Here is a 51,669-nt window from a genome sequence, read left to right as displayed (position 1 = left end):
ACTATTAACCTTTTAGGTACCAAAGTTCCACAAGTGGAACTTTTTTTCATATACTTTTAATTACTTGCAATTTTTTTTATACCATATTTATACCAAATTTGGGTCTAGTTAACTAACATATGTAAAAGGGGGCATCAGGAAATAATTCCTTCAATGAGCAGGATCTAAAAGGTTAAAGAAAGTAAATAAAATCTGGAGGAATGCAGAAAGTTTGCAGGTTTGGCTGGGCCCAGCTGTGTGCAGGGAGCAGTGTAAGAGGGAAAGGGGCTGCCCTCTGGCCCAGTCTGACTCTGGGACGCGAAAGAAAAGCGAGAGAAAGTGCAGGAGAGGGGGGAACCTCTTCCCTCCCCAGCGCTACCTTCCCACCCTAGCTGCCGTCTGCCTGGGAAAGGCCTTTGAGTATCAGCCTGCGAATGTAGCAGGGAGCAGAGGAGACGTAAGGCAGTGCGCAGGAGCCACAAGCTAAGCCCAGCACTCCCTGGCATGGTCTTTAGTGAGACTTCTCTACGTACCATTAATTTCATCCTGGGACAGAAATGTTGCCTGTGGGATAGAAAGAGGACCTTCTTTAATTCAGAGCAGGTAAGGAAGAGCCGCATTGCTGCTGTGGAAGAGGCTTGTATTACTCACCATGCTGCTCTCTCCAGCACTCCCTGCTTTCTGCGGGCTAAAGTCCAGCAGGAACTGTAAGAAATACGACTGTTGCCATGGCTCTAGGTCCTGAGCCACGGAGGAGGCAGGACTCCCTCTGCATCAGCTATCACAGCTACCGGAAATGTGCAACTTTTTGGTTTTTATTACAACCAGGGAAATGCCTGCATTTTCTAGCGCTTTTCAAAGTTCCTTCAACATAGTAAAGAGCAGCAGGAAAAAGAATAAACTGGCTCGTCCAGTCTCTTCCGCCACTGTCCTCCATCTCTGTTTAATTACGGCCTTCTCATCTTTCTGTCCGATTCCTATAGGCCCAGCTCATTAATATTAAAACAGAGTCACTTTCTGATCTGCATAATTCAGCCTTGCTATGGGTAAAATATGGGGGTAGCGCTACATGCAGAGGCCTGGACGTCGTCTCCATTTCCAAAGCGTGCCAGCTGATCCTCCTGGAAAGCTTCCACAAACACAACAGCAGGTGCAGTCGTGTGACGCTGTGTCGCACTATTACCCCTGCTGTACACCTGACGCATGTGTAAGCGCACGTCTCAGAGTGAGCTGACATGTGCAAGGCTGCTTTCAAACCTGCCGTACCTGGCAGGTGCATTTCTCCCCTAACTGATTACCCCCTAAAAGTGTCTCTTGTAGAAATACAATGTGCACTTTGTGAGACTACAAAGACTGGAATATTGTTCTCCTTTTCCATTCTTTTTATTGCATGATTAAGGTTACTTTAAGAGAAAAAAAACACTCAAAAATGTAGAGCTGTACAAGAATTAAAGAAAACAATCACACAAAGTATTCACAAAAGTTCATACTTTACGAAGTGTAAGACCAAAACAGAAGGAGGCAAAATCCAGAAGAAAAACCAACAGACTACAACTTTCCATAAAAAGAAATGAAAGCCCAGATTTAGCCCAGTGAAAAACCAAAATCAAAAGACTGGCAGGATACATCCTGCTCAAAACACACATCAGTGAAAGACAAGTCTGCGTTTCCAAAAGCTACTGAAACAACTCCAGCTGAAAATGTATTCTCCATTAACCACGGCTAAAGGCGGCTCCCAAAACTCAGACACTTACGGGCTGATACGATACAGTGCGGGCCGGTTGGAGCGCAGTTAACCCGCGATTGGCCCCGCGTTTGACGCGCTAGCTTTACTCCTTATACAGTAAGGGGTAGTAGTTGCGTCGAAAATGCGCATCCAACCCCCCCGAACCTAATAGCGCCTGCAACATGCAAATGCATGTTGCAGGCGCTATTAGGTATTCCCGCGCGATACAGAAAGTAAAATGTGCAGCCAAGCCACACATTTTACTTTCAGAAATTACGCCTGCCCAAAGACTGGCTTTAACTTCGGCCGGGCCACCCAGGGAAGTGCACAGAAAAGCAGTAAACACTGCTTTTCCTGTGCACCCTCCAACTTAATATCATGGCGATATTAAGTTGGAGGCCCCAAAAGTTAAAAAAAAAAAAAATCAGAAGACATACGCTCAATTTTGCCGGCGTCCGGTTTCCGAACCCGTGGCTGTCAGCGGGTTCGAGAACAGACGCCGGAAAAATTGAGCGTTGGCTGTCAAACCCGCTGACAGCCGCTGCTCCTGTCAAAAAGGAGGCGCTAGGGATGCGCTAGTGTCCCTAGCACCTTTTACCGCGGGCCCTAATTTGCATAGGCCACCCTCCTGAATCGCGCCCCCGGGAGCGTGGCCTGTGCGCTCGCCAGCTCTCCCGCGCGTTTTTCTGTATCGGCCCGTCAGTTCTTAAATGTTGCCTCGCATTTACATGGACCCCTTAAAGAGAATTCTTTCGCCACCCCTCCCTCCTCCTGTGCCAAACACTTTGTTCACCTTTCTTTGGGTACTAACAAGTTTTGGAAAGACCCACGCTTTCTGTAAGGCCCATTCTGCTCCATCTACCACTGTAAACCTTTAGTGAAGCTCTTCCCTTGCTCTGACAGGGAGAGGAGTGGGTTCCTCAGGATTAGAAAACATTTCTGCACATCACTGTACCCCTTGTAAGTTCTTACATTTAAGAATATTTCATACATGTTCATATTTTCTTCTCGAGGAAACATCATCTTTTATTATAGCACCATTCACTGCTAGCATTGACTCCGTTATCGGTTTAAAAATTTTCAGTTTTTAATCAATTTTTCCATTGATTGAGCTGAAGAGTTTACCTCTTCTAAAATAAACATTTAATTGTAGAAAGATTGTCCAACATCACAGCTCAGAACCAATGTAAGCTTTCCCCAGATCAACATCTGTTTCGCTAGGCCCTTGAACAAACTTGTAGATCTCCCTGTATATGCCCAGGAGTCTGGACTGATCTGGGTACATACAGGGAACAAGGGTTATTTTTCCCTATATGCATCACTTTGCACTTATCCATGTTAAATTTCATCTGCCATTTGGAACCCCAGTCCCACACGGTCCTCGTTCTCTCTCTTTTTTTTTTTGTACTCACTGAGAAAAAATAAAGAGACATAGAAACCAATACTTTCCTTTGGTGCAGAGGTTCAGGTTCCAGGAGCGCAGGCCGCATGGCAGATCAGAAAAAGAGTCAAACTTACAATACCTGCTCCCTAGAATGGAACACAGAGCTGCCAGCAGTAACAAAGAAAATCAGCCAAATTAAAAAAGGAACTGACTAAAAGAAAACAGCCGCCCTGAGCCTGTAGCTGCCTCAGCAGCCTCGTGAAGGGGAGGAGTCTGGACTACCAGATTTACACTCCATGGAAGAAAGGAACGAGCGAACAAAAGGGACACCAGTCACCAGCTCGTCCTCCTCAACCAGACAGGGAAGGACCCACTAGGACCCAAAAACCCCCCTGGGAGGAAGGCTCATAAGTCTGGAACAGTCTCCTGACTGCAGAACTGCAAGTTTTGCACCATCTACATCTGCTGGAGACAGAGAAATACTGAGGGACTGCAGGTGGCACACCAGATTAAGAGGCAGTGTCGGTGAAAACTATTTGTCTCCATCAGCTGGCAGGAGGCAAAAGCCAGGAGTCTGGACTGATCTGGGTACGTACAGGGAACTGATGGAGACAGAGAAATACTGAGGGAGTGCAGGAGGCACACTGGGTTATGTACAGTGTCAGTGAGACTCTCTCTGTCTCCATCTGCTGGCAGGGAGGCAAAAGCCAGGAGTCTAGACTAATCTGGGTACGTACAGGGAACTGATGGAGACAGAGAAATACTGAGGGAGTGCAGGAGGCACACTGGGTCATGTACAGTGTCAGTGAGACTCTCTCTGTCTCCATCTGCTGGCAGGAGGGCAAAACCCAAGAGTCTGGATGATCTGGGTACGTACAGGAAACTTAAGTTAATTATTTTTACATTCAATATCCAATAATTTGGGGAGCCATGTAGACATGACAGATTATTTCAAAGCCTTTGGATTTCTCAGGAAGGCCAACAATCTGGTGATTATGCCATCTGCTGTTATCCTCTAAGCTGCTCTTATCTGAGAATGTTCTATGTCACTGATTACATTTTCTATAGATTTGATTTGGTTCTGTAGCCCACTGCGTTTTGGTGGTTACTTTTTTTGAGCTGGCAACAGTCCTCGGTTGGGGCCATGCATCAGATCCCTCTAGCTGCAACGTGTCACTGTTACACAATGACTGGAACTGTGAATACTGCCTGTACATTTACAGTATTCTCAGTCAGCCTGAGGAGTAGAAGACCTGATCTGTGAAGGGACTCAACTCCTTTTGCATGGCAGTGCTCTGATAGCTTTACAAGAAGTAGCATCAAGAATTGAGCTGACAGCCCACAATAGCGCAGGCAATATCATGAGACCTGTGGGCCTTAAGTCACTCTTAGGCTCTTCTACTTGCTCAGACTTTTAAGCAGATGTCTTTTCCCCTAGCTATTTGGGCTTAGTGGGCAAACTGGTCCACAGAGCAGGGATTGAGCATTTTCTGCCTTCCTTTGCCACTGTAAAATTATGATCTTGTTAGCCAAATGATAGAAAAAGAATTCATGTAAGAGAGAAGCTGTGGGAGCCGGACAGAACTGCGCTGGATTCCTTCAGCACATTATGCAGCCCACATCTCATATCCCCCCAGTTACTGTAGGCTGCTGAGGTGCAATGTGTAGAAGGCCCAGGGCTCAGGAATGTAGATGACACCGGGATACTTCTTCCTGAGAACATGATCGTCCCACAGCCAGGAGATCCAGAAAGTGATCAGCACCAGGGCCGTGCTGAAGGAGCAGAAGAGGAAGAGGCCATTACTGTCCAGGGCCAGCCCCTTCCGCCGCTGATGCAGAATGATGGCCAACATGGCGAAGAAAGTGAAAATGAAGAGGATAAAAATCTGCCCCTCCGTCACAAGGTACCTAGAGAAGGAAAGACAGGAAATCAGACTGGAAGAGTTTGACATCAGTACCAGGGATCTGCTGGCTCAGACCAAGGTCCCTCAAGCCCAGCATCTATTTCTAGCCGCCTAGTAATGCGTTATGAACATTTCCTGCAGGAACTGGGCCAAACCTCCTTTAACCCCCCCACTATGCTGCTCACCTCTGGCAACAGACTGTAAGGCTTGTTAGGCTGCGCTCTGATGTGTTTGGAACGTGCTGGATGTTTCATGGAGTGTCCCCTTCTTTTACTAGAGTTAGAAATCTTCCCGATTGTACTCCGTGTAGAGCTAGCATGCTTGACCCTCCAGCCCAAAGACTGCTGGCAACCCCTGCAGAGGGTCTCCTTCCTACATCTGCTTTAAGGGATGCTGAACTCTGCGGGGAGCAGCCTCACTAAGGACCCTCCAGTGCGTACTCACTCACCAGTAATAGAAACTGCTGGGCCCAAGCAGCAGCCAGGCAGACAAAGGCATCCTCCTCTCCTCTGCACTGTGCTTGAAGCAGCCCGTGAAGTACAGAAAGAGGATGAGGAAAAATGGAAAGTACCTGCAAGGAACACACAGACCACGCAGCTTATGAATACGAGACCTGATGATATCTCTGCCCCCCAGCAGAGAGACAGTGTGTGTAAGAAGAGGGGCGATGCTCTCCACGGGGGCGTCGCTATTAAGGGACTGTGCTCTCAGATAGGCTGGTGGCTGCCATTTGTCTGCACAGCACTCGCTGGGCTACATAAAAGCACTCACCACATGCAGTGACCCAAGTATTCATCATAGTAATACAGCAGCTCAAAGGAGTCAATCTGCAGTGAAATGGAAAATCAGCGTTAGGAGACCAGGAAACCAAAACCCCACAAATCTGTCTGCCCTCAGGGAGGTTTGGACATTGCACCAAAGACCCACAGATCCCCCCTGTCAGGGTGACTCACGGCGCGGGGGGGGGGGGGGGGATCTGTGAAGCCTAAGAACATAGGAATGAGGGAAGCCGGGGTTCAAATCCCACTGCAGGTCACTTCACCCTCCATTGCCTCAGGAACAGACTGAGACTGTGAGCCCTCTGGGGACAAAGAAACCACCACAGTTCCTGAATGTAATCCACTTTGAAGTGCCAAAAAGCAGAATATAAATCCAATAAATAAGAATACTAAATAAGTAAACCCTCTGTTTTAGTTAATTACTCATGTCATTTAGAAATTGTGGATATTAACGCTAAGCTTTCTCTTGTTTCAGTGCACAGAGATGCTTCCTGAACAGCAGTGAATTAATAAAAAGAATTAACAAGACTCACTGTCTTGCTTACTGCTCTCTTGTTATCGCTGACTTTGACCGTTTTACAAACGAAGAGTTAGCAATACTTGTCAGATACACACACACGCGTCTGCTCTCTATTCCATGTACGTCCACACACACCTGGCCTATGTCGCTCGTGCAAAGAATCTGCACAACTGCACACATCCGGCTGCTTCCACTTCTCGCTCTCTCTCATATGCTGGGCTGCTGCTTCCTATGGGTTTTGCCACATTGAAAACACGACAAATCTTTTGCCCTGATTATCAGTGAGGTAGCACATATTTGCTTATCTATAAACTTAAGCTATATAATAAAACCTGTGTGTCTGTCTGTCTGTCCATCCTGCTCTTATAAAAGGAGTCTGACTTCAGAAAGGTCTCTTGCCAACTAATCAGCTTTTGCACCACACCCCCGGTCTGCTTTTCTTTGAGTTGCTGAAAGGCTCTTCTATCCCCACCACCCACACAAACAGGGGAGCTGAGGCCAGTGGGAGGCTGTTAACCCATCTGTTGAGATAAGGGGCACAGACCGGGAAGATGGGACACACGAGTAAGGCTGAGGAGGATGACTGAGCCTTGGTGGGGTGTGAACACACACACACACGTACATACATATAAACGAATGCTCCATGCTAAAAGGGAATGGACTGGGTGCCATCCCGTCAGCAGAATTAACAGTGCTCGATGCCATCATGCCACACTGCCCTGCACTATGAATTGGCAGCCTTACTGAGAGGACTGGAAGCCCCTTTGGATCATCTCACCAGTGTCTCGGGCTTGAGGTTTTTTATGATTGGGTTCTCGCGAACAGACAAGTGATGCTGGTACCCACTGAAGATCAGGCGATGGTTCACAGAGTCTCCCACCAGGTGGATGCTTGCCCCCATGACAAAGGTGATGATGCTGATGTAAATCACTGAACGTGGGAGGGTCTGGGGAGACCTCTCAATCAACTGGAACCCAAAGCCAGAATATTAGTTATTGAGTACCAGCAAAACACACAGCACTCTGTAAGGGAAGAGAGATAAGAGAACGTATACAGGCTACAAAGCACTGCAAGCGCCCACCTTCAGCAGTACATAAGGATGCAGAGCAGGGCTGCTGCTGTAGGAGTTGGTTTTAAAGGAACAGCTGGAACATTGTCTCCAACAGTAGCAAAGCACAGGGCAGACTGTAAGACGGAATTTAAAATGATTTGGCCTTAGCAATACATTTACCTTCAGGAGGAGGAAAGGAGTGATGATGTTGTAGGCCATGTGGAGATAGTCCCCAGCACTCGGCTTATTCAGTGGAAACCACTCCAGGGGCAGGATAATCTGTAGAAAACAGAAACTATTATTCCCTCTGACAATCCCCTAAAAACGTCTCCTGCAGTACAGCTGAGGACGCCGGAGCGAGCGTTCCACATCCAGAAACACACTGATATAATCCAAAGTATTCCTTGAGGGCTGAGAAGGCTATGCTTTCATCATTTGTAGAAATGACAGTAGGGAAGAAAGGTTCATACTGCGCCATTTTTACAGGGGGTGTCCATTCTTGTAACTCGCTATAACCAGATTCACTAAAGATAATGGGAACCTTTGTCAGTTCTGAGAACCTTTTCAAAGATGCTTGAAAAATGGGTTCTATTAGAACTGAACTCCTTTGTGGAAGATTCTGAATTACTGGACCGCACCAATACAGATTCGGGGCAAATCCCAGCGCTGAAACTTTGTTGATCTCTGTGGTGGATGATGATCTGTGTCAGGCCGATACAGTACAGTTCGCTCCAGTGGAGCGCACTGTTAACCCGCGTTTAGAAGCGTGTTTTCGACGCGCTAGCTTTACCCCTTATTCAGTAAGGGGTAATAGCTCATCGAAAACGCGAAGCCAACCCCACTGAAACTAATAGCGCCCGCAACATGCAAATGCAGTTGATAGCCCTATTAGTTATTCCCGTGTGATTCACTAAGTAAAATGTGCAGCCAAGCCGCACATTTTACTTTCAGAAATTAGCGCCTACCCAAAGGTAGACGTTAATTTCTGCCGGCACCGGGAAAATGCACACAAAAGCAGTAAAAACTGCTTTTCTGTGCACCCTCTGACTTATCATGGCGATATTAAGTTGGAGGTCCCAAAAGTTAAAAATAACCAAAAATAAAAAAATTTAAAATCGGCCCGCGGGTTGAAAACCAGACGCTCAATTTTGCCGGCGTCCGGTTTCCGAACCCGTGGCTGTCAGCAGGTTTGAGAACCGATGCTGGAAAATTGAGCGTCGGCTGTCAAACTCGCTGACAGCCGCCGCTCCTATCCAAAAAGAGGCGCTAGGGACGCGCTAGTGTTCCTAGCGCCTCTTTTTACCGCGGGTCCTAATTTAAATAAATTAATTTACGGAATCGCACGCACAGGAAAGTGGCCTGTGCGCTCGTCTGCTCTCCCGCGATTTTTACTATCGGCCTGTGTGGTGAGGTGGATAAGCAAAGGACTGGGTGGGTGTGGCATCAGCCTTCACTACTTTGTCTCATTGTATTCTATTTCACAGATTAATCGATGATGGAATTGGAGCCTTGATGCTGAACTGGTTTCAGTCATTCATTTCTGACCAAACCTTTCAAGTGAGAATTAATGATAAAGGTTATTAAGTCAGGGCAACCGCAAGGGTTGGCATTTTCTGCTGTACTATTCAATTTACATCTAGCACCTCTGGTTAAAGTATTAACTTCATGTGGGGTACAATATAAAATGTATGCCAGCTGATAGTGCCACTTGTCAATTCTTTCCAAGAAACTTTGGCTCACCTGACATTCTGTTTAGAATGGAGAAAAGATTGGATGGCCAATAATAATTTAATTTTGAATCTGAACATGATTGAATTGATATGAGTGGGTAGAATTGCAAAGCCTATCAATATTTGTGAGTTTCAGTCACTCCTTATCCTACAGAGATACGGGATCTGGGGATGATCATAGACTCAAACATGGGTTTTAAATGTCAAATTAAGTCAGTAATGAGAACTGCTTTCTTTAAGTTAAGAATGATGAGATTGTTTTACATCAATATGATTTCCTTTCTGTGGCATAGGCTTTAGTATTTTCAGCCTTAGATTACTGCCACTCAGTGTACGTTGGACTACTTAAGAAATATTTGAATGGTTCGCAGGCAACTGAGGAGGCGGGAACAAATATCCCCGAGTCTGATGAAGCTGCATTGCTTGCCTGTTCAGCTTGCTAAACTTATACTTGTTCTATTGGTTTTAAGGCTATGCAGGAAGATGAGCCAGGGTACTCTTCCTCACCTAGGACAATAATTTGTTGGCGATTCTATTGTTTAAGGATTACCAGATGCAGGCACCACATGCTCATGCTTTTTCTTTCATCGGCCCACTTATGTGAAATAAGTTACCACAAGGTTTACAACAGGAGAAAGATATTTTGAGTTTTAGAAAAAAATTGACAGCATTACTGTTCTGCACCAATTTGAGTTAATGTGATATGATTTTTAGAATTAATTTTATACCCGAGTTTTAATCATGTTTTGATGTTCTTGTTTGTCAATGCCATATCTATGTTTAAATCACTTTGTACAGCAGCATCGAGCACAGCAGGTAATAAACTGCAGGAGCTACTTCAGACAGGAGAAAACCTGATTTCTGTACTGTGCTCATGGCAGACAGCAGCCACATTTATTGTCACACGGTGTTGGTTTAACTCCTTCAGCTGCTCCTCTGCATCCCTGGGTGAGGCCACACACACAGGGTATCTGAGTGCTACACATAGCGCTCTGATGTTTCATCTGACAACATAAGCCAAAATAAACCAATCAAATATGTGCCTCAGATGTAAATCTACAGCAGGGGCACAGCTGAACTGAAAAGGATGTGGACAATTTTCAGATAGCCTATGAGTAGCAAACTAAATGGCCATTTTTAATGCACAGACTTTACCAAAAATGTTCCAAAATATATTACTTGCATTGCTTCTGTTTGAAACTTTCCAAGTGCACTTGTTAAAAGCATCGGTCTGCTCTGCCCCTGCTGCAGATGTGTGTGTAATGTGTCCTGCCCACAGAAAGCACAGGCCCTAGGCTAGTTTTAGGTACATTTGAGTAAAGCAGCTTTCAGTCAGGGCACTTTTACCCAGGTACAAAAGTTTGAAAATGTCCCTCTATGAGTATTACAGAGTGAGAGCATTTTCTTTCAACATAGCAAAAATGCAAATAAATATCAGTATTTTCAACCAATTAGGACGTGTGTGAGCAGATTCTGCGTCAGCATGTCATCTGATTTATGGGCCAAGTATAGCTCCACTGATTCACTCTATATAGAAACATAGAAACATAGAAATGACGGCAGAAGAAGACCAAACGGCCCATCCACTCTCTTATACCCCAAAACTACCTTCCTACTTACCATAGCAATAGGACGACCAAAGTCTAGGAGCCAGTTCTGCAGTGTAAAGCAGAACCACAAATCCCGGTGAAAGTGGGACACTTTAGGTGGATCTTTAGGTTTCACTGGCCCATGCCTGCAAACGAGAGGAGGGGAACATGCTGCTTTATATCCAGCAAGCTCATGCTATATGGACAGGAAACAGAAGGAAGGAAAGAGGGGGAAGGGGGAGTAAGAGCAGACGGAATGGGGGGTGGGAGGTAAGGAAGGAAGAAAAGATATAGGAGGGGGCAAGAGACCCAGAGAAGAGAGGAATTCTAAAAGTTTTAGTCCACATAAAGATAACTGGTGGGGAGACTGTTTCAGTGCCTCATCACAAACCTGCTGCCCACCAACCCTCAGCCCTGACCCACTCCTATTCCCATCCCGAATCCCTCCACACCAAGCCATCAGCCCTGTCCCGTCCCATCTCCCACCCCCAACCTTCAAACCTATCCCACTCCTCTATTCCCATTCCTCCACCCTCAGACCTGACCCTCTCCTATTCCCATCCCGAATCCCTCCACACCAAGCCATCAGCCCTGTCCCGTCCCATCTCCCACCCCCAACCTTCAAACCTATCCCACTCCTCTATTCGCATTCCTCCACCCTCAGCCCTGACCCATCCCTCAGCCAACTCCCACCCATCTCCCTCTGCTCCCAACCCTCAGGCTTTTCCCACTCCCTAATCCCATCCTTCCCCTACCATCAGCCCTGTCCCACCCCATTCCCCCTGCCCCAACCCTCCTACCTGCCCCATCCCTCAGACCTGCCCCACCCCTAAGTTAGTCCTTTCTTCCCCAACCCAGGCCCACTCCCTAGTCCTGTCCCCTCTGTCTCAACCCTCAGCCCTATTCCCCCCTGCCCCAGCCCTTAGCCCAATCCCACCTGCTCCCAACCCTCAAACCTGACCCCCCCCCCCCCATTCCCAGCCATCAATCTTGTCCCGTCCCATCCCCGTCTTCCCCACTCCTCAGACTGTTCCACCCCCTATTCCTGTTGCCCCTGCCCCCGCCCCCAACCCTTCTACGCAGCTCCTGCCTATCTGCCCCGAGGTCGCCAAAGACGTACCGGACCTGAGCCGGAACCGGGCCGAGCCGCAGACGCGCTGAACCCAGGTGCCCCTGCATCTCTCAGCCGGGCGCCTGCGTGCTGGCCTCGCGACAGGGCGAAGGGTTGCCATGGTTCCCGGGAACAGGCGGGGCCGGGACAGGAAGAGAAACGGAAGTTGCTCCTGGAGCTTCCGGTGGAGTCGCTGCGTGAAAGGCGCGAGGTTTGGCTCGTGCAGGTTGCGGGGCTGTCGGCTCGCTGGGGAAATATGGGGGGATCCCTTAGGCTGATTTCTAAGAAAACCCTAGAACCGCAGCACCACAAAGGAAAGGCAATCTTGACAGTGCAGCACAATTCCTCTGAGAAAATCCGTCCCGCTCCCCCGGATAAATGATGAGACTTCCGAGGCAGGCTGGTCTCTCTGATCGCGCCTCCTGGGACCTTAGGCAAGGAGTGAAGGGTCCCCTGAGAAAGAGGTCTCCACTGGATTCTGCCCAGAAAACCAATTCTCCTGATCCGTATTATTAAGAACACATAGCAATGAAGGTGCAACTTCAGTATATGAGGGACCACTATAGAAAGAAGCCACAGCATAGCATATTATTGGCTGAGACAACCGTTATATTTTTTGGTATTCTGTAGTTTCCCTTGTTGCAAATAAAATCAAATGACCAGGGAATTTCCAAAATCTGAGAGTCACAGCTATGTCCAAAAGGAATCAAAGGCATAGAATGACACCAGAGAATCAGCATCTTAAAAAAAATGCCGTTATCCCACACATCCCCGACACGGTGCCCTGTTTTGTTGCATAAGGGGCTTGATTAATTCTTTTGTTATCTCACAAACGTTGAAGTCAAATGCTGTGTCAGTTCTGATAAATGTGAAAGTCTCTGCAAACGGAGAAAAAACGCTTTATTTAAAGGGAAACAGAAGTAACGCCAGGAAACTCAAAAACTACCACGGAGGAAAATAACTGAGAAAAAGGGAAGACGTCGTTAGAAATCATAATAAGGAAAACCACTCCAAGCATTCATTCAGATCATGGGGGGGTTACAACACATCAGGAGAAAATCCAATATTGTTCCCTGATATTGAGTTTGTTTCTGTATGTCTCCATCGCTTTTGTTAAAAGGGACTCATTCCAAAATGATCCCTGTCAAGTCCTGAAACTGGTGTCCCTTTTATATGCAGTGCGGCACAATGGGAGCAGCTGAAGTCAGAGCCAAGGAAAAAATACACCAGGAACATGCAAAAGACCAAGAGAAAAGGACAAAAGATACCCCCTGTGTGCAAGTCTCACCCTTTATACCCCTAGATGTCCTCTAATGACATCACCAAGGTTTAAAGGCACAATCCCCATGTTGCACCATCTACCTCGGAGCCGGTGCACAGTCGTTATACCAGCAATGCACAAAGAGGTCCTGGTCTGATTCTGTTTATGTTTAAAGATGAGAGAGACAGGGACCCTGGCTTGAGTGCCCCTGATGCAATACTGGATGAAACATAACGTTATGTCAGTTGCAGGTACCGTAAGATCGAGTTTTGCTATTGACAATACTCTCAACTATCACTAAGGGAAGTTTTCCTTTTTTAATCTGCATAAAAAATCTTTTAAAAAAATTGAGAATGATGGGATATTGCATAAATGCTTAAATGCTGGACCTATGATTAGTTATGACCTGGGCATTTTGTGCTGCAAAATTGGTCTGCACCTATGGGTGTTATGACAGTCCTCATCTCTATATTTCTTTGTCTCTGTTTTCTTGGTATAGATTTTTCCATTATTTGTGAATGTATAATCAAAATATATTTAAATTTAAGTTGAATATTTTTTGATTGGACTATTTGGGTTGCATTCACTTTGTGACTCTCTTTTCTGGTTTGTAGGATCCCACACTTCCAGGATCTTATAGATCAATTCCATTACAAAATTTTGACAAGAAACTCGCAGCAGAAATAAAGGCTGGCCCGGCTATGTCCTTTGCTAAAGGATCTTACTATGAAGATGGTGTTTTGGGTAGCCACCTGTTCAGCAAGAAGAACCTCTGAGCTCCGGGTACTGGCCTGCCGAGATCCCTACTTCGCAGAGGAAAAGGTCACAATTAAGCCGGTAACATCCTTTTTGCATAAAGTGGTGTTGTGGCTCCACGTATACCAGACGGTTCCTCTACCCTGCTTCAGGAAGTCAAAATACATTGGAAAGAAGAGGGGCCTACAATTTCTGGATGTATGTAGGGTGTTACTGTGTTACCTGAAAGCCCAAAATTCTTTTAGCAAGTCAGACAGACTTGTTATTTTGTTTGAGGGCTCCAGAAGGGAGAAGTGGCATTGAAGGCACCCGTTGCCTGTTGGCTTCAGGAGGCAATAGTGTTGGCCAGTTTAATGAAAGGTAAGCCAGTTACAGAAGGGCTGAGAGCACACGCCACTAGGGCACAGGCTGCAACTTGCCAAAATGCAGACTGCTCTCTCCTGCAGACATCTGTAAGGCAGCAACATGGGCTTCTTTACACTCATTCACTAAGCGCTACAGACTAGATCTGTGTTTATGAATGTAATTACTGTAATCCGCCTAAGCAACATGGTTGAATATATGTGGAATATAAATATTTTTAAATAAATAGATCTGCAGGCAAAGGGGGATGCAATCTTTGGAGCAGTTCTTGAAACAACCCTGTCATATTCCCATTCTTAGATATAGCCCTCAGGTCTGGACTGGGCTGACAGGATGATGAGAAAGGTGAAATTAAAATCTTGCCTGCTAATCTCCTTTCCTTGAGTACTACCCGACCAGTCCGGATCCCATCCTGAAGCTAATGGGGGAAGGAATAGTTGGGAAGACAGGCAGCATAAAAAATAATAAAGAGGAAAAGCAAAGAAAGAATGGAAGGTGGCTCCATAAAAACATTTTCAGCCCAGGGAAAGAAGAGCAGGGAGACTGCTCAGTTCTTATTTTTGTGGTTCATTTTCTGAAGATTTTCCAGGCGAGCTCAGTCGCGCTTTCCCTGCTCTATATAGGGAAAAGGGCTGGCAGTGCAAAGTTTCACTTTCTGCCTCCATGTGCTGGTAGGGGAACACATCCCACAGGTCTGGAAGGGTCTGGCAGGACTCAAGGAAAGGAAATTAGAGGGCAAGATTTGGAATATAAATGCAATAACTAAATGATTTCACCTTTTGTAAAGTTAATAAGACTTGCAAATATTCTCCCTGGGGGGTGTTTTTAATGTGTTTGTTGATCGTTGTAAGTAAGGTAAAGATGCGCTCTGGTTCTGTGTAGTGCATGAAACCCAATCCTAATTCTGTGCCGAATTCTGTTGCTGGGTGACAAGTCCTCTCTCCTTTGGATAATGCATGAGCCCTGTGCTGGAATTACAGCCAGCAGGAAAGGATCAAGATACAGGATGGCCAATTAACTATTAATTCTTCTGTTACTATATCGGCCTTAGAAAATGTAGGACAATACAAGAGATCAGAGAAGTGGATTAGTGACATAAGGGCTCATCTCTGTCCCCCCTCCCCTCATCTGTTCCAGAATATTATCTTGAATTTGCTTACTGAGTGCAGCTATACCAGCAACAAGACAATTCAGTTGACAACTAAAACAAAGAATCATTAAGATTCCAATTTTTCATGTAATTCTTAAGAAGACAATGTTTAAATGTCTCTCTGCTGCCCAAGTAAAACCTATTTGCATGTGCTTCCAAGAAAGGCATAGGGGTGACCTGCATGGAGCGACAGTTACAACCCTAAACAGAAGGCAAGGGGTAGCCTGCATGGAGCGGCAGTTACAACCCTAAACAGAAGGCAAGGGGTAACTAACCTGTATGAAGCAGCACTTACAATCCTAGCTGAGCAGACTGGATAGGCCATTTCGTTTTTTTTCTGCTGTCATTTTATTATGTTACTACAAGAAGAGTATAAGGTGCCTAGACGACAAGTGGTTTTTTAAAAAAGCAATTTAATTCCCTCTCTTGGGCAACTCCAGTGTAGCCAGTGGCATGCGGGAAAGGCTATAACATGAGGACAAATCTGCCTTCTAGCATTCTGGAAATAAGGGTAATCACCCTAGAATATTGCTGGACTATGGTCCTTGTGTCACTGCCCTCTGCTCAGATCAGGAGTACATTGTAAATTGTTTTAAAATCGTCTTTCTTTTACCCCAACACATTTGCTCTTCCTTCCCAGCTGAGGGGTCATGGGGAGGCTCCTGCGAGATGTATCTTCAGCGTCAGTTGTTGGCTGACAGGGCCACCACAGCAGCAGCTGATTTCCTTCCTGCTCTGAGCGTGTGCCTCTCTGGCCACCTTGAACAGGAAGTCTGAAGCCTGCAGAGTACGCTTTGGATAATAACCTTTTCGGACTATTTCTGAGTCCTCCTCTGCCTTATACAAGCAAAAGGAGGCAGAAAGGCACTTCACAACTTTCTGAAGCTCCTCGTGCTAACCTGGGGGTAACCTGTACGGAGCGGCAACTCCTACCCTTAACCAATTACCTTTCATGATTTTGATGCAGTTGCGACATCACTCTCTGCTTCAGCGGCAGGGGTAAAAGGGGAATTGGATTCAGATGACAGCCGTCCCTGGGCCCCAACGTTTACAGTCTGGGGTACGATATGCAGATATCAGGGAAAAATCACAGGGTTGCTTCTACAGCCAAGTCCAAAAACAAAGCACATTCAAGCAGCATTGTCTGAATTATCAGGGCTGCTCACCCAGTAAAAATATTGCCAGTAGTATTACTACCCTTACTATAAGGCTTGGGGGTAACCTGCACAGAGTGGCAATTACTAGCATGGAAAACTTGCTGGGTGGACCATTTGGTCTCTTTCTGCCATTGCTTCTATGTTACTATGCTATGTTACTCTCTTTTTCTTTTCCTGCCCCTCATACCCAGTCCTCGCTCTGTCTCCTTCCCCCTCCCCCTCCCTAAAATGGCCCAGCTTCTCCTCCTAAACGTCTCTCCACCCTTGGCTGGTAGGAGCATTAGTGCATAATATCGTAAAACACTGTCGTACTGAGTCAGACCGAGAGTCCATCAAGCTCAGCATCCTGTTTCCAGCAGTGGCCAGTCCAGGATCCTGTGCATCCTTCCCCGAGTATTCACATCCCTTCCTCAACTTCCCTCAAGCATTCCCCCTTCATCCCCTCTTCCCTTCCTTTCCCACAGATCATTGCTGCCTGACTGGATCTCCCAGTGACTGCCTTTCTGCTTTCAGCTCAGTCCCTGTAGCACAGACATCTAAAACCTGGAGCAGCAACTCTCCAAGCAAGTGGAACACAGCTTAGAGCAGTTCAGGGCACCATTTCAAGTTATGGTGCTCATATTTCAATTGCTACATGATCTGGACCCAAGTATCTTAAGGACAATCTTTTAAATCATGTTCCAGGGAGATTAAGACCTTCTCCCAAGGCATTCCTTGAAATCCTATCCAATGTTAAAATGGTATCTTTTCAGATACCTTTTTGGAATACATTACCCAAAGAAGCAGGTTTAATCCCAAATTTGTTAGTGTTAGCTGTAAAATTGAGCATATTTCCACTTGCATTCCCTTGATTTTATTACATTTAGAACCGCTTGTTGAATGTGAAATCTGTCCTTTTGGTTTATGTTTTTATATGCTTTCATGTTGCATGTTTTAGTTTTGTTTTCTGTACATTTTTAACTGCATGTTGTATGCTGTATGTTTTGTGCATGCAGGGGCCTTTGCCCGTTTTTAGATTAGTATTAGTAACTTTAAGTTTTATATTGGGAGGGTAAATTTCAAAGATATTTCCCCCAGTAAAACAGTATTTTACCTCTGAAAATGGGCTTTTGGAAAATTGCCTATCTTGTACGCATCTCCTTTTACCTGCTTTGTAGTGGAATTATTCCCAGGAAGGGGTTAGCCGGGGGGAAACAGTTTGGGATTTTCGAAAATGGCATTTTATTTTAATTGGGAAAGGTATCCACAGAAAAAGTAAGCGTAAGTCTCCACGGGTAGTTTTTTTTACTCTGAAAACTAGTGCAAAGCCTGCAAGGCAAAAAGTAGCCACGGAGTTTGCAGTATGTGCCTTATGCTTATGGTCTTTTTTCCTTGTAAGGGTTATTTGGGCATCGCTTTTCCCACGCGTGCTTGTTTATGTTTAATGGGGCCTGCCTGTTCTTACTGGGTAAAGGGGCCCAGCGTTCTTGGCACGCGGCGGCCGCAGTGCGCAGGAGCGCGGAACGTTGGTGCCGCGCTCGTGCGCGCGCGCGCGCCCCGCCGGAGCCCTTTGGGAAGCGGAGGCCGGAAGGGGACGGGGCGCCGACTTCCGCCGCGGCTTCCGGGGCTGGATGGGGCCCCGGGATGGCGCTGGAGAGCCTGGCGGGCTACGTGTACAAGGCGGCGAGCGAGGGCCGGGTGCTGACGCTGGCCGCGCTGCTGCTGAACCGCACGGACGCCGAGATCCGCTGGCTGCTGGCCTACGTGAGCGCGCAGGGCGGCCAGCGCTCCACCCCGCTCATCATCGCCGCCCGCAACGGCCACGGCAAGGTGGTGCGGCTGCTGCTCGAGCACTACCGGGCCGACACGCGCCAGACCGGCACCGTCCGCTTCGACGGGTACGCAACAGCGCCGCCCCTGCCCGCCGCGGGCCTAGGCCCCGCTGCCCTGGCTTTGTGCTCCTCCGTCGGCACCGGCGATCCTGCTGCGTTTCTGCTCCTCGTCAAAATCGAGCCCGAATCTTCCCAGTGATCCTCCATGAACCCAGCTGTCCCTACAGGAGCGTCCTTATCCTCCCTGCTTCTCACTCTTACAAAACACCTGCCGATGTCATTGGCTTGCAAACCTCCTTGACATGTCCAGATTCGTTTGTCCACTCTCAAAGCAAGGCTTCACTACAATAAACGCTCTCTTATTATGGCAAAAAACAGAAGATCCCTCCAGCTTTCCACATTCATTTCCCATCAACAAATGTGCCAAAGCTTGGGTGCATTGCTAGATTCCAACCTTTCATTTCGTCCACAGCCATTAGAAGTGGGTTCTATAATCTGAGTTTTCTGGCATGAAGAAAATCCTAGATGATGCTGACTTTCATACCATCCTACAGGCAACTATGTTCCCATGAATTGATTATTGTAATGGGCTTTGTTTGAGTTGCCAGATGTTTCGCTGCTGCATGCCTTACCTCTGGTAACAAACACAATGAACACATCACACCTACTCTAATGAGTCTCCATTGGCTCTCAATAGGCCAACCAATAGAGTATAAAATCGGAATGACTGTCAATTTTAATTGGGCAACTCTGGGGAGCCTGTCAGTGCTCCAGTTCTCTCCTTAAATGATACCAACCATCCTGCCAGCTAAGATCAGTTCAGAGAGTCTTACTTGATGTTTCTTCCGTGAGGTCTGCTCGCCTCTGTAACCAGAGAGCGTGCGTTTTCTGTGGTGGCCACAGTTCTTTGGAGTTCCTTTTCACTTGATCTGCAGTTGTCTGAAGACTTTCAGAGGACTCTTGAATACTTATTTTATTTTATTTATTTACTGATTTTATATACCATCATTTGGTGTAGCCATCATAATGGTTTACAACAGTAATAAAATTACAATTAAATTAAACTCAAAATAAAATTAACATATTAAAGTAAAGTTTACAATAAAATAACATAACTCAATATTAGTACAATAAGAATAAAAGTACATTAAAATCATAATTGGGAACTTAAGGCGAGGAAGGGTAGTGGTTAGTACATTTACTAAAATGAAATGAATCTTAAAATATTGAAACAAAAATAGCTGACTGGTGCATAAGAGTGATTCAGTGGGAATCATTAAAAGCCTTCATAAAAAGCCAGGTTTTGATCTCTTTTTAAAAATATTTTTAAATTTGGTTCTAGGCATGTTTCTGTGGGGATTGAGTTCAAATTTTTGGACTTGCATGTTCCCTTACTTGCGAAAGCTGTGCCGAGCATACTGACGGAATAGAGAATAGGCCTTTATTAGCAGAGCGTAGATTCCTTTGAGGTGCATGAATTTTAATTGCCGTGTTAAGCCAGTCTGTTTGTTCTCCGTACATGATTTTGTGGATAATTGTTAGGATTTTATATTCTATTGGAGCCAGTACAGGGATATCAGAACCGGCGGGATATCCTCTTGTTTCTTGGTATCGGGATCTTTCTTGGCAGTATTTACACCTAATGGACTAGATAACTTGGCTTAGGATACCTTCATACAAAATACCCCAAGGGCTAGTTGAACTTAAGGAATTTGACATTTCATGTTATGTCCTGTAATGTATTCCTGTTTTGTTTAACATTTTGAATTAGGCCTTTTTGAGTTAAGTGATTAATGCATTTTAAAAAATGTAAACTTTCAGAAATAAGGACAGGGACAATCAAATAGTTAACACCTTGTACACCTAAGCAGGAAGCAATATATCAGGGAAAGAGAGTGACCTGGCAAGCCAGCTCCCTTACCCAGTGGGTGAAGTCTGATTTTAAGGGGAGCTGCCTTTGTTCCTTTTCCATGCCAGATTTCTTCTCTTAGGAGGGAAGGTATTATAGACGTTCACTATGAATGCCCTTGTGAGATGGATCTTCTGTAATATTCCTTACAGTATCTGCGCAACAGTTTCTTGCCGCTTTAGCTTCCTATTCTAGTTTTATTCTTATGTCTTTTTTCCGTAATATATTGGCTTACATTTTTAATCATTTTACTTTAAAGTGTGCACCTTTTATTATGGTTTCATTTCTTGTATTTAAAAGAAATCTCCTTCCTAGAATCTGATCTTTAGCTATCTGTGCTTTGATGAAGATCCACTCTTCAGCTCTTTGTGCTTTATGTGCATCTCCTTTCTCCTCCCCCCCCCCGTGCACACACCAGATTTCTTTAGATTCATACTGGTGAGCCACTGTGTAGCAGGAGCTTTCATAAGAACCTAAGTGCCATGCTGGGTCCTACCAATGGTCCGTTAAACCTAGAGTTATGTGTCTGACAGTACTGGGGCGATCCATTCCCTGTCCTTCGCTTCCAGGAGGGTTAAAAGCAAGGTGTCTCTTGAAATGAAATAAAATGCTAAACATGAGTCCTTAATGCTTTTGTGTTGCTAGTACTGCTGCTGTAAGAATATTCATTACTTCTACCAAGTCCCTCTGTTTCATGTCGGCAGCCCTCGCGCAGCTTCACCACTAAGGTTCTCTAGAGGAAGCTTCCTCTTCTCTCTCCTCTGCTGTGTGTCATGACAGGACTAACATCTTGCTTTTCTCTTCCCTCTGCAGTTACGTTATTGATGGCGCCACAGCTCTCTGGTGCGCAGCTGGAGCCGGTCACTTTGAAATTGTCAAACTGCTGGTCAGTCATGGAGCCAATGTCAACCACACCACAGTCACAAACTCGACTCCACTGAGAGCGGCGTGCTTCGATGGCAGGCTGGACATTGTGAAATACCTTGTGGAAAACAATGCCAACATTAGCATCGCTAACAAGTATGACAACACCTGCCTTATGATTGCAGCATACAAGGGGCACACGGTGGTAGTGAAATACCTGTTGGAACAGCATGCTGACCCTAATGCCAAAGCACACTGTGGAGCCACAGCACTGCACTTTGCAGCGGAGGCCGGCCACCTGGAGATTGTGAGGGAATTGATGAAGTGGAAGGCTGCCATGGTGATGAATGGACATGGCATGACCCCTTTGAAAGTGGCAGCTGAAAGCTGTAAAGCCGACGTGGTGGAATTGCTGCTCTCCCATGAAGACTGTGATGCCCTCAGCAGGATTGAGGCTCTGGAACTCCTGGGTGCTTCCTTTGCCAATGATCGAGAGAATTATAACATCATGAAGACGTACCAGTACTTGTACCTAGCGATGCTGGAGAGGTACAGGGATTCTGAGAACATCATGCAAAAATCTGTCCTTCCACCTATTGAAGCTTACGGGAACAGAACTGAATGCCGAACTCCTCAAGAACTGGATGCCATTATACATGACGCAGATGCACTACACATGGAAGGACTTATTGTTCGTGAACGGATTTTGGGCTCGGACAATATTGATGTGTCTCATCCGATCATTTACCGTGGTGCGGTTTATGCAGACAACATGGAGTTTGAGCAGTGCATCAAGCTGTGGCTTCATGCATTGTACTTGAGACAGAAAGGGAACCGGAACACCCATAAGGATCTCTTGAGGTTTGCTCAGGTCTTCTCCCAGATGATCCACTTGAATGAGCCAGTGAAAGCAAAGGACATCGAAAGTGTGTTGAAGTGCAGTGCTGTGGAGATAGAAAGGGGGATGTCCAGGATTCACAGCACAGTTGACACTGACATCCATACAGCTATGGACAACTATGAGTGCAATATCTTCACCTTTCTCTATCTGGTGTGCATCTCCACTAAAACCCAGAGCAGCACTGAGGAGCAGGCCAGCATTAACAAGCAGATCTACAAACTCATCCAGCTGGATCCCAAGACCCGCGATGGCTCCAGCCTACTGCACATGGCTGTCAACTCCAACACGCCAGTAGATGACTTCCACACCAATGACGTCTGCAGCTTCCCCAATGCATTGGTCACCAAACTGCTGATTGACTGTGGTGCGGAGGTGAATGCTGTGGACAATGAGGGCAACACTGCGCTCCACGTCATTGTGCAGTATAACCGGCCTATCAGTGACTTCCTGACTCTGCACGCCATCATTATAAGCCTGGTGGAAGCTGGCGCCCACACAGACATGACCAACCTGCAGAAGAAGACGCCACTGGACAAGAGCACCACGGGCGTGTCGGAGATACTGCTGAAAACGCAAATGAAGCTGAGCCTGAAGTGCCTGGCTGCACGAGCCGTGAGACTGCATGACATCCAGTACCAAAACCAGATCCCCAAAGCCCTCGAGAAGTTTGTGCAATTTCATTAGCTGAGGCCATGCATAAAACCAGCTCTCCTGGATTTGTTGTTTTTTGGGTTTTTTTTTAACATGGCACTGTGGAAGTGCAGGTGGTAAACATATATGGGCCTTCCCTCCCCATACGTCCCCAGACAGGCTTTGCCCACTCCTGAGTCAGGTATGACACAAATCCCGCAAAAGTATCCCCACTGGTGATGGCCTGATAATCTGGCACTTTAGGTGGTCTTAGCCCAAGAGCGCTGCTTCTCCCTTGGGTTTCGTGTGCCCAGAGCTCGCTGTCCTATCACCTCAGACAGAAGCCAGAAAGGCCCTGGCTCCTGCCATTGCACTGGATATTAAGTGCAGTGTGTGGGGAGCGGTGGGAGCTGGGTTAGGCTACAGGAGGCAGGTGACGCATTCAGGGCTCTGAGGAAACTCCAAACCTTTTGTAGCTCAGTCTTTGAAGGGCTGGCTCTGTCCAGTTGTTTAGCAGTTTTCTTTAATTGTACTCACAGGGTACTTGTAAATGTGCCCTCTCTTATACCAGCAGTGGGCTGTGTGTGTGCTGAAATTGGGTTTCAGTGAATGGGAACTTTGTGATTTGGTTATATACTTTTTACTGCTACAAATGCTATTTTAGCACAAAGAAAACCTTGCTGAAAACGTGACAGACTTGATATGTTTGCGTCCTCTCTGGGCCCCTCTGTGTGTGTAGGGGACCTCCTTAGAGGGAAGAATGGACGTGGTGGGTCTTGAGTGTGTGGGCCATGAACATTAGCAGTGTGAACTCAGAGGGGGCCCTGGACTGTAGTTACAGGGGTATCTGGTTAGGCTGCAGTCCTGGGGACGACTCTCCAGTCCCTTTAACATGAGGAAAGCTATAGGATCAGAGGTGGGAGCCTTAGATGTGTTTCTCTCACAGTTACTGCTCCCCAGTGTTACTGTTTGAATGCCCTTCCCAGCGGGGATTTTCTAGTAAACACCTGTGGCTGCCTCCTGAACATGGAGAATACTTCTGCTGTCTGCCTTTATGAGCTTGGGGGCAGAGAGCTGGGTTATGCCCACGCTAATCACTAGAATGGTGATTTCCAGGATTTGAACCAATTCTGCAGCCAGAATCGGAAAGGAATTGGAATCTTGAGCAGCTGCAGCCTGGGTTCTGGTCTTGGCTTTGCTGACCTTGCTCTCTCACTGAATCTGATCGCTTTTCTCCTTCTGTCTCAGTTTATCCTTTATAATTGTGCAGGAATATTTTTCCACCCCTCTCCTGTTATTCAGGAGCCACGTGTGAGGGGGTCCCAGGGATGGCTTCATGCAGGCCAGGCCGGCAGTAAAACTGCTGTAATGCTTGCAGTATCAGAAGCTGCCAGAGCACAGACTGCGTGTGGGGTAAAACATCTCTTTATGGAGGGCTTCTTGCATTTAAACCATGCCCCTCTCCCCATTTACGGTGCAGCTTCGGCAGTCCTTTCCATGCCTACCTTGGGGTGCGTGAGGGAGGAAGGGATTTAATAGTTTGTCATCAAACCAAAAACCACACCACCAGCTTAAGCTCCCAGCGCGGGGGTCTCAGCCCCTGCTTGATGAACTCTGCTTCGGGACTTGGCCCAAAAGCACAGAACCATTTCTGTGGCCAAGCCTAAAAGCAAAGCACATTCAAGCAGTATTGTCTGAATTTCCAAGAAGGCTCCTCAAAATGTTGCTACAGTAATTTTGTATGGGTTTGACAGTTGCTTTCTTTTGATCATAAATATTACTGCCCTTATTATAAAGCTTGGGGATAACTGCAAAGTGTGACAGTTACTACTGTTTAAGAGAAACATAGGGGTAACATGCACGGGGTGGCAGTTACTGCCCTTAACAAAGGGCATGGGGATAATCTGCAAGGAGCAGCAGTTACTATCCTTAACAGAAACTTGGGGGTGAAATGCACGGGGCGGCAGTTACTGCCCTTAACAGAAACTTGGGGGTGAACTGCACGGGGCGGCAGTTACTGCCCTTAACAGAAACATGGGGGTAACCTGCACAGAGCGGCAGTTACTACCCTTAACAGAAACATAGGGGTAACCTGCACGGAGCGGCAGTTACTGCCCTTAACAGAAACATGGGGGTAACCTCCACGGAGCTGCAGTTACTACCCTAAACAGAAACATAGGGGTAACCTGCACGGGGCGGCAGTTACTGCCCTTAACAGAAACATGGGGGTAACCTGCACGGAGCGGCAGTTACTACCCTAAACAGAAACATAGGGGTAACCTGCACGGAGCGGCAGTTACTGCCCTTAACAGAAACATGGGGGTAACCTCCATGGAGCTGCAGTTACTACCCTTAACAGAAACATGGGGGTAACCTGCACGAAGCGGCAGTTATTGCCCTTAACAGAAACATGGGGGTAACCTGCACGGAGCGGCAGTTACTACCCTTAACAGAAACATGGGGGTAACCTGCACGGAGCGGCAGTTACTACCCTTAACAGAAACATGGGGGTAACCTGCACGGGACGGCAGGTACTACACTTAACAGAAACATGGGGGTAACCTGCACGGAGCGGCAGCTACTACCCTTAACAGAAACATGGGGGTAACCTGCACGGAGCGGCAGTTACTACCCTTAACAGAAACATGGGGGTGCAGTTACTGCCCTTAAGAGAAACATCGGGGTGACCTGCTCGGGGCGGCAGTTACTGCCCTTAACAGAAACATGGGGGTAACCTGCACGGAGTAAAACAGGCCGATACAGTACAGTGTGCTCACTGTTAGCCCGCGATTTGCCGTGCATTTTCGACACGCTATTTTTACCCCTTATATAGTAAGGGGTAATAGTGCGTTAATTTCTGAAAGTAAAATGTGCGGCTTGGCTATTTTAGCGCTTCAAAAAAGCACGGCCAACCTTCCCCCCCCCCCGAAACTAATAGTGCCAGCAACATGCAAATGCGTGTTGATGGCCCTATTAGGTATTCTCGCGCGATTCAGTAAGTAAAATGTGCAGCCAAGCCGCACATTTTGCTTTCAGAAATTAACGCCTACTCAAAGGTAGGCGTTAATTTCTGCCGGCACCGGGAAAGTGCACAGAAAAGCAGTAAAAACTGCTTTTCTGTGCACCCTCCGACTTAGTATCATGGCGATATTAAGTCGGAGGCTCCAAAATAAAAAAAAAAATTGTCCCGCGGGTCGGAAGACGGACGTTTGATTTAACCGACGTCCGTTTTCCAAACCTGTGGCTGTCGGCGGATTTGAGAACCGATGCCAGTAAAATTGAGCGTCAGCTGTCAAACCCGCTGACAGCCACCGCTTCTGTCAAAAAGGAGGCGCTAGGGACGCACTCGTGTCCCTAGCGCCTCCTTTTACCGCGGGCCCTCATTTAAATACTTGATTGCGCGCCCAGAAGAGTGGCCTGTCCGCATGCCGGGAGAGCGGGCGCTCCCCGCGGGTTTTAGTGGATCGGCCTGTATGTTAGTAACTCCTCTATGATCACAGGTGCCACGAGAGAGATCGGAGCTGTGGCCTCAGCCTCCCAGCTTCCTGGAGCCCACAGGTCTAGAAACAGGACCTGGTTCTGAAATTGTTGGACATGAGGCTGCATGGGGTGGCTGGAATATTTCATTGGTTGTGACTGTAGACGTTTACAAGCAGATGATCTTGGGTCTGTGTCGTGCTCGTCTTCCTCTGTCTTTGGCTGCTGTAATTCCTAAGTAATCTGCCAGGGAAGGACTGGAAGTCCGGTGCTGCAGGCTCTTTTCTGGCCCCGATGTTTCTTTGGCTGATGGGGTCTATTTGCTGTAGTTTGTTGGGGTGTGGCTCTACTGTTGTAGCACACACAGGCTGAAGCAATACTGCGTGCTCAGGCTAGCGCAAAGGTTAGCCTGCAGTTGGACGCACATTTTGGATGTGCATCTCTAACCCCTGCTGCACATCCATCCTCACATGTAAATGCCATGGTGATGAGGCTATTCATTAGTACCCCTTATGTAAAAACTGTGCGCCCGACATGCACAGTTTTACACTAAAAAAATGAACGCTTGTTCCAGAGCTGGCATTAAGTCTTGAGGAGCCCCAAACGTTTACAGAAAAGCAGAAAATACTGCTTTTCTGTACTTCCTCTGACTTAATATCATGGTGATGTTAAGTCAGATGAACCACAGAAAGCAACAATGGGAAAAAATAATAATAAAAAAAAAAAAAAAGTCTTGCCAGCGGTCGTTAAGAAAATGGACATTCAATTTATGAGCGTCTAAGACACGCACCCAATGCCATGGACACCCAATGCGTCCTGGGCACCCAATGCCATGGACGCGCTATGACGCACAAGTTTTCCCTAATCATCCTTTTAAGCATGGAGGCTCGTTTGCCTATTGTATCGAGCACCCAGGAGAAGTGATTGTGTGCGCATTAATAAAAAGTGCACCCAGTCTGGACGCACGGTTTCAGCGTGTCGGTATTATGTCGGCCTGACAGCGTGGAAAGGATATCTGGTTATCAGCACAGACAGGTTAATGGTTTCCCTATTACTGGGTGTAGGCACGTGCAGTCTGGACGCACGGTTTCAGCGTGTCGGTATTATGTCGGCCTGACAGCGTGGAAAGGATATCTGGTTATCAGCACAGACAGGTTAATGCTTTCCCTATTACTGGGTGTAGGCACGTGCAGTCTGGACGCACAGTTTCAGCGTGTCGGTATTATGTCGGCCTGACAGCGTGGAAAGGATATCTGGTTATCAGCACAGACAGGTTAATGGTTTCCCTATTACTGGGTGTAGGCACGTGCAGTCTGGACGCACGGTTTCAGCGTGTTGGTATTGTCGGCCTGACAGCGTGGAAAGGATATCTCGTTATCAGCACAGACAGGTTAATGGTTTCCCTATTACTGGGTGTAGGCACGTGCAGTCTGGACGCACGGTTTCAGCGTGTCGGTATTATGTCGGCCTGACAGCATGGAAAGGATATCTGGTTATCAGCACAGACAGGTTAATGGTTTCCCTGTTACTGGGTGTAGGCACGTGCAGTCTGGACGCACGGTTTCAGCGTGTCGGTATTATGTCGGCCTGACAGCGTGGAAAGGATATCTGGTTATCAGCACAGTTGGGTTAATGGTTTCCCTATTACTGGGTGTAGGCACGTGCAGTCTGGACGCACGGTTTCAGCGTGTCGGTATTATGTCGGCCTGACAGCGTGGAAAGGATATCTGGTTATCAGCACAGTTGGGTTAATGGTTTCCCTATTACTGGGTGTAGGCACGTGCAGTTTGGACGCACGGTTTCAGCGTGTCGCTATTATGTCGGCCTGACAGCGTGGAAAGGATATCTGGTTATCAGCACAGACAGGTTAATGGTTTCCCTATTACTGGGTGTAGGCACGTGCAGTCTGGACGCACGGTTTCAGCGTGTCGGTATTATGTCGGCCTGACAGCGTGGAAAGGATATCTGGTTATCAGCACAGTTGGGTTAATGCTTTCCCTATTACTGGGTGTAGGCACGTGCAGTCTGGACGCACGGTTTCAGCGTGTCGGTATTGTCGGCCTGACAGCGTGGAAAGGATATCTGGTTATCAGCACAGACAGGTTAATGGTTTCCCTATTACTGGGTGTAGGCACGTGCAGTCTGGACGCACGGTTTCAGCGTGTCGGTATTATGTCGGCCTGACAGCGTGGAAAGGATATCTGGTTATCAGCACAGTCAGGTTAATGGTTTCCCTATTACTGGGTGTAGGCACGTGCAGTTTGGACGCACGGTTTCAGCGTGTCGGTATTATGTCGGCCTGACAGCGTGGAAAGGATATCTGGTTATCAGCACAGACAGGTTAATGGTTTCCCTATTACTGGGTGTAGGCACGTGCAGTCTGGACACACGGTTTCAGCGTGTCGGTATTGTCGGCCTGACAGCGTGGAAAGGATATCTGGTTATCAGCACAGTTGGGTTAATGCTTTCCCTATTACTGGGTGTAGGCACGTGCAGTCTGGACGCACGGTTTCAGCGTGTCGGTATTATGTCGGCCTGACAGCGTGGAAAGGATATCTGGTTATCAGCAAAGACAGGTTAATGGTTTCCCTATTACTGGGTGTAGGCACGTGCAGTTTGGACGCACGGTTTCAGCGTGTTGGTATTGTCGGCCTGACAGCGTGGAAAGGATATCTCGTTATCAGCACAGACAGGTTAATGGTTTCCCTATTACTGGGTGTAGGCACGTGCAGTTTGGACGCACGGTTTCAGCGTGTCGGTATTATGTCGGCCTGACAGCGTGGAAAGGATATCTGGTTATCAGCACAGACAGGTTAATGGTTTCCCTATTACTGGGTGTAGGCACGTGCAGTCTGGACGCACGGTTTCAGCGTGTCGGTATTATGTCGGCCTGACAGCGTGGAAAGGATATCTGGTTATCAGCACAGTTGGGTTAATGGTTTCCCTATTACTGGGTGTAGGCACGTGCAGTCTGGACGCACGGTTTCAGCGTGTCGGTATTATGTCGGCCTGACAGCGTGGAAAGGATATCTGGTTATCAGCACAGTTGGGTTAATGGTTTCCCTATTACTGGGTGTAGGCACGTGCAGTCTGGACGCACGGTTTTAACGCATCGGTATTGCGTCGGCCTGACTGTGGTTTCCCTACTGTTGGGGGTAGGCCTGTGCAAGGGAGCTAGGAGAAACCTGATCTTCCATCTTCCTTAGGTTGTCATGAGTCACTTGTGGCTGACTGACAGTGTGGGCAGTCCACCCGTGTACAGCGGCTGGGGAAATTTCACTGCCGTAAGCGTAGTCTAAAAACTGGGCCTTGTTACTGTTTGTTATCTTGCCTTAGTAATACTACTTTGCCTGGTTATCTCAGTCTACATTGCTAAGGATAAATCCCAGCTGCCAGGTAGACAGGCTTGCCTGCTTGTAGGAGATTGCCTGCTTATCTAAGTTTATTTTAGTTGCCTTCGGCTTTAAATCTCTACTGTCAATCGGGCCGATTCAGTAAAGTCCGCGGAAGAGCGGGCGTTCGCACAGGCCACTCGCCTCTGCGCGTGATTCAGTATTTAAATTAGGCCTGGCGGTAGAAATGGGCAAAAGGAGGCGCTAGGGACACTAGCGCGTCCCTAGCGCCTCCTTTTGGCCCGGAGCGGCGGCTGTCAGCGGGTTTGACAGCAGACGCTCAATTTTGCCAGCGTCTGTTTTTGAGCCTGCTGACAGCCACGGGCTCAGAAACCGGATGCCGGCAAAATTGAGTGTCTGGTTTTCGACCCGACAGCCGTTTTTACTGCTTTTCTGTGCACTTTCCCCGGTGCCAGCAGAAACTAGCGCCTACCTTTGGGTAAGCGCTAATTTCTGAAAGTAAAATGTGCGGCTTGGCTGCATATTTTACTTTCTGAATCGCGTGCGAATACCTAATAGTTTGCATGTTGAGGGCGCTATTAGGTTCGGCAGGTTGGACGCGCGTTTTCCGCCCCTTACTGAATAAGGGGTAAGGGAAAACGCGCGTCCAAGGGCAGGTTAACAGTGCGCTCCGTCGGCCTGCTAGTTAGAATTTCCCATATTTAACCCAGCACTTATCTGCCTCATGTCTGTACCACCAAGCTTCGTAATAATCTAAACCACTGGTTCTCATCCCAGTCCTTGGACACACTCAAGACTGTCTGTTTTCAGGATATCCACAATGAATATGCATGAGAGAGATTTGCATACAATGGAGGCAGTGCATGCATGTTTATCTTATGCATATTCAGGTGGATATCCTAAAAACTGGACTGGGGTGAGACCCACTGACCTAAACAGCTTCCAAACCTAGTGAGGCCAGTCACTATAATGCTGCAGCTGGGAAGGCTAACACCGTGAGTGGCTGCATCAGTAGAGGAGGAGGTCACTTTCCTAAGGACATTTCAGAGGATGGAAGTGGTTAAGAAAAGGGTTTCTAGAGAGCCTGCAACACCAACCTGAGAAAAAGAGAACATAAGAACCTGCCCTACTGCGTCAGACCAAGGGTCCATCAAGCCCAGCATCCTGTTTCCAACAGTGGCCAATCCAGGCCATAAGAACCTGGCAAGTACCCAAAACTAAGTCTATTTCCTGTTACCGTTGCTAGTAATAGCAGTGGCTATTTTCTTAGTCAACTTAATTAATAGCAGATAATGGACTTCTCCTTCAAGAAAATAGGATAAAGCATAAACATTGGCAAGTTAAATGTAAGACATTGATAAGACAGGCTAAGAGAGAATTTGAAAAGAAGTTGGCAGTAGAGGCAAAAACTCACAGTAAAAACTTTTTTAAATATATCCGAAGCAGAAAGCCTGTGAGGGAGTCAGTTGGACCATTAGATGATCGAGGGGTTAAAGGGGCACTTAGGGAAGATAAGGCCATCGAGGAAAGATTAAATGATTTCTTTGCTTCGGTGTTTACTGAAGAGGATGTTGGGGAGGTACCCGTAATGGAGAAGGTTTTCATGGGTAATGATTCAGATGGACTGAATCAAATCACGGTGAACCTAGAAGATGTGGTGGGCCTGATTGACAAACTGAAGAGTAGTAAATCACCTGGACCGGATGGTATACACCCCAGAGTTCTGAAGGAACTAAAAAATGAAATTTCAGACCTATTAGTAAAAATTTGTAACTTATCATTAAAATCGTCCATGGTACCTGAAGACTGGAGGATAGCAAATATAACCCCAATATTTAAAAAGGGCTCCAGGGGCGATCCGGGAAACTACAGACTGGTTAGCCTGACTTCAGTGCCAGGAAAAATAGTGGAAAGTGTTCTAAACATCAAAATCACAGAACATATAGAAAGACATGGTTTAATGGAACAAAGTCAGCATGGCTTTACCCAGGGCAAGTCTTGCCTCACAAATCTGCCTCACTTTTTTGAAGGAGTTAAAAAACATGTGGATAAAGGTGAACCGGTAGATATAGTATACTTGGATTTTCAGAAGGCGTTTGACAAAGTTCCTCATGAAAGGCTTCTAGGAAAAGTAAAAAGTCATGGGATAGGTGGCGATGTCCTTTCGTGGATTGCAAACTGGCTAAAAGGCAGGAAACAGAGAGTAGGATTAAATGGACAATTTTCTCAGTGGAAGGGAGTGGACAGTGGAGTGCCTCAGGGATCTGTATTGGGACCCTTACTTTTCAATATATTTATAAATGATCTGGAAAGAAATACGACGAGTGAGATAATCAAATTTGCAGATGACACAAAATTGTTCACAGTAGTTAAATCACAAGCAGATTGTGATAAATTGCAGGAAGACCTTGTGAGACTGGAAAATTGGGCATCCAAATGGCAGATGAAATTTAATGGGGATAAGTGCAAGGTGATGCATATAGGGAAAAATAACCCATGCTATAATTACACAATGTTGGGTTCCATATTAGGTGCTACAACCCAAGAAAGAGATCTAGGCGTCATAGTGGATAACACATTGAAATCGTCGGCTCAGTGTGCTGCGGCAGTCAAAAAGCAAACAGAATGTTGGGAATTATTAGGAAGGGAATGGTGAATAAAACGGAAAATGTCATAATGCCTCTGTATCGCTCCATGGTGAGACCGCACCTTGAATACTGTGTACAATTCTGGTCGCCGCATCTCAAAAAAGATATAATTGCGATGGAGAAGGTACAGAGAAGGGCGACCAAAATGATAAAGGGGATGGAACAGTTCCCCTATGAGGAAAGACTAAAGAGGTTAGGACTTTTCAGCTTGGAGAAGAGACAACTGAGGGGGGATATGATAGAGGTGTTTAAAATCATGAGAGGTCTAGAACGGGTAGATGTGAATCAGTTATTTAGTCTTTCGGATAGTAGAAAGACTAGGGGGCACTCCATGAAGTTAGGATGTGGTACATTTAAAACTAATCGGAGAAAGTTCTTTTTTACTCAACGCACAATTAAACTCTGGAATTTGTTGCCAGAGAATGTGGCTCGTGCAGTTAGTATAGCTGTGTTTAAAAAAGGATTGGATAAGTTCTTGGAGGGAGAAGTCCATTACCCCTGCTATTAAGTTGACTTAGAGAATAGCCACTGCCATTAGGAATGGTTACATGGGAATAGACTTAGTTTTTGGGTACTTGCCAGGTTCTTATGGCCTGGATTGGCCACTGTTGGAAACAGGATGCTGGGCTTCATGGGACCCTTGGTCTGACCCAGTATGGCATTTCTTATGTTCTTATGTACTTAATAAGATGTATTAGTAAAACTAATCTGGGTATATGCCAGGTGTTTCAGCTCTCAGCTTTCTGCAAAACGTCTTGACCTTGAAGCTTTCAGACTTCAAGTTAGGAAAAAGGGAGGTCTGTGTAGGCGGAAAGGTGTCCAGGCTGCTTCTAGCAAGGGAGAAATTGGGGGGGGGAGGGGCTGGATTGGCAAAGGGGGGCCATGGGCTGTGTGTGCGTGCGTGCTGACCTTGTACTTGAAAATGGAGTCTAACTTGTACTTTCTCTAATATCCTCCTCCTCATTTTCCATGATCTTAACTAACTCATCCCAGACTGTGAAGGAAGAACACAAAACTGCAATCGATAACGGTGCCGCTCTATAAACAACTCATGACTGTGTGACAGTATTTCTCTCATAAGGGACACAGTTACACACTGCTCCTGTTTTTTCTCTCCACCACTTCTTTATCTTTGACTTAAGTGCTTGGCCTGCATTTCCCCTCTGCCTATTGATGATGGCAGGGATGAAAGTTTGGGAACCAGTAGTACAGAATATTCTGGTGCTGTTCATTGCAGCTTGTACAGGGCACCTCAACCAAGATGGGTACAGCTACAACGAGCTTCCCATGTAAGTGGCTATCTCAGGTAATTTACCCAAATTCACAAGGAGGATGTGGACTATGGTCTCTTGCTTCCCAGTTCCTTACTTAATTACTAGGCACCCCTCTTCTGTAGGATTAGGATCCTGAAACCAGGACTGGCGTAAACATGATAAACAGGCATCACATTCCTATAAAACTCTTCAAAGTGGAACAGGTCTGGAGAATAAGCGGCAGAAGTTGCTAATGCTGTCCACAGCTACGTTTAGGAGAATGGCAGTGAAAAAAGTTCAAAATTGTGGGCCTCCAAGCAGACATTTAAAGTAGCCCCCCAGAATAGGAGAGATGGGGGTGTTCATCCACCTGTCAGGATATTGCAGAAGCTAAGGGAATGCATGAGAGGAGCTCATGCCGCCTTCTTGGACCCTCTCCCTACTACACGCTGTGGCCCAGTGCCAGGTGCTCTATAATGTCAAGGCGTAGTTCATTCCTGCCTCCCTAGGCCCAGCAGGAGGGAAGACGCCAGCGCTGCAGCCTGTGTGCGAGGCTGGGAGGGATGGCAATGCCGCTGCTGCCCCTGATCGAATGTTCTGGGAGCGCACAGTGGAGGCTGTTTGTGAGGAATTTAAATCCGAAGCAGTAAGACACAATCTGATGGCGTTCATGAAACCTTGCAGTCGGGTTCTGACTGCAGAAGTAGCTGTAGCAAAGGAGAAGCTCAAAGAAAATAGAAAGTTAGCTCTTCCCTGCTTTTCATGAAAAATGGCGGAGACAAGTTTAACTTATGCAGTGTTCACCAGCATTTTTTAGAATTACTTTCCTAGAGTTGTATTGAGTAAGGATCAATTCCAGCCTTGGACTGGACGGAGGAGGTAAACCCCGCCCGCCCTCCGCAGTGCATTGAATGACAGGGGGACTTGGGGATCTTGATGCAGACATTATTCACCGCGGCTCTCACCAAGGCCTCCTGACAGCAGAGATTCAGGACTGGGAACTGCCTGCTAGGGACCATCCTGGTTCTAGGAACACTCACAGGCCTTGTGCTTCTACCAAGATTATTTCTTTCATAATTTCTACTCTAATCTGCAAAAGCTCCTCCCAAAGCACAACATTCGCAGTATCTAAAATGACACAAAGCAGGAGGCACCTTCTAGACTCCCCAGGGCAGAGTCCACTTCATCAGATGCATAACGTGAAGCACAGAGGTGGGTAAAATATATGCGCGTGTGGGGAGGAATACAGAACAAAGAGAAGGCACTGAATTAGACAGGCAGAGTGTGGAAACAAAGTGATAATAATAGCATTACAGTCCAGACTACTGCCATCGGAGGTGAGCGCGATCTGAGAACATTACACTACATTCATAGACAGTTGTAGTGATCTCTGGTCAGACCTAGGGTGATGGTGATAAGCGTTTGTTGAGTTCCAGTTCAGCAGTTTCACGCTGGAGTGCTCCTTTGAGTATGATAAGCTTAAGGTCAGACAGAGAATGTTCTGGAAGGGTTGAAATGTCCTCCTATTGCCATTTCCTCAGGTCAGATTTATGTCCATTGATTCTTTGCCCTAGGGATTGTCCTGTTTCTCCTACGTAGACCGTGGAGGGACGTTACTGGCAGGTAATGGCAGATATCACATTGGAAGAAGAGCAGGTGCACGATGTCTGGATGTTGTAGTTGATGATGCTGAGTCCTGTGAATGTTTTGGTCTGCATTAATGTGGACAGAGTTGGCATCTGGATTTCTGGCAGGGTCTGCTTCCAGAGTTGGTGGTGTTTTTGTACAGTTGTGGTTGCCTGGTGAGTATCTTGAGATTGGGAGGCTGTCAGTAGGCCAGGATAGGCTTGCCAGCCACGACCTGTGAGAGAGTGGTGTCATTGTTCAGGATGGGTTGGAGATCCTTGTGATAGGGTTGTTTGAGCTGATCCAATAGGAAGACATTTCAACCTTCCCAGATATTCTCTGTCTGACCTTAAGGTTGTCCTACTCCTACAGAGAAGCTTCAAAGGAGCATTCCAGTGTGAAACTGCTGAACTGGAACTCAACAAACACTTATCACCATCACCCTAGGTCTGACCAGAGATCACTACAACTGTCTATGAACGTAGTGTAATGTTCTCAGATCGCGCTCACCTCAGTTGGCAGTAATCTGGACTATAATGCTATTAACACTCTGCCCTGCCTGCCTAATTCACTGCCTTCGCTTTGGTCTGATTCCCCCCACCACTAACCCTAATACATTGGTTAGTCTAGAAAGTGCAACTCGCCTTGTGTCATTTTTGCTACCCCAGACTAACGCGGCTGTCCTGCTGAATATCATTCACAGTATCTGCACACATTGGCTCTATAGCCCAGGACCCTGACTAGGGGCCAGACCAGGACACCTTAGCACAGTGACAAAGGTTCCTCTCACTAATGAATTAGCACAGTTTGCATAAAGGGACAACGTGATATCTTATTTGGAGACAGACCCAGGTGATGCCATGTGACCCACCTAATGCTAAGGACCTGGAGCAGATGATTGGGACCTCTATGGAAAGCAGAGTCTTGAAAAACTAGAAGCCACCAAGAAACTGCCTGCTTTCTAAGCACTGGTCTGAAAACGGTGTGGGACTGGAGGCAGGTGAGTGACAGGATGGCTGAGCCTGTGAGGACAAGCTCATTTCTGGCTTCTCCTTAACATTTGGGACCTCACAGCATTTCCACGGCTGCTTATACTTGGAGTCTTGCTTTCCTGCTGATGATCCATTCATTTAAGTTGTGATAGCTTTTTATAAAAGTCTAGGATAGCAGTTCAGGAGCTTTTCAGAGTACATAGGTCCAGTTGGTCTGGAAGGCTCCTGGACGCCATCCTGACCATTAAAAGGTGACACAAAAAACTGGCAAAGTGCTTACAGCTTTCTGCACTGAGGGATGTGAATGGGGACTAGGAAACCTGAGGCTCTCCAAGTCTCTCACAGTTTAAGTCACATTCAAGTGTCACAAATAGGAACATTGGTTCTTGCCTGCTAATTTTTGTTCCTGTAGTACTACTGATCAGTCTAGACTGGGGGTTGAGCCTCCTGTCCAGCAGGTGGAGACAGACCAAAACTGTGAGTGTATCCTATATCAGGACCGAGCCTACCCTACACCCCTTCAGTATAAAGTACTTTCAAAGCAGAATTGACTTCCCAAGGATCAAGCAAGCAATAAAAAACTAACAAATTGAACAAGTGAACAATTGAAAGGATTCTGTATGTATAAAAAACGCTCTTGCATACAATTTTATTTTCATCTGCTAGATGCTTCCGGTGCCTTTAGTAATAGACAAAAATTCAGATAATTGAAAAAAAAACATGTAGAGAAAAGACAGATCAGATCTAGTACGGGTTGGGGGTCTGGACTGACCCGTGGTACCTCAGGAACGAAAATTAGCAGGTAAGAACCAATTTTCCTTTCCCTGTACGTAGCCGGATCAGTCCAGACCGTGGGATGTACCAAAGCTTCCCTAAACAGGGTGGGACCGAGATAGGTTCTTCGAGCAGGACTATCACCCGAAAGAGCCAAAAACTGGAGCCTGCACATCAAGGCGGTAATGATGAGCAAACGTATGCAGGGATTTCCAAGTAACTGCCCTACATATTTCCTACGGAGAGACCGATTGACTCTCCACCCAAGAAGTAGCCTGAGACCGTAAGGAATGAGCTTTTAAGCCTTCCGGCACGGGCCGACCCATACAGATGTAAGCCGACGCAATGGCCTCCTTTAGCCAACACGTGATAGTGGCCTTGGAAGCCTTATTACCTAGATAGGATTTTAGACAGTGCTAGGGAGGAGCCAGCTGTCGAGGTACATGTGGGCACCAACGACATAGGAAAATGTGGGAGGGAGGTTCTGGAAGCCAAATTTAGGATTTTAGGTAGGAAGCTGAAATCCAGAACCTCCAGGGTAGCATTCTCTGAAATGCTTCCTGTTCCACGTGCAGGTCCCCAGAGGCAGGCAGAGCTCCAGAGTTTCAATGCGTGGATGAGACGATGGTGCAAGGAAGAAGGATTCAGCTTTGTAAGGAACTGGGGAAACTTTTGGGGAAAGGGGAGACTTTTCCGAACGGATGGGCTCCACCTTAACTAGAGTGGAACCAAACTGCTGGCACTAACTTTCAAAAAGGAGATAGAGCAGCTTTTAAACTAGAACAAGGGGGAAGGCCGACAGTCACTCAGCAGTGCATGGTTCGGAGAGAGGTATCCTTGAAGGATGCTAATGAAACAGGAGAGTTAGAGCATCCCAACAGAGAGGTTCCATTAAAAGCAAACATAGTTCATATGACTATATGTAAAAAATCACCTGAGCTAAAGATTTCCAAATTATCCTTAACAACTGAAAAGCAGGTTATTAATACAAAAAACACACTTTGAAATGTCTGTATGCCAATGCCAGAAGTCTAAGAAGTAAGATGGGAGAGTTAGAGTGTATAGCAGCAAATGATGAGATTGACATAATTGGCATCACAGAGACTTGGTGGAAGGAGGATAACCAATGGGACAGTGCTATATCAGGGTACAAATTATATCGCAATGATAGGGAGGATCAACTTGGTGGGGGTGTGGCACTTTATGTCTGGGAGGGTATAGAGTCCAACAGGATAAAGATCATACAAGAGACTAAATGCTCAGTAGAATCTATATGGGTAGAAATCCCATGTGTGTTGGGAAAGAGTATAGTGATAGGAGTATACTACCGTCCACCCTGGACAAAATGGTCAGACAGATGATGAAACGCTAAGAGAAATCAGGGAAGCAAACCAATTTGGCAGTGCAATAATAATGGGAGATTTCAATTACCACGAATTAGAAAAGAGTCAATGGATTACCACACAATGTAATCAATAAAGAATTAGTGGAAACCAAATTAATTGAATATTGTAGCCTAAAAGGTTACAATGTCTCTTCGCCTCTTTCAGGCTAAGAGACATCAAGACGCTGTGTCGTTTTCAAAATGGTGAATTTATTGAGATGCTGTTGTCCTTTTCGTAAAGGTGGAAGTGACATGACTCGCTATTCTTAGCTATCATTGCATGCCCCTGAAGAAGCTTTACAGCGAAACATGGGCCGTGTTGGGTCTGTTTAAAATTGAATACAAAGAGTCTTTCACTGATATACACCATAAGGAATTTTACAGAAAAATAAAAAAAAAAAAAAAATCCAAAAAATATAGATTTCATTAAAAAGGACTTTATAAGGTGGGTGATGTGTAGACCGTTTGGTCACTGCTGAAGTGTCACGACAGGCTTGCTGACAACCTTTTAGGCTACAATATTCATTAATTTGGTTTCCACTAATTCTTATAGATTTCAATTACCCCAATATTGACTGGGTAAATGTAACATCAGGACTTGCTAGAGACAAAGTTCCTGGATGTAATAATGATTGCTTCATGGAGCAATTGGTTCAGGAACCAACAAGAGAGGGAGCTATTTTAGATTTAATTCTTAGTGGAATGCAGGATTTGGTGAGAGAGGTAACGGTGGTGGGGCCACTTGGCAACAGTGATCATAACATGATCAAATTTAAACTAATAACTGGAAGGGGGACAATAAGTAATCTGCAGCTCTAACACTAAATTTTAAAAAGGGAAACTTTGATAAAATGAGGAAAATAGTTAGAAAAAACTGAAAGGTGCAGCTGCAAAGGTTAAAAGTGTTCAACAGGCTTGGATTTTGTTTAAAAATACAATCCTAGAGGCGCAGTCCATATGTATTCCGCGCATTAAGAAAGGTGGAAGGAAGGCAAAACGATTACCATCATGGTTAAAAGGTTAGGTGAAAGAGGCTATTTTAGCCAAAAAAACATCCTTCAAAAATTGGAAGAAGGATCAATCTGAAGAAAATAGGATAAAACATAAGCATTGTCAAGTTAAGTGTAAAACATTGATAAGACAGGCGATGAGAGAATTTGAAATTAAGTTGGCCATAGAGGCAAAAACTCATAATAAAAACATTTTTAAATATATCCAAAGCAAGAAACCTGTGAGGGAGTCGGTTGGACCATTAGATGACAGAGGGGTTAAAGGGGCTCTTAGGGAAGAGAAGGCCATTGCAGAAAGACTAAATTAATTCTTTGCCGCCGTGTTTACTAATGAGGGTGTTGGGGAGATGATAGTTCCGGAGATGGTTTTCAGGGGTGATGAGTCAGACGAACTGAACGAAATCACTGTGAACCTGGAAGATGTAGTAGGCCAGATTGACAAACTAAAGAGTAACAAATCACCTGGACCTGATGGAATGCATCCTAGGGTTCTGAAGGAACTAAAAAATGAAATTTCTGATCTATTAGTTAAAATTTGTAACCTATCATTAAAATCATCCATTGTACCTGAAGACTGGAGGGTGGCCAATGTAACCCCACTATTTAAAAAAGGATCCAGGGGCGATCCGGTTAACTATAGACCAGTGAGCCTGACTTCAGTGCCGGGAAAAATAGTAGAAACTATTCTCAAGATCAAAATCGTAGAGCATATAGAAAGACATGGTTTACTGGAACACAGTCAACATGGATTTACCCAAGGGAAGTCTTGCCTAACAAATCTGCTTCATTTTTTTGAAGGGGTTAATAAACATGTGGATAAAGGTGAACTGGTAGATGTAGTGTATTTGGATTTTAAGAAGGCGTTTGACAAAGTCCCTCATGAGAGGCTTCTACGAAAACTAAAAAGTCATGGGATAGGAGGTGATGTTCTTTCGTGGATTACAAACTGGTTAAAAGACAGGAAACAGAGAGTAGGATTAAATGGTCAATTTTCTCAGTGGAAAAGGGTAAACAGTGGAGTGCCTCAGGGATCTGTACTTGGACCGGTGCTTTTCAATATATATATATATATATATAAATGATCTGGAAAGGAATACGACGAATGAGGTTATCAAATTTGCGGATGGTACAAAATTATTCAGAGTAGTTAAATCACAAGCAGACTGTGATACATTACAGGAGGACCTTGCAAGACTGGAAGATTGGGCATCCAAATGGCAGATGAAATTTAATGTGGACAAGTGCAAGGTGTTGCATATAGGGAAAAATAACCCTTGCTGTAGTTACATGATGTTAGGTTCCATATTAGGAGCTATCATCCAGGAAAAAGATCTAGGCATCATAGTGGATAATACTTTAAAATCGTAGGCTCAGTGTGCTGCGGCAGTCAAAAAAGCAAACAGAATGTTGGGAATTATTAGGAAGGGAATGGTGAATAAAACGGAAAATGTCATAATGCCTCTGTATCGCTCCATGGTGAGACCTCACCTAGAATACTGTGTACAATTCTAGTCGCTGCATTTCAAAAAAGATATAGTTGAGATGGAGAAGGTACAGAGAAGGGCAACCAAAATGATAAAGGGGATGGAACAGCTCCCCTATGAGGAAAGGCTGAAGAGGTTAGGACTTTTCAGCTTGGAGAAGAGACGGCTGAGGGGGGATATGATAGAGGTCTTTAAGATCATGAGAGGTCTTGAACGAGTAGATGTGACTCGGTTATTTACACTTTCGAATAATAGAAGGACTAGAGGGCATTCCATGAAGTTAGCAAGTAACACATTTAAGACTAATCGGAGAAAATTCTTTTTCACTCAACGCACAATAAAGCTCTGGAATTTGTTGCCAGAGGATGTGGTTAGTGCAGTTAGTGTAGCTGGGTTCAAAAAAGGTTTGGATAAGTTTTTGAAGAAGTCCATTAACGGATATTAATCAAGTTTACTTAGGGAATAGCCACTGCTATTAATTGCATCAGTAGCATGGGATCTTCTTAGTGTTTGGGTAATTGCCAGGTTCTTGTGGCCTGGTTTGGCCACTGTTGGAAATAGGATGCTGGGCTTGATGGACCCTTGGTCTGACCCAGCATGGCAATTTCTTATGTTCTTATGTTCTTTATTTGGCCCACACCACAGAACAAACAAGTGGTCAGAGACCCAGAACTCATTTGTAACCTGAAGGTAACGCAGCAAGACCCGTTTCACATTGAGATGCGCAGATCACCCCCAGTTGTATTTGCTACTTCTGACGAAGAAAAAGCCGGAAGTTTCACGGACTGATTGACATGAAAAGAATGGAGAGACCGAACTGTCTCTGTGAGGAAAAAAAGTAGAAAACTTTCAAAGTCTGCTTTTTTTTTTTTTTTTTTTTTAAACAAGAATTAAATACTTGCTTGATCCAGACCAAAAGGAAAGAAAAATCCCCTCAGGGAAACTAAGGGAAGAAGAAGAAAGGGAACCGTAGGTTCAGCTGCCTGCACCTGCTGGAGACAGACGAATACTGAAGGGCTGCAGGGTAGGCTGTGTCCTGATATAGGAAACCCTCACAGTTTTGGTCTGTCTCCATCTGCTGGACAGGAGGCTCAACCCATGGTCTGGACTGATCCGGGTAGTACAGGGAACTGCTGATTTTTGATTTATGGCTCCCTGAGGAAGAACAAGGTAGCACTGTTCCTGAAAGACCATGAAAACGGGAGAAAAGAATTACCTTTAGCAGGGAAACAGATTTCCTCCATCTTCCCACATCGAAGTAGAAATGCTGCAGCCCAAATGCAGACCCCCTTCTGAGAACATGCACCACCCCAGCATCTGGAAAGGCAGGTCTGTTCTACATGAGACCAGCCCAGCTCATCTCATGTCTCGGTCCTTTCCACAGGCTGAAGGAGGAGCCTGCAGCTGCACCACTGGAAGCGTCAGCACCAAGACGTCATGTGAAAGGTGACGGGAGGGAGACTTCCACAGTGCAATACTCTGGGTTTCCAAAGGGGTTTATTTCCTTGGACGTAAGTGTACTGTACATCATTCAATTCTACATCACAATTCTCCGCACAGACATCACCACATCCAGCTTACATGTTTCATTTTACAACCTAAACACATACTTAGAAAAAAAATGGCAACCGAAGTAATAGCAAGAAGGAAATGGACAGCCATCAGCCGTTTGAGATTTAATCTACTGGGAGCTGAAGCCTATAGTGCTGAGGCACTGCTCGGAGAGGTGATCTGAAAGAGGCATTTTACGGTGCAAAGCTTTTTAACTTTTCTAAAAATGTCTTACATTTTGGGAACTTTTACACAATGGCACTGCTGAAGGGGAAACGACTTAAATTGAACCCTTGAGTAGCACTCGGAGTGCTGTGATGGACCCCATCACCCACAATTGTGGCGGCAGGTGTGGCAATACAATGGTGGTAGCCAAGGTAGTGGCAGCAGAGGCGGGTTCACAGTAGCAGGGGCAGATTGGTGGCAGCAGGAGGATAGTGGCAAAGGTGGATCCCGGAGGTGGCAGCAGAGGTAGGAAAAGGGGTAGATTGCAATAGCAGCAGTGCTCAACCCTGGCGGTAGCCGCAAAGGTGGATCACAATGGTGGCCGCAGGAAGGATGGATTGTGGTGGCAGTAGGAAGTCTGCATTGCATTGGTAGCCAGGGCAGATCATGGTGGTGATGGCAGGAAGTGTGGATTGCTGTGGCAACGGAGGTGGATCCTATTAGTGGTAGCAGTGCTGGCAGCACAAGTGGTAGATTTCAGTGACTTATGGTGATGGCAGCAGGAGGGGTGGATTTCCGTGGGTCGTGGTGATGGCAGCAGGAGGGGTGGATTTCCGTGGGTCGTGGTGATGGCAGCAGGAGGGGTGGATTTCCGTGGGTCGTGGTGATGGCAGCAGGAGGGGTGGATTTCAGTGGCTCGTGGTGATGGCAGCAGGAGGGGGGGGCTTTCAGTGGCTCATGGTGATGGCAGCAGGAGGGGGTAGAGGGAGTGGCAAGCACTGCTGAAGTGTCCACAGTGATGGCAGCAGACCCGGTGAACTGCCCTGTTTCTTTGGCACTGAGGAATTAAAGCAGGCAAGTTGCAGGCTTTTGCTGTCATTATTTCTTTTCAAAGTAAGCTGGGGCATTCATGAGGCGACCACGATAACACTGAAATGCCTCTAAATTATCAAAGTGTAACTTCTTTATTTGTGGAGACCATTAGGGAATGAACCTCAATTAAAAGCGACAGGGAGACGAATCCTTTATTCCAAGCGATACAATTTCATCTGCTGGGAGATTGAAACCTAAGGCCCGAGGAAGGCAGCTAATCTGTTTCCTTATTGAGCGAGTCCAGACTCCAGAAGTGTCAGATTTACAACAAAGCCCCTTACTGCTGAGGGACCATGGGCTGCAGGCATTAAGGGCTCTCCTACACTGCAAGGCCCAGTGTGCTGATTGCCCCTGATAATTCATGAGCAGCGGGCTTTATGATGAGAGATGTTTCTCAGAATTGTCTTTTGGGCATTGGTTTTCATGAATGATTAGAAAATGGGTCACAAAAATCATGAAGCAACCAAGTCTTAAAGAGCATCTACGGTTGTAGCTTGTACTGCAAATGTCTGGGTTCCAGGCCACCAGCTCTTCACCATCATAAACTGGAGTCACTGGGTGCAAAGAAGCCTCACCAGTATCCACTCTCAATAATTTAGAAATGAGACCTGTTTGTGGCATCGAGGGCAGGCACTTGGTTTCCAGGACAGCCAGCTTTTCACCATCATAAACTGGAGTCACTGGGTACAAAGAAGCCTCAGCAATATCCACTGTCGATAATTTAGAAATGAGACCTGTTTGTGGCCAGCGAGGGCAGGCACTTGGGTTCCAGGCCACCAGCTCTTCACCATCATAAACTGGAGTCACTGGGTGCAAAGAAGCCTCAGCAATATCCACTGTCAATAATTTAGAAATGAGACCTGTTTGTGGCATCGAGGGCAGGCACTTGGGTTCCAGGCCACCAGCTCTTCACCATCATAAACTGGAGTCACTGGGTGCAAAGAAGCCTCACCACTATCCACTCTCGATAATTTAGAAATGAGACCTGTTTGTGGCATCGAGGGCAGGCACTTGGGTTCCAGGCCACCAGCTCTTCCCCATCATAAACTGGAGTCACTGGGTACAAAGAAGCCTCAGCAATATCCACTGTTGATAATTTAGACATGAGACCTGTTTGTGGCATCGAGGGCAGGCACTTGCAAAGCTCATTTTTTCTCCTTGGTTCCAGGTCCTTACAGGTCGTCCCCTGTCCTTGGTTTCTTAAGGTGTTCATTTCATGGTTGTGAATACCAGTCTTCTTAATATGAGTTGTAAAGTTTAGTTTTGGTCTTCCTCTTCTTGTCTTTCCTTTCATTCTACAGGTTAGGAGCAGACATTTAAGATCTTCCTTCCTCAAGAACCGTAGCTGCCTTCCCGGACGGTGTCCACTTTCTGCTCGGTGAAGTTCATCTTTCTTCATTTTACGTTCTGCCCATGCTTTCAGCGTTCTACATATGAACCCCATTGCTCCCCCCCCTCAGTGTGCTTTTCAGATATGTACAATTAGATGTTAAAACGATGTTCACCATCTGCAAAGCATTCCTAGGCATTGCCCTCCTTTTGATCGCATGATTTCATCTTTCATTTAATGTGATCCGGCTTCCTCGGGGGCCCATGTAATAGTGTGCTCAGCCTCGTGCACAGGTTGACCTGCACTTGGACCAACACCTGATGCAATAAGGGGATTAGTGTGTCCAAGCCAAGGTCTAGCTGATAGCGTTCATTACATGTAAGTGCCAAAAAAAATCGCTGTGCACTCAGTGCGCACTTTTTAGTACAGAAAATTTAACGCCAGCCCTGGAGCTAGCATCAAGTCTTGCCGTGCGTCAAAGGCTCAATTGAAAAGCAAAAATTGTGCTTTATGTCGTTTTGCTTTGCCGGCAGCTGTTTTCTCCAGCGCGTGCAGGTTTTGTTGCTGCCGTCTTGTCTGACAGTATTTTTTTAAAGGGATGTAGAGTATCTCTATTCACTTGTACTGCTGCGTCTAATCCCTTGCCTTACCAGCTGATACCTTTTTTTTTAGATTGGGCCAAGCGCCTGTAAAGTGAACGGATTACAACCCACACGTTTAATAATCGTCAGTCCAGCCTGCACTATTCAAACTGGCCACCAGACGGCAGCATTACTCCACGGCTCTTGGGGAGGGTAATTTTTCCATGCAGACCTTTCTCGGAATTTCTAAGTGAATTTATACACAAATTCACTTTGTAAATGTGCATGGAATTGCGTGGGTGAACTTACGTGCACCATGATCCACCCGTGCTGCCACTGCCACCCCAGTGCATGCACTGAGCCCATGTCAATTTCAGAGCATCATTTACAGGCACAAAACAGGCTTGAAGTCAGGACGGTCAGGTGATTTTGCACAGATGTAGGGTTGACCTCGGGCAAGCCTGGACAAACCCGCACATCATGAAGGAGAAACGTAGAGCTCTTTCCTTCTCAGTGCTGGCTTTAGGCACAAAAACTGCCTAAGAATGACCCAAAAATGACTGCATTTCAAGCTGCACCTTTCTTGGTAATGCTTCAGGCCTCGGCCATACGCAGTACAGAGCTGTGTAAAACTCAGGGTGACCTTGGTAGGAGAGGGGGCGCTGCCACAAGCAGAGTAGAACCAGAGCTGCCCGTGGTCCTTCCATCCAGTGGCCGGGCAGGTACAGTCCCTTATAGCCAGAAAGACCTTCCTTTAAGTGAAATGTTTTGCACATTTTTCTCTCGCTGGCTCTTATGAGATTAATTGGCTGTGTCGTGCTTTCAGGTTTCCTCATTGAGAGTAACAGAAAGCAATGGTGCCTTAACCACAAAAGATACACAATTTAATTTAAAAAAAACAGCTTGTACAGAGGAATTTTGGGACATACTTAGGTACTGTAAACTCGTTGCTTGTAGGAAAGGCACCTGATCCTGGCACATAAACGCACATCCTGCTTCTTTCATGAGCTGCAGTGTAGGTCACTGTATTATTCACTTCTTTTCCTGGAGGGAGATGTGGCCAACATTTGTCCAATTTCTCCAAAAATGGTAAATATATGCAAACAGGACTTGTGCAGATAAAACTCTTCCGCTCTGTGACTGTGGCAGTGCCACGGGCAAGAGCTCAGAAATCCTCCAAAGCAATTCAAATGAAGCAAATCCTTCTGAAAATAGGGTGATGGCTGTACCAAGAATAAGAGGCAGTGACATTCTTAGAGAATCGAGGCCTTACAAAAGAAACCCTATTGGCGTTTTACAACAAAGACAGGGAGGATAGCAAAACTGCTTTTGGGCTGTTAATGAGAGTGGTCTTGCTAACGGGGAAACAGGGGAAGACAGAGTTACAAACCTACTACAGAAAGTGAAATAATGAGAAAACCCAGTGAAGTACAAATCTCTGCCAGCATTCAGTCCGATAATAAGCAGAGCACGCAGACCCCCTGACCCCTGTGGGGGAGAAGAGGGGACCCCAATCCCATGCACAGTGCCAGGATCCAGTCTGAGCAGCAGAGCAGGCTCCTGTTTGGCCCTCAAAGCTAAGCCTGTGAAATTGGGATAATGTAAATGAGAACTCCACAAATAAATACTCTAAACACACAACTTCAAAAATAATACACTCAACTTTGAAAAATAAAAGAAAAAAAAGCAGGAGCCGCCCCAGTGGCTTTTACTATCCCCGGGGTGAGGGAAGATCAGCCCCAGGGGCCTAACCGAGCCCTCTGTTGAGGGAGGGAGGGGTCAAGGACCTGGGATGAGCCCCAGGGAGCTGACTGGATCCTGGGTGCAGGAGGGCCCAGGACTCGGAGGAGGGAGGGAGGGGCCCAACCTGTTTACTGCAGTCTCGTGTTTCCTACACGATGGTCAGTTATGGGAAGACGGTGCTTCGTCTCTGCACCGCTTTGATATGGTTTGGGTATCCTGTCTGTTGCTGTATGTGAGTTGTGCAGCGGGCACCTCCCTCACACGTGCTTCCTGCCACCTCTCGCTGGATGCACTGGTTATTCCAGGGCTTTACCATCTGGCTCCTGCTCATCACCTCGCTGTGGAGAGGAACGTTTGAAGAATCCCAGCTGAAAAAAAAAAGACAAATCTATGAGCACAGTCACTTCAGAACCAATGACTCCCATGACCCTTTTCTCTCAGAACCAAGGGCCCACACCCACCCCACTTTACTTTTACATCCAATATCCCATGACCCCCACTCATGGCCATGCTCGGAAGCAAAAGGCCCCAACCGGAGCCCCCAGTCTCCTGCGAGTCCCTGGCTGAAGGAGAGGCTGCATAATTAGCCTCTCACCACAGGATGAAGAATGCACACATCAGCTGTGGCCCTGCCACCGACTCCACTGAAAACGGGGGCTCCATCCAATCAGAGTAAACAAGCAGGAAAGGGCCAATAGCTGGGGGAGGAGCAGCAACTCTAAGAGAGACTGCAGGCACCTTGATGGTATTGCTGCTGACATCTAGTGGCCAGGAGGGAGAACTGCAGGCTGTGTTGCCATTGCTGCTGCTTCACCTGGCACAGAGTTGTGCACTATTATGTTCCTTTGATTTTTTTTTTTTTTTAGGATCCAGCAGTTTCTGCTTCCTTCTCCTTTGTGCTTCCAGTTCAATCTGAACCAGGGCTGGGCACTGGTACCTTGAAGCCTTTGCACTACCCAGGGATTTTGCTTTCATTTTATATCCTCCCCAATCAATGATTTGTTATTGTTTGTAAGGTTTTGGGTGGACCCTTGGACACTATGGCTGTCACCAGAGAAGTAAAGGGGGTGGAGTGGAGACGTCGGGCAGGAACAGTCCGTAACAGTACCCCCCTTCAAAGGGTGGTCTCCTGCGGGTACCAGGTTTAAGTTTTGAAGGATGCGCTAGATGAAATTGATGAAGCATCTCCTTATCAAGGATGTTAGCCTGAGGCTCCCAAGAGTTTTCTTCGGGGCCGAAACCCTCCCAAAGAAAGGAGTTATTCAAGTGTTTTTGCCTCGTCTTCGGACATCAAGAATCTCTTCAACCTTGAATTCTAGGTCATCGTCTGCGTTGATGGCAGGTGGTTTCTAGTCTTGGAAGGAGAATTCACTGAGTAATGAGAGGTTTCAAGAGTGAAACGTGAAAAGCGTTGTGGATGTTTAGTCCGGTGGTAACTTCAGACTGTAGGTGATGTTGCCAAGACGTGAGGATTGGAAATGGTCCAACGTAGCGAGGAGCGAACCGAGTGGAGGGTAACTTCAGTCTGAGATGTTTGGTAGATAACCAGACTTTGTCCGGGTTTGAAGACAGGCGCTTGAGAATGGTGAGCGTCATAAACTTCTTAGCGCAGTCACTCGCTTTAACTATGTCTTTCGTCTGAGTCCACAGGTTATGGATTTCATCAGCAGTAGATTGAGCTGCTGGGGACGTCACTGAGAGCTTCAGTGGAAGTGGCGTGTTGGAGAGCGTCCATATACCACTTCAAAAGGTGTTGATCCAGTTGATGTTGCTGGATGAGAGTTGATGGCGAATTCAGCCCAAGGTAACAGTTCAGCCCAGTTATTCTGATGGCAACTCACGTAGGCTCGAATGAACTGTTTTAAGGTTCTATTCATCCTGTTCTGTTTGGCCATTTGATTGCGGATGATAGGCTGAAGTGTAGTCTAGAGAGATGTCGAATAACTTGCACAAGGCCCTCCAGAATCTTGCGTGAATTGAGATCCTCGGTCTGAGACAATGTGTCTTTTTAGGCCGTGAAGGCGAAAAATGTGCGATATGAAGAGCTTCGCAAGCTCCAAGGCTGAAGGTAAGCCAGGCAGCGCCACGAAATGGGCCATCTTGCTGAAGCGATCGACTGTTACCCAGATGGTATTCATTCCTCCAGAAGGGGGTAAATCGACTACAAAATCAGTAGCGATGTGTGACCAGGGCTGTTCCGGAACTGGCAGTGGTTGCAGCAAACCACGGTTGGCCAGAAGCAGGTTTGTGTTTGGCACAGTTGGTACAGGATGCCACGTAGGATAGGGTATCCTTCTTGATAGTAGGCCACCAATAAAACTTCTGGATCTTGAGCAGGGTACGGCGTTGACCAGGATGGCCAGCCAGCTTGGAATCGTGTGCCCAAAAGAGCACTTTCTTCCTGAGGTGTTTAGGCACGATGGTCTTACCAGCGGGCACAGAATGTGTAGTCGCCAAGATGACTTTCTTCGGGTCAATTATGTGCTGAGGTTCTTCAGGCACATCCTCAGAGAAAGGAGTGACAAGGCATCAGCTCTGGTATTTCTGTCTCCGGGCGATATTTAAGCACAAAGTCAAACGATTGAAAAATAAGGACCATCTAGCTTGTCTGTGGTTAAGACGTTGCGCATGGTGGAGATACTCAGATTTTTGTGGTCCGTGAATACGGTTATTTGATGTTGAGCGCCTTCGAGCCAAGGCCATTCCTCGAATGCAAGCTTTATTGCCAAGAGCTCTTTATCGCCGATCCCATAGTTCTTCTCTGCCGGGGAGAAATGTCGTGGAAGAAAGAGCAGGGACGTAAGGCTTTAGAGTCTCCAGTCTGGCTCAATACAGCCCCCACGCCGACATCTGAAGCGTCAACTTCTACGATAAAGGGCTTGTTGGGGTCAGGATGCGCAAGCATGGTTCCGTGGAAAAGGCAGTCTTTAGTTTCTCAAATGCGGAAATGGCCTCCGCAGACCATTTTGAAGCGTTGGCACCCTTGCGGGTCATTGCGGTCAAGGGTACTGTTAAAGAAGAGTAGTTCTTTATAAAGCTTCTATAATAGTTGGTAAACCCCAGGAATCGTCTCAGGGCCTTCAGGCTGGTAGGTTGGGACCAATTTTTGATACTCTCGAGCTTTTGAGGGTCCATCTGGAAGCCATCTTTAGACAATATAGCCAAGAAAAGGCACTGAGTCTTTATGAAATTCGCACTTGGAGAGTTTGGCGTAGAGCCGGTGTTCACAGAGTCGGTAGTACTTGCTTGACATCCTCTAGATGAGTGGGCAAATCCTGGGAAAATATCAGGATATCATCCAGGTATACCAGACACTCTTGTACAGCAGGTCCCGCAGGATGTCGTTCATCATGTTCTGAAATATAGCGGGTGCGTTGCACAGGCCGAAGGGCATAACTAAGTACTCAAAATGGCCGTCTCGAGTGTTGAAGGCTGTTTTCCATTTCGCCACTACATTCATTCATTTCATTTACATTCATTTATAAAATTTATTAATCGCCTAACACTGTTAGGCCTAGGCGATATACAAAATACACACATAATAAAAGCGACACAAACGAAGACAAATACAAAAATGGTTTCATAGAAACTAACTCATAAAGTATTTCTGATATTCATTACCTTATGCATTAACTTGTTCAAGTATTACCTTTAACAGTTATACACACGATCAACAAATATTCCTTAAAAGCAGCTTTAAATTTTTTAACATCTTCAATAGATCGTAGTTCATAAGGAATCATGTTCCAGCAATTAGGTGCCGCTATGGAGAAAGAGTTTCTCTTGTGTAATGTAAATGGGCTAATCTCACTGAAGGGACTTCAAGTAAATTAAGTTGTGAAGACCTAAGTGCTCTAGCTGGCTTAGGATCCGAAAGTAAGGCGTTAAACCAAAAACTACGAATGCGAATTAAGTTATAGGCTCCTTCAGGTCAAGGTTTGAGAATATTTCGGCCCCTGAAGCCGGTCCAACAGCTCTGAGATTAAGGCAGGGGGTAGCGGTCTTTCATCGTGATCTCGTTCAGACCTCGGTAATCGATACCAGGAGTCGGTGGTACCATCCTTCTTCCCCACAAAGAAGAAGCCTGTGCCAGCTGGGACTTCGATGGCCTAATAACCCCTTCTGTAAATTCTCCTCGATGTATTTGGACATCGCCTTGTTCTCAATCGCTGAGAGTGGATAGACCCCGTCCTTTAGGAAGTTCAGTATTGGGTTCAGTCTTATGGCACAGTCATAGGACCTATGCGGAGGAAGGATGTCAGCAGCTTCTTTGGGAAAACACATCACTAAAAGATGGTACTGGGGCGGCAGTCCTGGCACGCTGGAGTAGTAGGCATGCGGATGACAGGAGCAATCTCCTTAAGGCACTTCCCATGACAACCTGGGCCCCAGATATGATCTGATCTGTATCATGAATGCCGGTATAAAAAAAGCACTAAATAAATAAATAAATACAATCTCTGACTGCCAGCAGGCTTTTCCAGTCCCTGTTTCCACCACTATGACCGGGCAAGAAAACACTTGCTACCTGCCCTTACCTTCCATAGTGCCAGGACGAGCAGTGCTAGAAGCAGCAGCCCCCTAATGTGCTCCCAATTATTATCCAGACTGGGATCCCCATGCTTCTGCTTGGAAATCTCCACTGTAATCTGAAATACAGAAATACCAAATTACATTTAGTGATGTGGACAGTTCAGTATATAAACGTGCAAAGATGGACCCACCTATATATGAACACAGAGAGAGAGAGAGAGAAACCTTTATACACAGAGAGAGAGAGAAACCTTTATACACACACACAGAGAGAGAGAGAGAGAGAGAGAGAGAGAGAGAAACCTTTATACACACAC

General features: G+C 46.3%; 2 protein-coding genes across 2 annotated transcripts; one reads left to right on the top strand and one right to left on the bottom strand.

Annotated features, from left to right (window-relative positions):
* Positions 1-3,848: 3,848 nt before the first annotated feature.
* Positions 3,849-11,913, bottom strand: LOC115081333 (ceroid-lipofuscinosis neuronal protein 6-like). Its single transcript, XM_029585816.1, has 7 exons — positions 11,783-11,913; positions 10,694-10,808; positions 7,524-7,622; positions 7,071-7,259; positions 5,765-5,820; positions 5,442-5,564; positions 3,849-4,997 (listed from the first exon to the last, which is right to left on the bottom strand). The coding sequence occupies exons 1-7, from the start codon at positions 11,839-11,841 to the stop codon at positions 4,727-4,729; spliced, it is 912 nt and encodes a 303-aa protein (XP_029441676.1). The 5' UTR covers positions 11,842-11,913; the 3' UTR covers positions 3,849-4,726.
* A 6,078-nt stretch (positions 11,914-17,991) lies between these two features.
* On the top strand, positions 17,992-23,267 carry LOC115081332 (protein fem-1 homolog B). The gene is made up of 2 exons (XM_029585815.1): positions 17,992-18,337; positions 20,994-23,267. The coding sequence occupies exons 1-2, from the start codon at positions 18,084-18,086 to the stop codon at positions 22,627-22,629; spliced, it is 1,890 nt and encodes a 629-aa protein (XP_029441675.1). The 5' UTR covers positions 17,992-18,083; the 3' UTR covers positions 22,630-23,267.
* The last annotated feature ends 28,402 nt before the right edge of the window (positions 23,268-51,669 follow it).

This window comes from Rhinatrema bivittatum, unplaced genomic scaffold (assembly GCF_901001135.1).
Source record: "Rhinatrema bivittatum unplaced genomic scaffold, aRhiBiv1.1, whole genome shotgun sequence".
NCBI classification, from domain to species: Eukaryota; Metazoa; Chordata; class Amphibia; order Gymnophiona; family Rhinatrematidae; genus Rhinatrema; species Rhinatrema bivittatum.
This window is presented reverse-complemented; position numbering and strand designations above follow the sequence as displayed.

What these genes read in the sequence shown, in the direction of transcription:
- LOC115081332 (XM_029585815.1), top strand. Translation starts at nt 18,084, where the DNA reads ATGGCGCTGGAGAGCCTGGCGGGCTACGTGTACAAGGCGGCGAGCGAG. An exon ending in GGCACCGTCCGCTTCGACGG is followed by an intron (nt 18,338 to 20,993) that starts GTACGCAACAGC and finishes TTCCCTCTGCAG; the next exon opens with TTACGTTATTGATGGCGCCA.
- LOC115081333 (XM_029585816.1), bottom strand. Translation starts at nt 11,841, where the DNA reads ATGCAGGGGCACCTGGGTTCAGCGCGTCTGCGGCTCGGCCCGGTTCCG. An exon ending in ACCTCAAGCCCGAGACACTG is followed by an intron (nt 5,821 to 7,070) that starts GTGAGATGATCC and finishes ATTTCACTGCAG; the next exon opens with ATTGACTCCTTTGAGCTGCT. An exon ending in CCCAGCAGTTTCTATTACTG is followed by an intron (nt 4,998 to 5,441) that starts GTGAGTGAGTAC and finishes TTCCTTCTCTAG; the next exon opens with GTACCTTGTGACGGAGGGGC.